Source organism: Scyliorhinus torazame, chromosome 11 (assembly GCF_047496885.1).
Source record: "Scyliorhinus torazame isolate Kashiwa2021f chromosome 11, sScyTor2.1, whole genome shotgun sequence".
Lineage (NCBI taxonomy): Eukaryota > Metazoa > Chordata > Chondrichthyes > Carcharhiniformes > Scyliorhinidae > Scyliorhinus > Scyliorhinus torazame.
This window is the reverse complement of record NC_092717.1, coordinates 82,462,085-82,534,173: the sequence shown is the minus strand read 5'-3', so window position 1 is coordinate 82,534,173 and position 72,089 is coordinate 82,462,085. Positions and strand designations below refer to the sequence as shown.

Sequence of the window (72,089 nt, the reverse complement as noted above, 5' to 3'; positions counted from 1 at the left end):
GATCTCTTGATTTTCTGTTTCCTTTTAAAACATGATTTAATGGCTGGCATAACTGAGTATAAGAATCAATCCAATTTCTGTTAAAATTACTGAGTCCCAAGAAAGATCTGACTTCCTGTACAGTTGAGGGTTCTTTAGCTGCTTTGATGGCAGCTGTTCTGTTCTGAATAAGTTCCCTTTTGCCTTTGGAAATTTTCTGACCCAAGTAAACAACTTCTTCCTGGGCAATTTGTGCTTTGGCAAAGCTAGCTTTGTGACCATTATCACTGAGGTGGTTCAAAACCACATGTAGGTCTTTGTCATGATCATCTTTATTGATAGAGGCGATCAGAGCATCATCTACATACTGGATAATGGTGGAAGGCAGATCAGGCAGTTGCCTGAGATGATTCTGCAGAGCCATGTGGTAAACAGTTGGGCTATTGTGAAAACCTTGCGGTAGTCTAGTCCATGTGTACTGTTGCTGATTAACTGTAAAAGCAAACCATGGTTGTACTTGTTTAGCTAGTGGTACTGACCAGAAGCCATTTGCCATATCAATGACTGAAAACCATTGAAGGTCAGGAGTTAAAGAGTTAAAGATTGTAGACGGATCTGCCACGAAAAGAGCTTTTCTGACAATGAATTGATTTGCCTTTCTGAAGTCAACAGTGAGGCACCATGTGCCATTAGCCTTTTTTACAGGCCATACAGGGCTGTTTGATGAACTGTGAATGCGCACTAAAATACCCCTTTCTTCAAGTTGTTCTATTATAGGTAGAATGCCTTGAATTGAAGTTTTATTAATAGGGTATTGTTTGGTACAAGCAGGAGCAGATCCCATAGAAGTGACTGCTTCCATTTTCAAAAGGCCACAATCATTTTTGTCGATTGCCCAAATTGGATGATTTTGTATTTCATCTTTTCTGATGTGTCCAATGGACCATGTGCTTTTCAATTATTGAAACTGAGTGAAGAATTTAGTTGTGATAAGGGGCGAAATTCTCTGTAATCGGCGCGATGTCCGCCGACCGGCGCCAAAAACGGCGCAAATCAGTCCGGCATCGCACCGCCCCAAAGGTGCGGAATCCTCCGCATCTTGAGGGGCCGAGCCCTCACCTTGAGGGGCTAGGCCCGCGCCGAACTGATTTCCGCCCCGCCAGGTGGCGGGAAAGGCCTTTGGTGCCCCGCCAGCTGGTGCGGCAATGACATTGCAGGGCGACGCATACGCGGGAGCGTCAGCGGCCGCCAACGGCATCCCCGCACATGTGCAATGGAGGGGGCCTCTTCCGCCTCTGCCATGGTGGAGACCATGGCGAAGGCGGAAGGACAAGAGTGCCCCCACGGCACAGGCCCGCCCGCGGATCGGTGGGCTCCGATCGCGGGCCAGGCCACCGTGGGGGCACCCCTCGGGGCCAGATCGCCCCGTGCCCCCCCCCCAAGACCCCGGAGCCCACCCACGCTGCCTTGTCCCGCCGGTAAGAGAGGTGGTTAATCCATGCCGGCGTTCCAGCAGCGGGACTTCAGCCCATCCGGGCCGGAGAATCGGCGGGGGGGGCCGCAAACCGGCGCGGCGCGATTCCCGCCCCCGCCGAATCTCCGGTGCCGGAGAATTCGGCAACCGGCGGGGGCGGGATTCACGCCGGGCCCCGGCGATTCTCCGACCCGGCAGGGGGTCGGAGAATCCCGCCCAAGCTGTCCATACCTAGAAGTGCTTGTGTTACCGGACCTACCCATATTGCTGCCACCAGTTGATGTTGTCCAAATTCTGAAAGCAGTGGTTTCGTTTTCCAAAGAGTAATAGAATCTCCTCCTGCAGCAAAAGCTTCAATTTTTCCTGCAGTTAGGGGAAAGAAAGCAGCATTCTATTAAGTAACACAGGTAAGTTCAACTCCAGTGTCAAATAAGAAATCGATATGAATACCTCCCACTCTTAGTGAATTATATAATCCATCATTTCTCTGTTCCAAAAGTGCATGTAGAGAAAAATGGAAAGAATCATCAAGAGTGAGGTCTAGTAGTTTTTTGAATTATCATACAGAGAACGTCTTTGAGCTGGAGGACAGCTGTTTAACATTTTATTCATAGCATTGTCGTCATCGTTTACGTCCTTACGTGGGTATGGTTCCTCCCTACGTGGGTAAGGTTCCTCCCTACGTGGAAACGGCTGGGAAAGTCTAGAATCCCTGTATGCAAGTCTGGGTGCGTCTTGTTAGAACGTAACCTAGGTGCGTCTTGTTTGTGCGCATTACATCTTCAATAGAGACATCTGGTACCCCACTACCCCCCTTGGACGTCGTGGGGAGTAATTATCTGCCTGCTAAAGGCTCTGAATCTATCTTAGGATCTGGACCAGCCATAAATTCAACCTTTCACCTGACGTTTTGTTGGTCGCTGACTGTGTGTAGGCTGTCAGTCCCGTTTTAAGTTAGTCTCAATGACCTGCAACTGATTGATTTAACACAGTCTATAAAAATGTCCTTTCCAGGGGTCGAAGCACTGATTGCTTTAAGATTTTTAATGGGTGAAAAATATGTTCCTTACCCCAGTCTAGCCGTGTGTCCTGGCTGGCTCCTCCGATTATTGGCAAAGCTCCCGAACCTCTCCGATGTCGTCCAATCTCAAACAAAGAACAAAGAAATGTACAGCACAGGAACAGGCCCTTCGGCCCTCCAAGCCCGTGCCGACCATGCTGCCCGACTAAACTACAATCTTCTACACTTCCTGGGACCGTATCCCTCTATTCCCATCCTATTCATGTATTTGTCAAGATGCCCCTTAAATGTCACTATCGTCCCTGCTTCCACCTCCTCCGGTAGCGATTTCCAGGCACCCACTACCCTCTGCGTAAAAAACTTGCCTCGTACATCTACTCTAAACCTTGCCCCTCTCACCTTAAACCTATGCCCCCTAGTAATTGACCCCTCTACCCTGGGGAAAAGCCTCTGACTATCCACTCTGTCTATGCCCCTCATAATTTTGTATACCTCTAGCAGGTCTCCCCTCAACCTCCTTCGTTCCAGTGAGAACAAACCGAGTTTATTCAACCGCTCCTCATAGCTAATGCCCTCCATATCAGGCAACATTCTGGTAAATCTCTTCTGCACCCTCTCTAAAGCCTCCACATCCTTCTGGTAGTGTGGCGACCAGAATTGAACACTATACTCCAAGTGTGGCCTAACTAAGGTTCTATACAGCTGCAACATGACTTGCCAATTCTTATACTCAATGCCCCGGCCAATGAAGGCAAGCATGCCGTATGCCTTCTTGACTACCTTCTTCACCTGTGTTGCCCCTTTCAATGACCTGTGGACCTGTACTCCTAGATCTCTTTGACTTTCAATACTCTTGAGGGTTCTACCATTCGCTGTATATTCCCTACCTGCATTAGACCTTCCAAAATGCATTACCTCACATTTGTCCGGATTAAACTCCATCTGCCATCTCTCCTCCCAAGCCTCCAAACACTCTAAATCCTGCTGTATCCTCCGACAGTCCTCATCGCTATCCGCAATTCCACCAACCTTTGTGTCGTCTGCAAACTTACTAATCAGACCAGTTACATTTTCCTCCAAATCATTTATATATACTACAAAGAGCAAAGGTGCCAGCACTGATCCCTGTGGAACACCACTGGTCACAGCCCTCCAATTAGAAAAGCATCCTTCCATTGCTACTCTCTGCCTTCTATGGCCTAGCCAGTTCTGTATCCACCTTGCCAGCTCACCCCTGATCCCGTGTGACTTCACTTTTTGTACTAGTCTACCATGAGGGACCTTGTCAAAGGCCTTACTGAAGTCCATATAGACAACATCCACTGCCCTACCTGCATCAATCATCTTAGTGACCTCCTCGAAAAACTCTATCAAGTTAGTGAGACACGACCTCCCCTTCACAAAACCGTGCTGCCTCTCACTAATACGTCCATTTGCTTCCAAATGGGAGTAGATCCTGTCTCGAAGAATTCTCTCCAGTAATTTCCCTACCACTGAAGTAAGGCTCACCGGCCTGTAGTTCCCAGGATTATCCTTGCTACCCTTCTTAAACAGAGGAACAACATTGGCTATTCTCCAGTCCTCCGGGACATCCCCTGAAGACAGCGAGGATCCAAAGATTTCTGTCAAGGCCTCAGCAATTTCCTCTCCAGCCTCCTTCAGTATTCGGGGGTAGATCCCATCAGGCCCTGGGGACTTATCTGCCTTAATATTTTTTAAGACACCCAACAGCTCGTCTTTTTGGATCTCAATGTGACCCAGGCTATCTACACACCCTTCTCCAGACTCAACATCTACCAATTTCTTCTCTTTGGTGAATATTGATGCAAAGTATTCATTTAGTACCTCGCCCATTTCCTCTGGCTCCACACATAGATTCCCTTGCCTATCCTTCAGTGGGCCAACCCTTTCCCTGGCTACCCTCTTGCTTTTTATGTACGTGTAAAAAGCCTTGGGATTTTCCTTAACCCTATTTGCCAATGACTTTTCGTGACCCCTTCTAGCCCTCCTGACTCCTTGCTTAAGTTCCTTCCTACTTTCCTTATATTCCACGCAGGCTTCGTCTGTTCCCAGCCTTTTAGCCCGGACAAATGCCTCCTTTTTCTTTTTGACGAGGCCTACAATATCTCTCGTCATCCAAGGTTCCCGAAAATTGCCGTATTTATCCTTCTTCCTCACAGGAACATGCCGGTCCTGAATTCCTTTCAACTGACACTTGAAAGCCTCCCACATGTCAGATGTTGATTTGCCCTCAAACATCCGCCCCCAATCTATATTCTTCAGTTCCCGCCTAATATTGTTATAATTAGCCTTCCCCCAATTTAGCACATTCATCCTAGGACCACTCTTATCCTTGTCCACCAGTACTTTAAAACTTACTGAATTGTGGTCACTGTTACCGAAATGCTCCCCTACTGAAACATCTACCACCTGGCCGGGCTCATTCCCCAATACCAGGTCCAGTACCGCCCCTTCCCTAGTTGGACTGTCTACATATTGTTTTAAGAAGCCCTCCTGGATGCTCCTTACAAACTCCGCCCCGTCTAAGCCCCTGGCACTAAGTGAGTCCCAGTCAATATTGGGGAAGTTGAAGTCTCCCATCACCACAACCCTGTTGTTTTTACTCTTTTCCAAAATCTGTCTACCTATCTGCTCCTCTATCTCCCACTGGCTGTTGGGAGGCCTGTAGTAAACCCCCAACATTGTGACTGCACCCTTCTTATTCCTGATCTCTACCCATATAGCCTCACTGCCCTCTGAGGTGTCCTCCCGCAGTACAGCTGTGATATTCTCCCGAACCAGTAGCGCAACTCCGCCTCCCCTTTTACATCCCCCTCTATCCCGCCTGAAACATCTAAATCCTGGAACGTTTAGCTGCCAATCCTGCCCTTCCCTCAACCAGGTCTCTGTAATGGCAACAACATCATAGTTCCAAGTACTAATCCAAGCTCTAAGTTCATCTGCCTTACCCGTAATACTTCTTGCATTAAAACATGTGCACTTCAGGCCACCTGACCCGCTGTGTTCAGCAACTTCTCCCTGTCTGCTCTGCCTCAGAGCCACACTGTCCCTATTCCCTAGTTCTCCCTCAATGCTCTCACCCTCTGACCTATTGCTCCCATGCCCACCCCCCTGCCATACTAGTTTAAACCCTCCCGTGTGACACTAGCAAACCTCGCGGCCAGGATATTTATGCCTCTCCGGTTTAGATGCAACCCGTCCTTCTTATACAGGTCACACCTGCCCCGGAAGAGCTCCCAGTGGTCCAGATAATGGAAACCCTCCCTCCTACACCAGCTGTTTAGCCACGTGTTTAGCTGCTCTATCTTCCTATTTCTAGCCTCACTGGCACATGGCACAGGGAGTAATCCCGAGATTACAACCCTAGAGGTCCTGTCTTTTAACTTTCTGCCTAGCTCCCTGAACTCCTGCTGCAGGACTTCATGCCCCTTCCTGCCTATGTCGTTAGTACCAATATGTACAACGACCTCTGCCTGTTTGCCCTCCCCCTTCAGGATACCCTCTACCCGTTCGGAGACATCCTGGACCCTGGCACCAGGGAGGCAACATACCATCCTGGAGTCTCTTTCACGTCCACAGAAGCGCCTATCTGTGCCCCTGACTATAGAGTCCCCTATTACTATTACTCTTCTGCGCTTTGACCCTCCTCAGAATCTCGTCTCAGAACTCCTCCCCTCCTGGCTGGCTCACCAAGTTGATAGATCTACCATCCGGATTCAACTGTACTTTGCGAATCGCTAAATCTCAGTAGAAATTTAAGTTAAAAGTTCTCAAGTGCAAATAAGAATTCTTTTATTTGTCTTCTACTGATTAGAATTGAAAGTCATTAAAAAGGCAAATCGTAGACTTTCAAAGAATCACAGAAATGATTTTCTTGCTTAGGCAAACAGCTCACAATAACTTTAGAAGTCAAAGTCTGAAAAATGAAATATGAAGACAGGGAGACAGCGAATAGTTCAGTCAAAGTGTAGATTGATTCCGGAATGAGAGAGAAATCCAGCTAAAAATGGCCGACCGAAACTTCACAGTTATACTGTATCATATCTGTCTTTATCTAATTACACCCAAATATAATCCTAATTGATTTGGGTTAGACTCAAACACACCTGATTTGACGGCAAGCCATCCATCTTTAAATGCAACATGAATCTGAAATGAATTCCTGTATGAGTTATGGAATGCTGTTATCGCAAATGACCTGAACAGGTTTGTTACTGAATACTGAATAGCGCCTCTAGGCTCCTTTGGTGTTGCCAATGAGACTGCCCTGTCCTTGGTCACTTTATCTTGCAAATGTATTTGTTAGCTGAGTAGGAATTTCTGTTTGCTGCTCTGTTTTTTTGAAATGCTGAATGTGTGTTTTTAAATGACCTGAGGTTATGAGTGATTCAATAGACCAGGACCTCAATACTAACTAGCTACCTTTTTCGAACTATCATTTTAACTATTAGGTGTATTAGGAAACTGCTGGCTTCTACAGGAGTACAGGAAACAGTAATGCCCAGGTCATGGTAAAGCTCCAGGTCACAGCCATGCACTAGATCAAGGTCATAGTAAATCGAAAGTTAGTTGAGTGGTCTGAAAATCTTCAATTGTGCATCTGATAAATGTTGAGATAGATATTGATGTTTTTGAGCAGGAAGATCAAAACCTTGATTTTCCAACCCTTCCAGCCAATGGGATCTTCCAGTCCCGCCAAAGGAGACCCTCCATGACAGGTGCCTCAGCGGTGGGGTGGAAAATCAATTCAAAATGAGAGACTTCAGTGGGTCCGGAAGATCCCACCATTGATCAATGGCGAGCACGGGGAGGATGTGCAGACTCCGCACAGATAGTGACCCAAGCCGGAATCGAACCTGGGGCCCTGGAGCTGTGAAGCAATTGTGCTATCCACAATGCTACCATGCTGCCCTATGAGAGGGGCTGAAGATATAATTCCACTGCACACACTAAATGAAAGTTGGAGATTCACAACTTACTTTCATCGCTGGTACATCTTCAGAATTGTCTGTTATTTCAGAAGAAGCAGTGTAAGAAGTCTACACAATCCCTCATAAAAAAACTAGTGTAAAACTGACCAGTTATTTCAAGAACAGTATTGCAATGTCAGGACATATTGGTGTTAGAATGGGAGATGGTGTTACATCCTATAACCTGCAAATGGCAGTCATAGGAGGGAGCAGAGTCTCCCTGATAGGAAGGAATTGGCTTAAGATGGGAAGAAATTGACTTAAAAAAATAGAGTTAAACTGGCCTGAGTTATTTATAGAGGTCCGAGTAAGAGTACACCTTATTTTGAGAAAATACAAAGTGGTCTTTGAACAAGCAGGGCCAAATGATAAAATTAGACAACACAAGGCTGAAATCAAGGTAAAGGAGAATGCACAGTCGACAATTTGCAAGGCTAAGCAAGTGCCTTATACACAATAAGAGGCAGTAAGTAAATAATTGAATAGCTGAGAAAGAACAGGGGCAATTAAGAAGGTGACGATCAGTGAATGGGTTACATCTTGTTGTAATTGAAAAAGCTGATGAGTCTGTTCCGATTTGAGGCGATTACAATCAAATGGTAAATAAGGGGATTGAGAATGATACTTGCCCACGACCTACTAGTGCAAATTTGCCTAATTTTGCCAATGGAAACGTGCTCAATAAGATAGATTTGCCAAATGTCTAATTGCAATTAGAATAGCTGACAAAACAAGGAACTGCTTAACATTCATAGACACAGCATTGTACCAATGGCAAAGGTTAGCATTTAGGGTGTGTGCCTCTCCCGCTGTGTTCCGGAGTGTCATGGGATCAGGTACTAAGTGGGATGAAAGGAGTGCGTTACTTCTCAGATGACATTCTAATTAGCAGTAAGACAAAGAAATAACATATTGTAAGATTGAAATAAGTCCTAGATCAATTTCAAAGCTAAAAAGCACTAAGTTTTGCTTCATGATACCATGGCCAGGATTCTGCGACTCTGCGCGGGTCGGAGAATCGCCGGGGTGGGGGGTGAGAATCGTGCCACGTCGCCCCGACGCCGGCTCGCAGATTCTCCGGCGGCGATTCTCCGGCGCCCGTTGGATCGCTGCCGCGCCGGTCTGGGGCCATTGAAAACGTTGTAATTCTCCGGGCTCCGATGGGCCGAGTGCCCACCGAGTTCGGCTGTGTCCCGCCGGCGTGGGTTACGTATGGTTCCACCCGGCGGCACTTCAGAGTTCTGTCTGTGGGGCCGTCCTGGTGGGGGGGGCTGGGGGGATCCAACCCCAGTGGGGGCCTCCACGGTGGCCTGACCCGCGCTCAGGGCCTACCGATCGGCGGGTGGGCTAGTTCCGTGGGCACGTATGTTCCTCCGCTCCGGGCCCCTGTAGGGCTCCGCCATATTGTCCAGGTGCCGGCACGGAGACGGAAACACACGCGCATGCGCAAACTCACGCCGGCCGCGGCGGCATGTGCGAACACGTGCTAGCCCTGGAGTGCCGGCTTTCGGGCGCCAGGTCTGGGGACACCACTCCGGCGCCGTACTAGCCCTCGAGGAAGGGGTGGATATCTGCCACTTGAGGCCTGTTGACGCCGGAGTGGCTTGCGCCGCTTTTCACGCCGGCATCAGAACTTGGCTGCGGGATTGGAGAATCCTGGCCCATATCATGATACATGAGTATCCAAATAGAAGATATCCACCCTATTCATAGATTTCATAGAATTTACAGTGCAGAAGGTTGAGGGGAATTTGAAAGAAAAGAGTTCAGAGAACAAAAATAAAGTTTCAATAACACACAACAATCCCTGTGAGTACTATATGTTCATCCCTGAGTTAGCTAATACATTCACTCCACTGTATTAACTGCTGAAAGATGGAATGAATTGGGGTTGGTCTGTGGCCTGTCAGAAAACATTTGAAGAAGTGAAGAACGCTCCATCTAGTGATGCTGTTTTGACTCACTATGATCCCAAGAACAAAATAGGTTTTAGCATTCCCTGCCCCACCATTGATGTTAGGTGTGGTGTTCCCTTCCATGGTGGAATATAATGTGGAGAAGCCGAGAGCAGCATGTACTTTAAGAAAGAGGCATCAGCAGATATGTATGGTGCTCCTAAGTTCCACAAATACTTATACAGTTGGAAGTTTGCTTCATTACCTAATCACCAAGCTCTTTATATATATTTCAAAGAAGGAGGTACCGTCCCTGATTGCAGCACAACTTCAGAGATGGATATTGATTTTGATGGCCCATCAGTATGACCTTAAATATCATAAGTCAACAGATCAGGCAAATGGAAATGTTCTTCGCAATTTCCCATGAAATCTAATTCATGTCTAGCTGCTGAGTTATCTGTAAATTGCTCTACATGCACAAATGACATGCCAGTGTCTGCCAGAGAAATTAGTGAAGAAGCTTGCTAGGTTGTGGTGCACAAAGTGTTCAATTATGTCTCAAATTACTGGCCTAAAGAGTGTGATAATGTGAACTACTGCAGTATTTCACACATAGAAATGAGTGTAGATTAAGGCTGTCTCCTATGGTGTTTAAGAGTCATTATTCTGCCAAGGTTTGAAGAGAGATTGTTAGAGGAACTTCATTAAGAGAACACAGGGGGCGGATACATGCGAGCAGGAACACAAGCCTTTTGTTCTCTGAATGAGAATTGATCCAACCAAGATTTCTGTCAATCCATGGTCAAACATGTGAACCATGGAAATGAGTATCAGTCAATTTCTTAAAAGTGGAAGGGAAAGAGTACTTTGTTTTGATCTATGGCTATAACAAGTGGATAAGTATTGAGTCTTTGTCCAATACCACAAGTGCCAAAACTATTGAGGTTCTGAAAAGTTGATTTGTTATTTATGACTTGCCAGAAGTGTTGCTTTTGGATAATCGTCCACAGTTTATCAGAAGAGTTTTAAATATTCCTGAGTAAGAATGGAGCCATATGTTTAAACCGATGAAACTTGACAGTAAATTCCAAAATTGGGAGAAGGCAGGGATTATTGCAATGAAAGATGTGGAGAACTGATTTGCAAATTTTGAAGAGTTAATAATGAAATTTGGGCTTTCGCAAACAGACAAATTTGAATAATTATAGGTACTTGAATTTGCAAAAAAGATTTTTTCATCTTTTCCGGGAATACCACCTCTCTTGTTAATGGAAAGGATTCTATCATTAATGGGAAGAAGGTAGGAAACACATCTGGAATTTATAGATTTATTGCAGGGGAAGCTACATCCTTACTTAGAATCAAAACCAAATAGGAAACAGAACTGGGATCTGACCTAGAAGATTGGGCGGCACGGGGGTGTAGTGGTTAGCACTGCTGCCTCATAGCCCCAGGGACCCGGGTTCAAATCCAGCCTCGGTTGACTGTCTGTGTGGAATTTGTGCTTTCTCCCCTTGTCTACGTGGGTTTCCTATGGGTGCTCAGGTTTCCTCCTCCACAGGTTACACCCCACACACCCTCATGACCGGACGCCCCATGAAAGGCACAGAATTTGTATTAGGTTTAGACTTGACCAGCCCCGAGGTGATGGCCGTCACACATGAGAAAGCAGTAGAGCAAATAGTGGAAAATGTTAAAACGGCTCAGCAAGCAGCCGCAGTAAAATTGGGCACCAGAAAGAAACAGAGCAAGGCTTGTCTCAACAAGACAGTGCATGCGACTGAGTACAGTATAGGACAGCAAGTCATGCTGTCCGTATACAACCCCAGCACATTCCTGTCACCTAAGTACTCGGGTCCGTACTCCATTGCGGACAAATTAAGCCCTTCCGTATACAAGATAAAGTATCCCAACGGTAAGACTGCGTGGTTCCATATCAACCAGCTGAAGGCATATGGAACACAGTCTAACCACTCACACCACGTCATGCTCGATGCAGCACACCACACCCTGCCCACAGCCAACATAACCATCCCCCGACACGTCCAGCCCAGCCACGGACTCGACCTTGGCTCCATCCCCAAAATATACACCCCGCCCCAGAACGCCCACAGACTGCAGCAGCAGAGACAGCGACTGTGACTCGGACGATAGCCACAGCACGCCTCCCTACTATCCCCATGCAACAGGACCCACACCCAGCGATTCCGACTACGATCCGAGTGATCCCTTCATGAGCACTTTCCTAAACAAACCCCACCACCGACCACCGAACTACCATGACGACCCCGATTCCGTCCCCACACAACTAGACACTAACTATTGGCACAGAGACAACTCGTTCAGACTCGTCCGAAACGACGAACGCGACCCCAAATCACACCATGCAGCCCTATCAACCTTAATACATTCAAGAGTTTGGCATCCGGGAGAAGATGATGACCTTGAGTCTGACTCCCAAAGCGAGAATCCCTTTGCAACCCTGTTCACAACCGATAACTGAGGTGTCCAGATGATGTTTTAAAAGGAACCGCTTGGGAGAAAAGGTGTCCTTTCTGATGGAACCTGCAGCATGTTTTATGTTGTTTGTAAGTTTGTTAAATGTTGTTTGTCAGACCAAAAAAAAATGTCCTCGGCCCCACGCCCTTTCAGCAGAAACCTCTGAGGACTTGCCCACAGAGACTTGCTATTGGCCAGACGCTAGTTCAGCGGAACTAGTTTGTCTGGAGAGACTTGTTAAGGTCCCAGGCGCCAGTTCTGTGGAACTTGTCTGTTGACGGAAACCCAGACCCCCGTTCATAACTGCTCTTCTGGTTCGAAGGTAGAACCAAAACGGCAGCCCCCCACAATGAGAACATTTCTTTCCCGTTCTTGTTGGTTGCTCAGGCAGTGGAGAAACGGCTTGGGACCCACCCTGCCTGGGAACCGGTCCCCTCTGGTCAACTACGCTCGGGTAAGGGAGACATGGCATTGGTAGCCGTCCTACACGGGGACTCCATCCAACTCTTACCCGTCGCGGCCCAGACGCACCTCATTTTGGAAATTTTAGTTCCAAAAGTTTTGTTTTGTTTCAGGTAACCCTTAGGTTGCCAACCACATGCTATTTACATCCTGAAACATTTGGATGGTAAATTGCACAGTCTGCGAGACAGCTCGCACTGGTTCATTATTTGAAAGTGTGTCTTGTCCTAAAATTCGTTTTTTGAAAAATAAAAATGAGGGAGTCACACATAGTGACCAATTATAAAGGGAGTAATTGGCACTAAAGGACAGACAGACTATCGTATGAGATGTTAAACCAAGATAGTTACAGACACTATGCTTGTTTCCACAGAACGCCAGAAGCTCCAGGACCGGAGAAGAAAAGAAAAGAGAAGAGCCATGAGGACTTCCTTCACATGGTTCATCATCATGATAATGGACATTTGGTTGTGAGTGAACGCAAACCCCATGACCTGAAGCCCCCCAGCCGTTAATGTTTCACTTCCCCACATTACCCAGATCCCAGTCACCAGCGACACCACACCATCTTGGTGTGCCAGGTTTATAACCTGGTACTCCCTGTCCTATGAAATAGAATCCTTACTGGTATTGGCGATACTCTGCTGCATCGTGCAGACTATGCGTCTAAGAAATTGGAGAAGGAGAGCCTACCGCGCTCGCACCCCGGTATATAGGATCAGATCCCCTATTTTCGGATACGACCAGACCCCCGACCCCCGCGATCTATAATAAAGAGCATTCGTTTGTGGCTTTATTGTAAATAAAGAAATGTTCAGAATGTTCATGAGCAATTGTACGATCCTGGAGCTTGACTGCCAAGCCAGGAAATATGTGTATAAACTGCTATGATTTTGTTTGTATTGTTGAGTAAGTTAGAGTGATTAAATGTTTAAGTGAGAGTAGTGTATTAAGGATAGTTAGAGGTTCCCAAAAACACTCATATACCATCACCCAGCATCAAATGGTGCTTCAGAAGGAAGCGTACAGATTGTGAAGAGATCTTTGCAGAAGGATTTGCTGGGTAACACTAGGGAAAGCCCTCGCTCGATGCTCTGCCCCCGATGGGCTCAGTTCCTGACTGCGTAGTTGACGTATGGTCTCAGCTGTCGGGAACCTGGCGTGGCGGCCACAAACTGTGTCCAGAGAGCTGTGCTGCTGACCGATGGGGGGCTTCCGTGAGGGCTGGGGCGACTGGTGGGAGCTGGCCAGGGGTGGGCAGGGAGGCAGTATTCGGCAGGTCAGGCCCGCATACAGCCGGCTCCATGTTGTACGACGAGACCGCTGCAGGTCGTCACCGTGCACATGCGCAGCCATGGACCCGGCCATTTTCCAGCCCTTTTGGTACGGCAGCCGGGAGTTTTACCTGACGCAGCTGCTATCCCCACTCTGGTCCCAGGATCAGTGAGGGTTCGGCGCCAATTTTGCGTCGTAAAACGCCACAGTTCCCACGCTGACATCCGCACTTAGCCACAAAATCAGAGAATCCAACCCCACATCGAAAGGGTGCCTCAGATCTTTGATCTGCAAGGCTTTCATTCACTTCAATGGGAAATTGCTTGTAGCAGCTTTTGATTGACAGCCAGCTGTCTGGACTGTTTAATTTCCCTTCAAGCTTGAATGGATCACAAGTACACTGCTGTGTAACTAACCACTAGCTATGATTGACATGAATTTAAATTTAGGGTCAGCTACATTGTAGCAGAATTTCAAACCCATTAGTGTTTACCTGCAGAGGGAAGTTATATATGTTGATCAATAAATCAAACTATTTTCAGTAACTTTAAAGTGCAGATTTTTTCATATTGAATACCAATCTTTGTCTTATTTTAATATTTACTTCTGTTTATTGGCCAATATTGTTTCTCTTGTTTACAAATAATATTGCATTGCAGTTTGAAAGAGAATTTGCACTCCTGGACGTAAAGCCAACAGGGCTGCTTACTAGAGAGCTGCAAGGTAGAAGTTCTATTCTTTTTAACAGTCAGGCTTCCACAACATTTCCTTAGCCAGCTGCCTGCTCTAAATGAACATTGATAGGCTAGCTTTGAGCCTGCAAAGATTTGGTAACCTGGAGGCTGCTAAACTAGGAGTTAGGATATCACTGAGGGAGGCCCCAGCGGGTTTTGTGGCTCAGAGCAGGGTTGTGGGTCTTGGAGGCAGGTTAACCCCACAAAGCTAAGTTTCAAAGACAATGCGTAGGGGTTGGGAGGGGGGGTTACTGTGTGGAACATCCTTTGTGATTACTCCATTTAAAGTGCAGATAAAATTGACATTCTAGTACCTTGACTTATATTTATTCATGAGACACTCTCGGAACAAAACTTCTCAGCCTCACGAGAAAATGGCTGCGGGGGCAATTTGGGAGTGGTATGTCCACTGCTTGAATTTTAACTCCAATTCCATTCAATGGCTGCTCGGTGAAGGAGTATTTATAGTATTTGTAGTGTTCTCAAAATATTTTAACACGGCAGTATTAATGTATTGCACTACAAATTACTTCTTTTTGCAACAAACAACATCCCAGAATCATCTTGAGAGATGTAGACCAAAGTTTACGTGATTTGATTTGATTTGATTTTCACATGTACTGAAGTACAGTGAAAAGTATTTTTCTGCGGCCAAGGAAACGTACACAGTACGTGCGCAGTAGACAAAAAAGAATAGTTGATAGTTACAGTGATTACGAAAAAGTACACAGTACATTGACAAATAAGTAATTGGTTACAGCATGGAACAAGGGCCAAACAAAGCAAATACGAGAGCAAGAGCAGCATAAGGCATCGTGAATAGTGTCTTACAGGGAACCAATTAGTCCGAGTGAGAGCCGTTGAGGAGTCTAGTAGCTGTGGGGAAGAAGCTGTTCCTAAGCCTGCATGTACGGGTCTTCAGACTTCTGTATCTTCTGCCTGATTGAAGGGTCTGGAAGAGGGTAAACCCTGGGTGCAAGGGATCTCTGACAATGCTGGCTTGTTTCCTGAGGCAACGGGAGGTGTAGACAGAATCAATGGGAAGGTGGCAAGCTTGTGTGATGGGTTGGGCTGAGTTCACCACACTCTGCAGTTTCTTGTGATCTTGGGCCGCGCAGTTGCCATACCAGGCTGTGATGCAGCCAGACCAGATGCTCTCTATTGCACATCTGTAGAAGTTTGTGAGAGTCGATGCAGATATGTTGAATTTCCTTAGGAAGTAGAGAGTAGGAAGTGCTATGTTAGAATAAGCATTTGCAATTGAGTGCCACAGTTTGATGAGCATATATAAATTCCCTGAAATATGGCACCGTACAGTTCCTAATTTGTACTTGCATTTGAATTTTTGGTGATGTTGATAATAGAGGAGGAATACAAAGTACATTTTGTTTTAATATCCTGGAAGACATCCCTGTGGATGATTGAAGCTTACTGAAAAATTGGCACGTACATACCTGTAAGATCTGCAGGAAGGTTATTAGATTTTTGCACCATAGTGACACACAATATAATAGACAAATGATATTAACCAAACAATTGCTTTTGGGTTTGTGTGGGAAGGCAACAAAGGTTTTGCAGTGTCAGGCCTCGAGGAATGTTGAATGTTAATGCGCATTAAAGTGGCTGTAGCATACACCTACCTTACTGGTAAGTGACAGCTTGTCAGGTTCTGAAACCTCCCTGCGGATTTTTCTGCTTCTCTTAATATCATGCTAACTTTGTACAGAAGCTGGTGGGCCAACCATATTTAACATACCGTTTATAATCGAGAGCTGTTGAAGCTGTTACGTTGTCAGGTTTTCCAGTAATCAAATGTAAATTCTGTCTTAATAAACTTGCAATAATGATGTTGCAAATATTAATCCTTCAGTGTGAATGCCATCATTCATCACTGCTGTGGAGCATGCTGACAGTTGCCATGGTGCGTGGAAGTACTGCAAGCATAGAGGTAGGACTCTTAAAGGGATCAGAAGTGTAATTCTACCACACAGATAGCTGACTGTGAACACTGACAAAAATATAATTCCTTCTATTATCGGTGTACCCCAGCCACCAATTCGGCAGATGCTGGATTGTTAAGAAATAGGGAGGAATGAACAGAAGACTCATTTGATGTAATAAATGTTTTGAAAGGGAATTATAGGCAGAAAATTAGACCTGGATCCTTTGATGACAACAGCATTTTGTTTGATTGTATCTCCCTTTCTATATTTGAGTTATGGTTACTTTTTCTTTGTTGCTGGCACATTGTTTTCCAACTATTCTGTCGGTTTTCTTTCTATACTTCAAATATTTTTTCAGGTTGTGGAATACTTCTTTGTTGTTTGCCAATCTGAGGTGGAAAAGTCTGATTTCTGCCATTAAACTATCTGCCGTGAGATCGCTCAACCTCCCTGGACCAGCTTGCAAAGCAGAGTTGACCTCATTTGTCAGCAGCACATCAAGATGAGGGCTAATGTTGCCTTTTTTTTCAAAACTTTGAATAACTGAGACTTAAAGGTTGCCAGGCACTGATGATTCAGATGGGAGCAAATAATTTCTGAACCTGAAAGGCCTGGATAGTTGGGATGGGAGAGATTAAGGGTTAAATTGAGCCCCGGAATGCACTGATCATAAGGGACTACACTATCACTTCAGGTCCATGACCAAGATGTGTGCACACAATCCCAACAAGAAGTGCACATTGTGCCATCCTGATAAAATGCTCGATGCAGGCCTCCTGAATACAAAGAGGATGGAGATCATTTTGTGAATCAGTGTGCCATGCTGAATTTAGGCCATCATTGTTGTTGAGACACCCTGTGCTGACATAGACCATCAGACCATAATGCTAAATGACAGGAATCGCAAGTAAATTGCTCAATCATTTCTTCTGACTGCAGGTCAACTTCTTAACGTTCTTTGTGGATTGTTAGAAGGATTCCACATTACAATACAAGCTGCAGGGAGAAGGAGGGTGAGGGAGAAGAGCAGGGCACCCAGTAGGCAGCCACATTCAAGGAGGGAGGGAGTGAGGGGACATCAGGGAGTACCCCTAATCTGAGCTTCAGTGAGGAGCAGTGTACTGCATGCCTTCATGTCACTAATGATGTTGCTACTTAGTGGGCAGGAGCCACAACTAGAGCCTTAACGCAAGGCATGGATGGACTTCAAGCTTGAGGCCTTCTGCAACTGGTGAACGCAGCAGAGGCTGGATTCTTATCACTACCCCCAAAACAAATTAGCTGGAATTCTCTGGTCATTCTGTTTCACTTTTCCTGCCAGAAATGCACCCCGCCTGTGGCACTTCCTTGTGATGTGGGGTGGCTGCAAAGGGAAATCCCATTGACAAGTGGTGGGAAGATAAAATCCTGACCCTGGCAAATTGCATGCGGCCAAGAAACATGTGACTGGTGGATCGGAGAATCCAGTCCATTATGTTTTGGTTTGATAAATCTCTGCTGAAGTTTGATTGGTTCTGTTACAGTGGTATATAATACCCCTTAAAGGGTTGATCATTTGTTTAATAGGTTTTGGTTCATTGGTTTATCTCAAAAGAGTAAAAAGACACAGTTGTTTGCAGAAGAAGTGTGAGGGGTGTGTGTGTGTGTGTGGGGGGGGTTGTCAGGAGACCTTCTAGTTAGCCTACTCCCAGACCTGGCTGAGGTGTTTGTTTTGTTACCTGTGTGGTAGGTAACATGTGCTACTCAAACATTGGTTAGTGATGAAGTCTTCTAAATCTCGATGAAGAAGACTCAAACTCGTCCACTAGTAACAAAAGGGTTATTGAGTAACTATAACAATAATTGCATGAGTTCTTTACTTTAACTTTGATATTAGTGATAAGGCTAACAAGATCTAATCACGGTAACTATACATAACTCCACTAGCCATCTGAACTAGTCTGCTATTGCCCTGGTCACAGTGCACCCGAAAGAGAGAGAGAGATCCAATGTGGTTGCCTTTTATACCCCTGTTGGTCCGGCCCTCTAGTGGTGCTACTGATTACACATTAACCCCTTGTGTACATGCACATATAGAGATCACTACATCCCCCTTTTTTTCCTGTTACATATTTTCTGTATGTTGCAAAGAAACTTGAACAAACATAATGGATGCAGTTTGCAAATGCATTACATAAAATCAATGAGTTAGTCCGTCAAATGTTAATACATTTAGCCTCTTGGGTTTTTCCCTTGTGTGAAATAGGTAGACAAATGATGTTATGTACCAGTTCAGATGATCTTGATCATTATACAAAGCCAATTAATATTTAAGAGTCCAATCTTAATTTTAAAAAAATTTGTGAGTCCATACTTTATGAGTTTGTTCGGTCAAGTTGCTTTCTTCTTCTGTTGTTGAAGTGGTGATGTTGATGTTGTTATTTCTTTGTAAACGTCGTCAGTGTTCCTGTGTTTAAGTAACCAAGAAGTCACAATGAGGTATTTGAATGGTCAAATCACTTTGTTGTCTGATTTATGCTTTTTTTTTTCTATGCTTGCGGTAGCGATTCTGTGTTACATCTTTGTTGTCTGACCTGGACTTTTTCTTGTGCTTGTGGTATTGATTCTGTATGTCATCTTTGTTGTCTGACCTGGACTTTTTCCTGTGCTTGTGGTATTGATTCTGTAAGTCATCTTTCTTGAAAGCTGGTTTGCTTGTTTGTTGTGGAGGAAATGTGAATTTGTGAGATTTGTTGCCATGACATAGCATGTTTGTGCTCTTGCCATTGTTTTGCAGTGTGCTGTGGCATTGTCCTTCATGTGTAGAGTTGTACCATGTTGTACAGGTAATTGTTTCATTGTTGTTGTTTCTGTCTTTGTCGTTTTTCTTTGTCGTTCTTGTTGTTGTTCTTTTTGTCATGCTTGTTGTTTCTGTTGTTTTCGCTGTTGTTCTTGTTATTTTTCTTGTCGTGCTTGTTGTTTCTGTTATGCTTCTTGTTGTTTATGTTCTTGTTGCGCTGCATGTTGCCTTTGTTGTTGCTGTTGTTCTTGTTTCTGCTGTGCTTCTTGCGGTTTTTGTTGTTCTTGTTGCGCTCAATGAGTGTTCCGTGTGGATGATTTGAGTCATTGTTTCAGTTATTGGTGTCAATGTCCTTTGTGGTATCTGTTACATTGAGCGTTTTTTCTTGAGAATTGTGAGAATGATCTGATGTTGCATTGATGTTGGTGACATCAGTAATTTGTGGTGGATTTGATTCCTCTTCTTTGCTTCCTTGGTGCTCCTCTTTTGGAGTCATTTCAGGTTCATTTGAATCATCTTTGGTTTCTTGGTGTTCCTCTTCTGGAGTCAAAATCTTCAATATTTCTATTGACGTGGTCTCTCTGGACTCTTGGTGCTCCTCTTCTGGAGTCATAATCTTCACGATTTCAATTGACGTGGTCTCTCTGGACTCTTGGTGCTCGTCTTCTGGAGTCAAAATCTTTAAGATTTCAATTGACATGGTCTCTCTGGACTCATGAGTAGCCCTCCCCTGATTGTTGAGTACTTCTGTACAGATGAGCTGAGATCTGTCAGTCTCACTGTGATCCTGCACATCCTGTATGTCGATCATGATCACATTGTCACTATTCTCACATACAGCAGGTAGACATTCATTGTCTTCTTGTTGGTTAAATGAGCTGGGTAGATTTTCATAGTCTGCTGCTGGTTGCGCAGATAAGGTGGATAGAACTTCATCATCTTGTTCATGCACGGCGTTCGCTATGGAGTGTTTGCTTGCTTCCATTTTTGAGTCTGACACCGAGCTGCCTGTGGAGACTTGCATCACTCTCTCTGTGGAGTCTTTCATCGCTCTCTCTGTGGAAACTGTCATCGCTCTCTCTGTGGAGTCTTTCATCGCGCTCTCTATGGAGTCTTTCATCGCTCTCTCTGTAGAGTCGTGCAGTGTTCTCTCTGTGGAGTCGACCTGTGCTCTCTCAACGGAGTCGTTCTGTGCTCTTTGTGCGGCGTCGTCTTCTTCTTGGGTATTGCTGTCATCCAATGCATTGACGATCTGCCATGGCACCATGGTATTGGATTCATCCACCATGAGAAAAGTCATGTTGAGCTTTTCATCCGTGTTACTGATGCAATGATCATCAATTCCGAATAACTCATCCATGTCTGAGCAGTAGTCTTCAATGAACAAATCATCTCTTTTTGTTTCTGTTTGTTTTTGTCATTGTTCTTTCTATGTCCAATGAAGAAATCATCTTCTGATTAGTATTCTTCAATGAACAAATCACTGTGCTCTCCTCTTTGGGTGGTGCAAACTGTTTGTGCCAGGGTGCTGCAGAGATTATTTTTAACAGCTGGTAGACACTCAGGCTTTGTTTTGTCTTTTGAGGTAAGAAAATTGGGTTTTGCAGTTTTAAAATTGGGTTTTGCAGCTTTAAAATTCTTATTTGTAATTTTCGGGCATTTCCCTTTTAAGTGGGCGTGGTCCGGGTCTTCTGACGTCATGACGCTCATGACGTAAAGCATAAGAATCGATTGCGCATGTGCAATCCGACTTTCCTTTACTGTGCGCTCTTTTCGCATCTGCGCTTGCGCGGCTCCTTGCGCATGCGCACAAGTGTATCTTGCCATTTCTTTTCTTTTTGAGGAGTGCACATGTGCGTACCGGCCGGAACGCTCTCACTCAAGATGGCTGCCAATCAAAAAGTGCTGTTGCATCGAGTGAGATCCTGCCTTCGCCTCGTGGTGAGTGTTCGCACCATTTTTACTGATTTTGTTTTCTAGAAACTGATTCTGTGTTTGTAAAGACTCACAGTGTTGAATTTGTTTTTGTTCATAAGCAAGGCATTTTTGTATAGCAGTTTCTAGAGTTAGATACCTATCCTGTGAAAGTTCTTCCTTCAATTTTTTGTCAGATAGTCTATAAATTAATTGATCCATTATCATAGTGTCTCTGAAATCAGCATAATCACAGCCTTGTGATGTTAACTTGAGATTTGTAATAAAATCAGTGATGGGCCCTCTGTTTCTCTGGCATTTATGACAAGAGTTAAATATGTCCGGCATCTCACCAGACTGACTCTTACAGTGTTCATCAAATTTTTTGAGTATTACTTCTAATTGGGTGTTGTCTTCACCTTCTAAGTAAGTAAAGCAATTATAGATTTCTCTAGCTTCATGCCCCCTATTGAGAGTAGTAATGCTATTTTTGTTGCATCAGAGACCGTGCTTAAATCATTATCTGCGATAAATATTTGGAATATTTGTTCAAATCTTTTCCAGTCATAACATAAATTACCGGTTGTTTCCAGCTGCCCTAGAGTCCAATGAGTCCCATAGTTAGTCGTCGAGGATCCATTTGCTGTGAAGTCTTCCACAGTTGAATATCCGGTCTGAATTTTCTTTTCTTTTTGTCTAACCTAATCTAACTAGCTCTGTTAAAACCAACATGCCTGGTACCATGTTTTGTTACCTGTGTGGTCGGTAACATGTGCTACTCAAACCTTGGTTAGTGATGAGGTCTTCTGAATCGCGATGAAGAAAACTCAAACTCGTCCAATAGTAACAAAAGTTTTATTGAGTAACTATAACAATAATTGCATGAGTTCTTTACTTTAACTTTGATACTAGTGACAAGGTTAACAAGATCTAACTACGGTAACAATACGTAACTGCATTAGCCATCTGAACTAGTCTGCTATTGCCCTGGTCACAGTGCATTCAAGAGAGAGAGAGAGAGACCCAATGTGGTTGCCTTTTATACCCTTGTTGGTCCGGCCCTCTAGTGATCATGCGGTGCTACCGATTACACAACCCTTGTGTACATGCACATATAGAGATCACTACAGTGCTGAGGGGATTGTTCAACCCGACTTCTCTGCTCTTCCATGTTTCCGTCTGCGCCTGGGTGTCCCTTGAGAGGGAGTATGCAATGTCTCCTGTTATTCTTGAGGCCTTATGCAGCTGGTGGGTACTAGAGACCTGGAGTGCATTATCAACCTTGGGAAAATTATTTTCATTTACGTGAGTGTGCTTCTTTTGAAGTTTGGGTTTGTTTGTGTTTAGTTTGTTTTGTTATAGTGGGGTGGTAGTGTCCCTTTCAAATTGTGCTCCTAATAGGCAACAGATTCTACAAGAGAAGTACAAAGAAACACATTGAATGTATTGTACGGTATATGTATGCTTGTAGCGTTTCACTTTGTAAATAAATGTAAAACTGAGTAAAGTAGGGTAGATGGAATACAAAAAGGCCTGCATGGATTGAGAGAGTGGAAAAACAGCCAGTGCAGTAATTTGGAAATGTAATCAATGATAAAATGTAGAGAAATGCAACCATCAATTTGCACACCGCAAAGCCCCATAGACAACAATGCGATTAATTAGCAAATCATTTGTTTAATGATGTTGAGTAAAATGAAAATATTGGCCAGGGCACTGCAGGACTCTCATTCTCTTCTCCGAATAGTGTCACAACATCTTTCGCAACCACTAAAAAGGCAGAGGTACAGCATCTCATCTGAACGACAGCATGTCCGACAGTGCAATGCTTGCTCAGCACTTCACTGAAGTGTCAGTGCAGATTAGATGATCAAATCTCTGGAGTGCGGCTTGAACCAACAACCTTTTGATTTCAAGATTGATGAATGAAGATTACCTAATGTCAGGAAGTTGAATTGTGTGCAGAGGAAATGCCATTGGTTGAAATATGCTGCTCTTCGCTCTTTCAAGACACCCAACAGGAGTCAGTTGTATTGTCTGAGTTTACAACTGATGATATATGGGATGCAGAAATAGATATCTGGGGCGGGATTCTCCGACCCCCCGCTGGGGTGAATTAAACCACCTCCCTTACCGGCGGGACCAGGTGGCGCGAGCAGGCTCCGGGCTCCTGGGGGTGCCCCCACGGTGGCCTGGCCCGCGATCGGGGCCCACCGATCTGCGGGCAGGCCTGTGCTGTGGGGGCACTCTTTTACTACGTGTCGGCCGTGTAGGTCTCCGCGATGGCCGACATGTAGGTGAACCCCCCGCGCGCATGCGCGGGGATGACGTCAGCAGCCACTGACGCTCCCACACATGCGCGGACTTCCGCCGGCCGGCGGAGTCCCTTCAGCCCCGGCTGGCGTGGTGCCAAAGGCCTTCCACGCCAGCAGGTGGGTCACCAACCACTCCGGCGCGGGCCTAGCCCCTAAAGATGAAGGCTTGGCCCCTAAATGTGGGGAGAAATCCGCACCTTTGCGGCGGCCCAATGCCGGAGTGGTTCACGCCACGCCATCCCGCCGGGTAGGGGAGAATCCCGCCCCTAACGTACACAAATATTTGATGTCTGCATGACAAGTTGAAAACGCTGTGAAGATATACCGGATGCAAAGATATAGAGGCAAAGAGTAGAAATGCAAGAAAGTTGTGCTGTTTTTTCATAAAACATTGGTTAGGCTGCAGCTGAAGTGATGTGCTCAATTCAGACCACCAAACCTTATGAAGTATGACAAGGCCTTGGAGAGGATTCAGAAGAAATTGAGGGACTTCAGTTGAAGTGGATTATAGCCCTAGCCCCAAATTTAGACAACCCCACAACAGGAGTCCTCCCTCAGCAATTATCATGACCTGAATTCAAGGCAGCAACTTCAGGCAGACACGTGTGTTGCATCTGAGAAAGTAAACCTGGGGCGAAATTCTCCTACCCGCCCCGCCACATTTCTGCGCCGACCGGCCGGCGGGAGTCTCCGTAACACCGGCCGGTCAATGGGGTTTCCCATTGTGGGGCAGCCCCACGCCGTCGGGAAACCCCCGGGCGCTGGCAGAACGGAGACTCCCGCCGGCGGAGAATGACGCCCCACATCTCCCCCCAAAGGAAGAGATGATTAAGAGATGTTACCTTTTCCCAGTTAGCCTGTTAAATAATTTGTTACCAAGTTACAACTACCTGGATACTATAAGGTTCTGGGGCTGTCTCTTCAAAAACTCCTTCCACTCGCAGAAAATAAAAGAGAGGTGCAGAAGACTACAAGAGACACTGCTGGATTCTCCGCTGCAGAGTTCCCGATGCAGCGGAGAATCCAGCATTGTCAAAAAAACAAATTGACACCCGTTCCGATGATCTGCTCCCCCACTAGCGGTGGTATCGAGGTTCGTGCCCTGCACCAGTGGGATGATGCAAATCGGTCAAATTGACCCATTTTCATACTATTAACTGCTGTGCATTGGATTCTCCAAGCCCAAGCCCCATGTGAATCTCTGGTCCTCTCGTCTGGGATTCACGTGGGTGAGAATTGGTGAGTATTTCCTAGCATGGCCCTGGCACGGTGGACCTTATTGTGGGCCAAGCGGGTAACTCTTTTCGAGAGTTGCCCCAAGGTCCATCGGAAGGACCACTTCCCCCCACAATACAAACCTTGCCCACCCAACCCCCATCAGACCCCCCCATAAGAGAGACCTCCACTAGAAATCCACCCCAAAGAGAGAACCCCTTCTACAGAGAAAAAGACGAAGTGAGAGCATTTAACCACCTTTGATGTAGTCCAATAACTGTCAAGCATAACTAGAAGTTTATACATATTGCGTTTAGTTTCACAGCAGGCCACTTGAGATCCAGTCAAGCATGAAGGGAAATGAAATTAAACAATCCATGTAAGCTGTCAATCACAGGCTAGTAAAACCATTTCACATTGATGTGAATGAAAGCCTTGCAGTTCAAGGATCTGAGCGCATTTAAACCCAGATGATGTGGTTTTCCCTTCCTTGGATTTTATAGGTGCTGCTTTCTGTCCATGAGCCAGCACATCAAGTGCACAGGTGAGTTTTAAAGCAGTGATTTTTTTTCACTGTCTCAGTCAGGACTGTTCTTTAGCTTCCAGACGGGGGTCTCTCTAATGGGGGGTCTTTTTATGGCAGGGTGGTTTGTGCTGGGGATCTCTCTTATGGGAGATGATGGGGGTGTCTCATGGGGGGTGGGGGGTGACCCATAAAATCCCGTGGTGGGGGGGGATGGAATTGCATTGTTGGTGAGAGGGGGCCTAGCTGCTGGACCTTAGATTGGGCCACCCACTCTAAATGGTGACCCAATCCCTCGCAAAATTCTGCCATGCATAAATTTTCATCAAAAGAGATTGTGAATTGCCTCAGGATTCCCGCTTCCAGCACGAGTGCAAGTCAAAGGCAATTCATCTCCAGCTTGAGGATAGAGGGCTGGATTCTCCGATTCTGCGGCTATGTCCGCAGGATACGTCTGGTCTTACAACCAAAATGTCGGCGCCGCCCTTGCACCATTCCTCCGCCCGGTGGGGGGCTAGCAACCGTGCCGCTTAAGGTCCCCGGCTTTACCTGCGGATATGGCCTGCGGCGGTTACGCCGTACTGCATGGCGCCGGCCGTGCACGGACACATCCTGCCAAAAACTGCCCCTCGGTAACCCACCTCGCCACCCCCGGACCACCCCCCACCGTTCCCCCCAGCCCACGCCGAAGCCCCCCCTGACAGCGGGATGCCCCCCTCCCACCCGATTGTGGCTACGCTGGACACAGTCTGTAGCCATCAAGCGAGGTCCCTGGAAGTTGTGAAGACACGCGCCCCATGTCATCGGGAAGTCGGCCCATCGGGGACGGAGCATTGGGGAGAGCTTCAGTTGACATCCTGAGGCTGTCTCGATGGCCTGCAGTGTTTTTGAGGGGGCGGAGCATTGGAAAAACGGCTCCGCCCCCGATTCCAGCGTAAAAATGGTTTCCCCGGCCGATCGCCAAACGCGATTTTGGCATCGCCGATTGGAGGATCCAGCCCAGAATCTTCCAAACAGAGAATTCAGCCCATTATACTTGACCAACTTAATTACAGGTTGATTGCAGAACTATTTAGCATGCGATACACTTTAAAGTGGATGAATACCTCGCATCATTAATGATGATAAAAGATTAAAAGCACAGGTCAGAACATTCTGGCCATTGTGCTGGCAGGATCTTTTGGTCCGCCCACAGTGGAGATGGGGGCATTCAACAGTATATCCCGTTGACAACGCAAGACCATAGGATCCTGCCACCACAAACCACGTGGTAGGTTGTGCTAGTTTAGTTCTAATACAGAATCCAATAAAAGATTGAAAAGGCAATATCACAGCTAATATCAATTTGAGAATAACCATCAGTATTCAAAGTAATGTTTTACCTGAAGCCCTGAGTGAATCAGTTGTTTGGGCACTTGGATAGTAAAGCTGTCTGCTTTACCATATCTACCCCTCGACAAGTGGAGAAACATTGAGGGGGTTCTCCCGCTACCTTCCACAATATTCCTGATTTTCCAAAAGGAAACCGGAACAGTTATACCCTTCTAAACCAGATTACATCATTCTTAAGCAGCAATGCCTCTTTGATTAACTCTCCCTCTTAGATGTGTCTTTATTATTCGCTATGACTTAATTGTTAAAAGGGTTTTATTATTCATACTTTGAGCCTGATATATGGCCATCATGTTCTTCAATATGCCTTCAATATCTTTCCTGTTTTTCTCCAAATCATAGAAGCAGAGAATCACTACAGTGTAGAAGGAGGCCATTTGGCCCATCAAGTCTGCACCGGCCCTCTGAAAGAGCACCCAACCAAGGCCCACTCTCCCGCCCTATCCCTGTACCCCTACCTCACCTTGGATGCCATGTTGGAGGCTTTGGTCCAGGAACAGGACAGCAGGACATAGGTCCTGTTCCCCTGAAGGCCACAAGGCCATCCAAACACATACTGAGAAGGCATAGTCAGTGAACACATTATTCATTTCCTACCAACTGCATCATTACCTTCACACAATGCTCGATTCACCATGGTCCAGTCACTCGCCTATCAATAATTTATATCGACCTCACATTAGCAGCCTCACCTCACCCTCGCACACTTAGCACAGTCACATATTTCATTGTTTGCACATGCTGCTAGCTATTCAGCTGTGGTAGACAAATCACCCAAGCACCACTGGCACACTTCCCTCTCATTAGGACAAAATGGAGCATAATTTGTGACAGAAGCAGCTTTCAGATAGGCTCGTTGACATTGTTGTATATGTTCAAGCTCATGGAGAAGATGGTGCTGGCAATAATTGGAACACCATTGTGGTGTTGGGTGTTCTGACACACAGATGAGCCAACACAGTTGCATATGGTACAACGCTTCTTTATTTAAACTCACTATTTACAACTTGGTCTTTGCACTCTGCACGTGGGGGGGCTCCCTGCTTGTGGTGTTTCAACAGCTCTTTCTTGTTTCCTTCTCCCCAGACCTACTGACCTCCAGGTGTCGTGCTCGTGCTTTTTATGTGGTTGGTGTTCTTGTCTGTGATTGGTTGTGGTGTTGTGTACTCTGATTTGCCTGTTAGTGTGTCCATCATGATGTGTGTGTTTGAATATCATGACATCCCCCCTTTTTACAAAGATATGTGCCTACGTGGTAATAAATATGATCGTGACGTGAGTGCATCTAAGAGTGTGTGTGTGTCGTGTGCAGCATGTGTCTATGACGGAACTATGTACATGGGGCGATGTCGAGTGCGTCACATGAATCCAGTTGTACCATAACATAACAGAAATGCGAACGAGAGAAGAAGAAAAAAAATTTGAACAGTTGTCCAGTCAGACGACATCTGGAACGATAAACAACAACAGGTTATCATGTAAGATTGTCCAACTTATTAAACATATGAACTGTATTACAAGTCCATTCTAATGGGTTTGCGACGAATTCGGGTTGACCGCCTCAAGGGTGGATCAAGAACCACCGGCTGCTGTGCAGGCATGGCCATGGGTGGCGATGGAAAGGGCGTGATGTGCGGCAGCTCCACAAAGTCATCCTCGGAAGCCTGTTGAGGATCTGGCGTGTTGTGTGGCTGTGAGCGTGGAAGTCGGCGAAGGGCGCGCCGATTGCGGCGACGCACGGAACCATCCGGCATGCGAACCAGGAACGAGCGGGGAGCCACTTGTCGGAGGACTTCGGCCGGTGCTGACCAGCCACCATACGGTTGATGGACGCGTACTTTGTCTCCGGAGGACAGGGGGGGCAGGTCCGTCGCTCGTGTGTCGTACCGACCTTTCTGGCGATCACGCTGCAGTTGCATGTCCCGAAGAACCGCCTCATGGTCTGTTGTCGGTGCCAGGACGGAAGGTACCGTCGTCCTGAGGGAGCGACCCATTAGTAGCTGCGCTGGCGAGAGGCCCGTGGATAACGGGGCCGATCGATAGGCCAGCAAGGCAAGGTTAAAGTCCGATCCGGCATCAGCCGCCTTGCACAGGAGCCGCTTTGCGATGTGGACACCCTTTTCAGCCTTCCCGTTCGATTGTGGATGCAGAGGGCTGGATGTCACATGAGTGAAACCATATGCTGCGGCAAAGGACGACCATTCACGGCTGGCAAAACAAGGTCCATTGTCTGACATGACAGTCCTTGGAATGCCATGGCGAGCAAACGTTTCCTTGCAGGCCCCAATGACTGCGGACGACGTCAGATCATGGAGAGGCATGACTTCCGGGTAGTTTGAGAAGTAGTCTATAATAACAATGTAATCTCTGCCGAGCGCGTGAAATAGGTCAACACCCACCTTCGCCCAGGGGGACGTCACCATCTCGTGTGGTAGAAGTGTTTCCGGAGGTTGCGCTGGCTGAAACCTCTGACAGGTTGTGCAGTTGAGCACCATGTTGGCTATGTCTTCATTAATACCCGGCCAATATACCGCCGCCCGGGCCCTTCGTCTGCATTTTTCGACGCCCAAGTGGCCTTCGTGTAGTTGACGAAGAATCATCTGGCGCACACTGTGTGGAATGACGATCCTATGCGATTTCATAAGGACCCCGTCTATATTGGTGAGATCATCTCGCACATTATAAAACTGGGGGCACTGCCCTTTTAGCCACCCTTCCGTCATGTGGCGCATCACTCGCTGCAGCAGAGGGTCAGTCGCCGTCTCTGCGCGTATGTGGGCCAGACAAGGATCATCAGCTGGCATATTTGCTGCTGTCAGAGTCACGTGTGCCTCAATTTGACGCACGAACCCCTCCGCATCTGGTGGTGTGCTCACTGCTCGGGAAAGAGTGTCCGCCACTATGAGTTCCTTCCCCGGAGTGTAGATCAGTTCAAAATCGTACCTCCTGAGTTTAAGTAAGATGCGCTGGAGGCGAGGAGTCATGTCGTTCAGGTCTTTGTTAATGATGTTGACCAGGGGGCGGTGGTCAGTTTCGACCGTGAATCGTGGCAGGCCATACACATAGTCGTGGAACTTGTCCAGTCCAGTTAACAAGCCCAGGCATTCTTTTTCGATTTGCGCGTAGCGCTGTTCGGTAGGGGTCATGGCTCGTGAGGCATACGCAACCGGGGCCCATGATGACGTGCTGTCTTTTTGCAGGAGTACCGCTCCAATACCAGATTGGCTGGCGTCTGTTGAGATCTTTGTAGGGCGAGTCGCGTCAAAGAAGGCCAGCACTGGTGCCGTGACCAGTTTGTGCTTGAGCTCCTCCCATTCCCGCTGATGCGACTGGTGCCAGTTGAATTCCGTCGATTTTTTTACGAGATGGCGCATGTTTGTTGTATGAGAAGCCAGGTTGGGAATGAACTTCCCAAGGAAGTTGACCATGCCCAGGAATCTTAAGACAGCCTTCTTGTCAGCCGGTCGTGGCATGGCTGTGATGGCGCTAACCTTGTCTGCATCGGGACGGACCCCGGACCTTGAGATGTGGTCCCCGAGGAATTTCAGCTCCGTCTGGCCGAAAGCACACTTCGCACGGTTGAGACGCAGGCCATTTTGCCGTATGCGGGTGAAGACACGTCGAAGACGATGCATGTGTTCCTGCGGAGTGGTGGACCAAATGATGATATCGTCCACATATACACGTACCCCTTCGATGCCTTCCATCATCTGCTCCATAATGCGGTGGAATACTTCAGATGCCGAAATGATGCCGAATGGCATCCGGTTGTAGCAGAATCTGCCAAAAGGGGTGTTGAATGTGCATAGTCTTCGGCTGGCCGGGTCCAGTTGGATCTGCCAGAATCCTTTGGACGCATCCAATTTAGTGAATATGTTGGCTCGCGCCATCTCGCTGGTGAGGTCTTCTCGTTTCGGGATGGGATAGTGTTCCCGCATGATGTTGTTGTTCAGATCTTTTGGATCTATACATATACGGAGCTCGCCAGAGGGCTTCTTTACACAGACCATGGAGCTGACCCATGGCGTGGGCTCCGTGACCTTGGATAGGACCCCTTGGTCCTGAAGAATCTGCAGTTGTGCCTTGAGGCGGTCTTTGAGAGGCGCAGGAACCCTGCGAGGTGCGTGAACGACAGGGATGGCGTCCGGTCTGAGTCGAATCTTGTACGTGTGTGGCAATGTCCCCATGCCTTCAAAAACCTCCTGGTTGTGAGCGAGGAGGGAATGGAGATTCGCGTGGAACTCAGCATCCGGGAAGTCGGATATCTCATCTGGAGAGAGAGACATGATGCGCTGTACCAGGTGAAGGACCTTACACGCTTGTGCGCCCAGTAACGAGTCCTTTGATGAGCCCACAACTTCGAAGGGGAGTGTGGCCGTGTACCTCTTGTGAGTCACCTGTAGCTGGCAAGATCCTATGGACGGGATAACGTTCCCGTTATAGTCAACCATCTTAAGCCGGGATGGTGTGATGGGTGGTTTGACCTTCATGGCCTGGACTGCAGAGTAAGCAATCAGGTTGGCGGATGCGCCGGTGTCCAGACGGAAGGCGACGCGCGATCGGTTGACCGTCAGGGTGGCACACCACTCATCGTCTGGATTGATGGCATTGACCTTGTTGACATCAATGACGGCAACTCGGAAGTCATCCTGGTCATCTGCATCACTTAACTGGAAGTCGTGATGCGTGGGCTGGACGGTCCTGACTCGTGTGCGAGGTTGTCGAGGATGCGCCGGATCCATGGGTTGAGCCGCACGACAGCGGGCTGCGTAGTGGCCTATCATGGCACATCTGTTGCACTGCCGGTATTTTGCAGGACATTGCCCTTTTAAGTGTAGACCTCCACAATTGCTGCACGTCATGACGTCACGACGTTCGTTGCGCCACTGCGCATGCGCAGTGCGATCTTGCGGTGGGCGCGCCTGCGCAGTGCGTCCCTCGTTGTGGCCGTTATTTTTGGCGCGCACCTGCGCGGGAGACCGCGAAAAGCGCGGGAAGCGGCCGCTGTCGTCCGGGCCGTAGGGCGGGAAGAAATCGACGGCCTGGATGCGTTCAACGTCGTGGGCGGCCTGGCTTGCCGATTCGACGGCTGGGGACCCCCTCCGTGCCAACTCGGACGCCTGAAATCGGGCAAAACGGCAGGTAGCATTTTCATGGAGGACACAGGCTTCCACAGCAGACGCTAAGGTGAGGCTCTTTATTTTAAGAAGCTGCTGGCGTAGGCCACTAGAGGCAACGCCAAAAACAATCTGGTCCCTGATCATGGACTCTGTAGTGGTGCCGTAACCGCAGGACTGCGCTAGAATCCGGAGGTGCGTCAAAAAGGGTTGAAAAAGCTCCTCCTTACCTTGCAGGCGTTGCTGAAAGATGTATCTTTCGAAAGTTTCGTTTACTTCAGTTTGAAAGTGCTGGTCCATTTTGAGGATGACCGTGTCATATTTGGCCTGGTTTTCGCCTTCCTCGAACACCAGTGAATTAAAGACATCGTTTGGGTGGGGGCCTGCGTAGAAGAGGAGCATTGCAATCTTCGAATCATCCGAGGCATTCTGTTTTTCGGTGGCACGGATGTACAGGTCAAATCGCTGCCTGTAGAGCTTCCAGTTGGTGCCTAGGTTCCCCGTGACTTGCATCGGCTGCGGTTTGCCGGTGTGGTCCATGTCCAGAATGGCAGGTTAGTAGGCAGTAGGCAGGTATCGATCCACTCCTGTACCATGTGGTGTTGGGTGTTCTGACACACAGATGAGCCAACACAGTTGCATATGGTACAACGCTTCTTTATTTAAACTCACTATTTACAACTTGGTCTTTGCACTCTGCACGTGGGGGGGCTCCCTGCTTGTGGTGTTTCAACAGCTCTTTCTTGTTTCCTTCTCCCCAGACCTACTGACCTCCAGGTGTCGTGCTCGTGCTTTTTATGTGGTTGGTGTTCTTGTCTGTGATTGGTTGTGGTGTTGTGTACTCTGATTTGCCTGTTAGTGTGTCCATCATGATGTGTGTGTTTGAATATCATGACAACCATGACTGAGGCTGAGGCCAGCAGCAGCATTAAAGCCATCAAGGATGATGGTATGTTTCAGCCTAATGCAAGTTTTCTGACTTCACCTTCAGCTTGCAATGTGTTATGACGTATCAGCTGCAGATAGTAACACTTGATAGCTTGCAATCCACTCTCCAATTCTTCCCTCATCCTAACACTGCTCTTGTCCCTTCCAACTTTTAGATGCCCAAGAACACCTCCCTGGGCAATGCAGGGATAGAGTCTGAAGGCTTAGAGGAAGAGACTGAGGAGGAGGACACATTGTTCCTTATTTTCATACTCACAGTAACCAGTTCTGATACAGGCTTTGTGCAAATCTTAGAGGAGAGGATAATGGTGGGTTATGTGCCTTATTACTCAATGGGCATGAATGAACTGCAGCCAGAGCAGGAGGAAAGGATCACATAGTCTTTAGCTCCTTGGAAGGTCAAGTTCCATTCAAGTTCTTCAGAAAACTCAGATGAGGACATTAATGGTTTGACATATAGATAATGGGTGGAATCTTACCAGAATTTTGCAAAGTGTCAGGCTCAGATTGAAAACTGGTATGTAAATCGCCAGTTGCACAGACCAGTTTTCTCTCTAAATATTGAGTCTCTTGGTGAAAGAAAATGAGTGGGCATGGTAAAAGCTGTCACTCTGGAAGGGCAGGGACTGACAATCGGCTCCATAGAGAATCGGGGCACCAAATTTAAAGGATGCCCCGATCACCATTGCAACCTAATGGCTCTCAGCCCCATCACGGAGGTATTGGGGGCTCTCCCCACCCCTGTTCCCAACAATTCTCACAGGCATTCCACCACCCCCCACACATTCAGTGCCAGCATTCCACCCCTCCACCAGTACCGTAGACGTATCATCAGCACTCCCCCCTACCCCACCACCTCAGTGTCTGCTCCCCCCTCCCCCCATACATACACAAATGCATCCTCCCATGGGGCTTCTACTAGGGTCAGTCGCTGGCACTACCCCATAGCACAGATTGGCACATCCAGGTTGGCACAGTGCCAACCCAGCAGTGCCAACCTGTGCCAGGGGCAGTGCTGAGAACTGGGCGGGCATGGCTCACTCCCGCCCAGGGATGTACTGCACCACCAGAGGGACCCCCTTGAGTGCTTCTCATTTGGTCATACCTATAATAAACCTCGCCGCCATGACATCACATCGGCGAGGTATTGATATTTAACAAGGGGGGTGATGGGGCGGGGACTCGTAAATAATATTTAAATAAGTGGAAATCTAGTTAAATGAGTTTCACGCCCTTTATGGGCCTAAACCTCGTGGCGTTGCCAGCGTAGGGCGGAGAAAATCAGGAAAAGCGATCTCTCCAGAGAGAATCTCGTTTCCCAGTTCTCATGGGATTTTCCACACGGGTCGTCAATCCAGTGCATGGCTCAAAACCACGCCCAAAGACTGATGGGCATACACATAGGAATGCTTGGAGCATATTCAGGCTTACCAGAGAGCCAGCTGTCATTGACATGGAGCATAGAGGAGACTGGTTCCAAATTGCCAGAGGCTTTGTGCAGAGCTCGGAGCCCATGCCTTCCAGTGTAGAAATGGTTGTTCAGGACTTAAAGATTTTTGCCTCCGCAAGCCTCACTGGAAGTCAATACCAATTGTTGATTACACTTTATGCGATCCCAATTTGATCTTTTATTAATTTGAATTTAAGTCTATTTGCTCTACTGTTGGCCGAGAAGAATTTGCCCCGATCAGTTGAGGAATTAATCAAATCTACAGCATGAATAGATAGCTCTAGACAACTGCACCAGCTAGCAGCAACCCACTGGCAAATTTGAAGAGTTTCAAAAAGAGACCTGGGGCGGGATTCTCCCCTACCAGGCGGGGCGGGGGGTCCCAGCGCTGAGGAGTGGCGTGAACCACTCCGGCGTCGGGCCGCCCTGATTCCGCAACTTCAGGGCCTAGGCCGGCCCCGGAGTGGTTGCGCCGTGCTGGCCGGCAGGGATGGGGCTTGGCGGGAGTGCCAGAATGTGCTGGTGTCATCCCAGCGCATGCGCAGAGTGCTTCGTCTCTGCACCGGCCATGGCGGACCGGTACAGCCGCCGGTGCGGAAGAATAGAGTGCCCCCACGGCACAGGCCCGCCCGCGGATCGGTGGGCCCTGATCGCGGGCCAGGCCACTGTGGGGGCACCTCCCGGGGTCAAGCCCCCCCCCGAGGACCTCGGAGGCCACCCGCGCAGCCAGGTCCTGTCGGCAAATACCTGGTGTAACATACGCCGGGCTAACTGGCCGAAAACGGGCGGCCGCTTGGCCCATCGCGGGCCGGAAAATCGACGGATGGGCCGCTGACAGCGGCCACCGACCGGCGCGATTCCTGCCCCCGCTAAATCTCCGGCGCCAGAGAATTCGGCAGCCGGCGGGGGCAGGATTCACGCCCCCCCCCCCCCCCCCCCCCCCCCCGCCGGTATTTCTCCGATCGGGAGGGGGATCGGATTATCCCACCACAGGACTCTGCATTGATTGTAGAAAGCGGATGTTGTCCAATGTTTGTGCTTTTCTGCCAGGCAAACAAATATTCTTACATAATAGTGCTGCCATTTCCAAATTTAGAGCATGTTTATTGCAAAGTACAAATAAATAACTTGTTTTCTTTTTTACTGCTCAAAATGTACTGAGTTTAATTTGTTCCCACTTTATTACACATTAAGCTCAGAGACACTGCTTGCAGACAGGTAAACATCAGAAGAGCATGTGAAGCGAGCATACGGGAATATCAGTTGTTAATGAAGATTTCAATTTTATGTTTTAAGTTCTACATAAATTTATAGAACAATATTACAAATAGAACCCATCACACATTTCAAATTTTGGTTTTGTAACCAGGCTGTAGTTGTACTGTGAGAAGTGCATGTAAACTGAGTCCAGCCACTGGATGTAGGGCGCGATTTTCCCATCGCGTTGATTCGGCGCAGACCCCATTACACCAGGAGCATCACGGGAGAGGCACGGCATGGGGTTTGCACCAGGCGCAAAACCGTGTGCGAGTCACCCAACCTGTGGTGACGGTCACGATCTGGATCATGCCCTCGTTGGATGTGATCCAGGTAATGACATTTAAGTGGCTCATTTAAGTATGCGCAGCGGGGTTGAGGCCACATTGTTACGCCGACCAGGGGTCACTGGCCACACAGGTGAGGCCTCAGCCAGGTGCCGATTCGTACTGGTCTCCACAAGTGGGACCAGGTTCCATGGCTCCTCTGGGGGCTTTGGAGGCTATTGGAGCCACTCAGATGATCAGGGACAGGACAGGTGAGGATTCCATAAAGTGGTGGGGGTCTGAAAGGAGGGGGGGGCGGGTGCAGAAATCGGGGCTGTCAGTCAGAACGGCGCCCTGACCTGTGAGGAGCATTTCCTGTTCGCCAGCAGTAAAATAAACTGAAGTGTGGTCTCGGCTGGGAGAAACTCCCTAAAGCCCCAAAAACTAACAAAGTGCTACTGAATATCGGGGTGAATCTCAGCACGGCAGTTGTCACAATCTGCCAAACATGCCCGGAAGCGGACTTGTTTCAAGTCCGCCAAATCGCTAACTTAGTCATATTTTGGGAGAATCGCACTCAAAATCTCATGGCAGTTGAATGCAGCATCCACAGGAATTAAATTAACCTTCCCTTACAGCCACATCAGTGCTTTAACATTTGATGCCCATCTGAAATCTATTTACATCCACAGACAAACTGGTAAAACCCTTTGAAGCAATTTTTAAAAAAATCAATGCAGTAAGTTTTCCAATGCCAGGAGCTCTGCATTTAGCGCCCTTTGAAATTGTTTTAATTCCCATTCATAAACAATCAGTAAGGTAATTAAGAAGTGAAGTTAATTCCAGTCAAAATGTTTTATCGAAAGCAATATATAATCCGGAACACTTATTGGTAAATTGGAAATTACAACATTCCTAACAATTTTACCTGGAGAAAAAACCCTCCATCCTTCCCCTTCCTTCCTTCCCTCTTTCCATCCCATGTGGTCACACATTTTAAAAATAAAATAATTGTTTAATTTGTGTCTGGAAGTATTCGTGACTATTAATCAACATTTGGATACTGCGCTTTAGTCGTTGACAGGTTATACACTCTGATCAATAGAATCAGTTGTTGATTTTTGGTTTTATTTACATCCATATATTTTCACACCTGAGGCGAATTCAAATTTATTGTAAATAAGGTTGCAGCAACAGTTTAAGTACAGGATTCTTTGGCATCGATGCCAGTTCTTATGGATGTTAATAGTTCTTCATAGAGAGATCCAGCATGATTAGCATACACCACTGCCAGAATGTTAAGAACAATAAAAGGGATCAAAGTAATTCACAATGTCAGAAGAATTCTTCAAACTGTGCACTTGATGGTGGACAAGAAAGCAAATGCAAATACATAATGAAGCCTGGGCAAGAAAATCTCATAGCTCTTGTGCCTTCCAAGTTCATTTGTTTCAACCTGCACAAAAGATTTCCCCACAAATATTTATCAGCCCGAAGAATTGAACACCTGTTCCACGTTGGGTGGAATTCTCCACCTACATTTGCCCAGTGACCAGAGAATCCTGCCCAAGGTCAATGGATTTTTCCATTCTACACCTCTTGTCCATGGCGTTTTTGTTGTGGGGGGTGGGAAAAATGGAAGAGAGAGAGCCCAGAAATATGGACACAGAACTCAAAAGAGTGACAGAAGGGCGGCACGGTAGCATGGAGGTTAACACTGTTGCTTCACAGCTCCAAGGACCCAGGTTCGATTCCCGACCTGGGTCACTGTCTGTGCGAGTCTGCATGATTTCCCCGTGTCTGCGTGAGTTTCCTCCGGGTGCTCCAGTTCCCTCCCACAGTCCAAAGATGTGCAGGTTAACTGGACTGCCCACGCTAAATTGCCCTTAGTGTCAAAAAGGTTGGTGGGGTTACGGGGATCGGGTTAAGGTGTGGGCTTAAGTATGGTGCTCTTTCCAAGGGCCGGTGCAGACTCGATGGGCCAAATTGCCTCCTTCTGCACTGTAAATTCTATGATTCCAGAAAGAAATGCATGTGGGAAAAAAAGAGCCAAAATTGAAAGAAAGAGAAATGGGCAAAGAAAGCGAAAGGGAGAAATTACCGATCACCCCGCCACGTGTTTTTCTGTGGTGGAAGCAACTTGCCAGTGGGATCTACCAACCCCGCCGTTGACAACGGGATTTCCCAGTGATATCACCCTTCCTGGGAATCCCATGCGAACAGCTGCTAAATCCTGCCAAAAGAGAAAGAGAGAACAGAAAGGTAGACAGATTTTCCTAGCTCACTATGAAACCACAGTCTGAATTGATTTATCGATACAATTTAATATCTAATACACATTGATGAGACCCATCCCCTTCAGCTTAACCACAAATTTTTGAAACTGCAAAGAACACATTTCCTAATAGTGTACCTGCTTTATAAAGAGATCAGGGGCGAAATTCTCCGGTATCGGCGCGATGTCCGCCGACTGGCGCCCAAAACGGCGCAAATCAGTCGGGCATCGCGCTGCCCCAAAGGGGTGGAATGCTCCACATCTTTGGGGGCCGAGCCCTAACCTTGAGGGGCTAAGCCCACGCCGGATGAATTTCCGCCCCGCCAGCTGGCGGAAAAGGCCTTTGGTGCCCCGCCAGCTGGCGCGGAAATTATATCTCCGTGCAGCGCATGCGCGGGAGCGTTAGCGGCCGCTGATGGCATTCCCGCGCATGTGCAGTGGAGGGTGTCTCTTCCGCCTCCGCCATGGTGGAGACCATGGCGAAGGCGGAAGGAAAAAAGTGCCCCCACGGCACAGGCCCGCCCGCGGATCGGTGGGCCCTGATCGCGGGCCAGGCCACCGTGGGGGCACCCCCGGGGTCAGATCGTCCCGCGCCCCCCCCAGGACCCCGGAGCCCGCCCGCGCCACCTTGTCCCGCCGGTAAGGTAGGTGCTTTAATCTATGTGGGCGGGACAGGCATTTTAGCAGCGGAACTTCGGCCCATTCGGGCCGGAGAATTGCGGGGGGGGCCCCGCCAACCGCCGCGATTCCCGCCCCCGCCGAATATCCGGTGCCGGAGAATTCGGCAACCGGCGGGGGCGGGATTCACGCCTTCCCCTGGCGATTCTCCGACCCGGCAGGGGATCGGAGAATCTCGCCCCAGTTCGTTTGTTCTCTCTTTCCAGTTTATAAACATACTTTTTTCATGACATGAGAACTAAGATTGAACACAATAATTCCACATGATATCGTGGATTAGGTGTGACAAAATATTAAAAGAGTGTAAGTTAAGATAACAGCTGATAAAGGCATACAAAATTATTAAATATTTTGTTCAGGTAAAAAGGGAAAAATTATTTTCACTGGTCAGTAACAAAATCTTAAGACCATCATGACTAGAACAAAGGGAGGGTTTTGGAGAAATGTCTTGATGCAGAGTGTTGATGAGGCACAATGGATCCACGCACCTGGACGCATCTTCAGGACGCCATTGCTCGAGTTGATGACGCCCCTGGTCGCTGCGTGAGCATCATTGTAGTAGTCTCCACGTCAATCTGAGGCCTCTGGATAGGCCTCATCAGCCACAACTGCAGCAGATAAACCCTGTCACTCAATAGCCAACACCTCACCCTGGGGGTGTGCCTCAAAGGTGTTGGGTCCAGTCATGTGTGCCAGGATGAAGGTGTTGTGCACCCTGCCCGGATATTAGGTGCAGTCATACACCCGATGAGCAGCTGGCGGTCGCACATCAACTACAAGTGGAACTTCTTTCTGTTTCTGAAGGCCAACCCCTCATACAGCGGAGGTTATAGCGGAATATGCATCCTGTTGATCACTCCCCTGGACCTGGGGCATCCCAGCGATGGTGGTGAACCCCGCTGCCCGGGCAACCTGGTAGGCCCGGTCCATATTCAACTTGATGTATTGTGCCACCCAGGCATACAGGGCATCCATAACGGCACAGATGCACCTGTGTACTGAGATCTGTGAGATCCCAGACAGGTTCCCACTTAGCGACTAGAAGGATCCCATTGCGTAAAGGTGCAGGGTGACCGTTACCCCCATGTCACCACAGTTCCAGGTGTGCCAGGATCCGGCATAGATGTTGCACAGTCCCTCTGCTCAGCCTGAGTCTTCGGCGACATCCTCGGTCTGGCAGGTCTTTGAATGACAAGTGTTGCTGGTATACACGAGGCCTGATGCGGCACCACCTTCCCAGCTTCTCCTCGGTTTGTTGAATGGCCGACTCTCCGTCCTTGCCACCTGGCCCCTGCTTCTCTGAGGCAGGTTCCTGTTCTGCAAGGTCCTCCCCGAGCAACTCCTGCTTGTACAACCACATGGCGTCCACCACGGCTGTGGCAGATTCCAACCATTCCTGGTTGGACACCTGTGGTAAACCACTGTTGTACTTATATTAGAGGATGTACGGTAGAACCTGCACTGCAGGTTCACCTGTGGCCCCTGCCTGCTGGCTCCGCCCAAGAGGCGGGGTATAAATATGCGTGTCCTCCAGCTCGCAGCCATTTCGCCAGCTGCTGTGGAGGCCACACATCTGATACCAATAAACCTCAGTTTGGATTCAACTTTCGTCTTTAGTCAAATTGATCGTGCCTCAACACTGAAATCCATTCTCTGTAGGGGGTCAAAGGCAAACATGTTAGTATGGTGAGTACTCTTATGCCAAGCCATTTAAAGGGGCTACACGGTGACCCTGCCCTGCCCTGCAGCCCTTGCCTCCGCAAGTCCCCAACCCCCATACCCTTCCATTCCTATCCTCACCTCAGCCAGTCCCCCTGTCACATTGCCCTTCAAACCTCACTGCTGACCCCACCGTGCCGAGGATTCTCTGACCCCAGCACCTGTCCCTGCCGGCAGTGGGTGTCTCCCTTGGGTTGGCTGCATGGTGCCCTGCCAGCAGTGTGGAGCCTGGTCGTGGGGACCGAGTAGGTGGGTTCCTCAGGGGGCAGCCATATGGCCGGTGGTACTCGGTGCAACTACGTGCCACGGTGGGACGTCAGTGGGGTACACTGCAGGATGGCTGCCTTGCAGGCCTTAGCTATTGTGGTCCGTGCCTGCACGCCCTGCCCTGGGGGCCACCCCGGTCCCACGGACCATCCACTGGTTGCTCTCTGCTTCTCTCCCCGGCCCTGGTGATCTCCCCCTCCCCTCGGCCAGCAGCAGGACAGGCAGCCCACAGCTGCTACCTTTGGGAACATGTCTTACCTCCTCTCTGTCCCTCAGCAGCCATAGCGCCTGCTTCCTGATTTTAAATGCCGGAAGGGGTTGGCGCCACACCAACCGGCGCCGAAAGACCTCCGCCGGCCGGCGCGAGTTGGCACATGCGCGTGAGTGCCAGCGTGTGCTGGCGTCATCCCAGCACATGCGCAGGGGGGTTCTTCTCTGCACCGGCCATGGCGGATGTTGACAGCTGCCGGTGAGGAGGGAAAGAGTGTCCCCACGGCACAGGCGCGCCCGCGGATCGGCGGGTGGCCTGATCGCGGGCCAGGCCACCGCGGGGGCACCCCCCGGGGCAGGATCCACTCACGCTCCCCCCCCGAGGACTCTGCAGGCCGCCTGTGGAGCCAGGTCCCGCCGGTAAGGACCTGTTGTGATTTACGCGGGTGGAACCGGCCAAAAACGGGCGGCCACTCGGCCCATTGCGGGCCAGAGAATTGCCGGGGGGGGGGGGGGGGGCCTGCGCTGCTAGTGGTCGCTGGCAGGCGCGTTTCCCGCCCCCGCCAAAACCCTGGTGCGGGAGATTCGTGGGCCAGATCCCCCCGTGCCCCCTCGAGGACTCCGCAGGCCGTCCGCCGAGCCAGGTCCCTCCGGTAGGGACCTTGTTTGATTTACGCCGGCGGGGCTGGCCGAAAATGGGCGGCCAATCGGCCCATCACGGAGCGGAGAATCGCTGGGGGCGCCACTGCCAATGGCCCCCGACCAGCGCAACGCGATTCCCGCCCCCGCCGAAAAACCGGCGCCGGGGCGTGATTCACGCCGCCCCCCGGCGATTCTCCGGCCGAACGGGGGGTCGGAGAATCCCGCCCTTTATGTCTCAGTTTTCAACATTCTAAAGGAATCTTCTAACTAGCCATCAGCCATGGTTCATACAACCAAAGTGACTGGATAAGTAAACAACCGTCATGCGCAATTTCCACTCAGTTAACTTTCTACGTGGACAGAAATGATGGAATTGGCCTTGACCATTTTGGATCTGAGGTTTACTGCGTTTTTGACTTATCTTCCGAAGCTTGACCAGAAAAATCATCCATGTGAGCTAAGTATTTTAATTTTATTGAAATGAAAGCCAAGTAACAAATAGGTTCTGTGTAGCACAGTCACAAAGACAAGCTTTTAACATTCGGTAGCCTGTGCCCTGTTTTTAAACTATTTTGTTCGGTAGACTCGTCCAAGAGAATGCAGCGAAAGCAAAGCACTTTTCAAGCTTTAATAAAACTGCTGCAATTTGCAATAACAGATTTTGCTTGGCCATTGGTTCCTCTGGCAGATCTGCAAGCTGGGCTCATTTTGAGCACTATCCCATTAGAGGCAAATGTTAAGTCTGGCAAATTCAATTTTCCACATAAAATGCTCAGAAGGTCTGGGAACATTTGATGTAATTATCTGCCATGCTGTGTTTTTGTACTCGGTCTTAAATCATATGTGCATGTGCGTATCCAAGAACTGGTGTCATTGAGAATTTGTCCAAAATACAATAATGTACCAGTGGTCTATTAGTATTTGAAAGTGCATTCTCAGCTTCTTTTCCTTTCATTAGTCTCCTCCAAGGCTATTGACCTCCATTGGTCAAATACATTCCTTGATAGTTTCTAATGACAATGTTAGTCCATGATTTACTGCCTGGAAGTCAGCACTCCATGGGGAAGAATGGAGTGCCAACAAAATAAAATTAGAATTCTCTGGATTAACGGCTGGATCTGCCATGCTGAGCTTGTCATCCTGCTACTTGTAGAGCCTGTGTTCTACAATGTTCAGTTTTGAAACATTGAGTTGGATTTTAAGGATGGTGATGCACTACTAATTACCACAAAGACGAGAGTAGCGGAATAATCGAGGCTTTACTGAGCAAAGACGTTGTGCCTCCTGTAGCTGCTACCAGAATGGCTGCAGCGCTGGTGAGCACACACATTTATACACCACCTACTGGGCGGAGCCAGCAGGCAGGGATTTACCCATGTACCTCTAGTATATGTGTCTTACCGTAATACATACAATACTGCGAGTGGTGACTACCATATTCACCCCCGTTTTTAAAAAAAGAGTCTGGCGGGGGTGGTTAAAAGAATTCCAAGTTCAGTCTGTCGGGAGCCTTCACCCTCCTCTGCGATCGCCTCAGTCCTAGTGGTGATGTGGGCGCTGGCTTGGTCACCTGTGACTCCGGGAGCATGTTGTCCTCATCTTCGTCACCCCTGAGTGGAACCAATGGGAGGACGGATCCTCCTGGGGCGGGGCTGCGGTGAGGTTCGCTGGGGGGAGGGGGAGTGGCGCAGGGGTGAATGAGGCAACGTGGGGGGGGGGGATTCAGTGGGTGCCAGGTCCCAGAGGGAGACTGTGTCCTGGCGCCCATTTGGGTGTGCCACGTAGGCGTACTGCGGGTTCGCGTGTAGGAAGTGGACCCTTTCGACCGAAGGGCCCGACTTATGGGTCCGCACATGCTTGCGAAGGAGGACGGGTCCAGGAACTGTCAGCAATGTTGGGAGTGAGACCCCGGAGGTGGAATTCCTGGGGAAGGCAAAGAGACGTTTATGAGGGGTCTCATTAGTCGCGGTGCAGAGGAGCAATCAGATGGAGTGGAGCGCGTTGGGGAGGACCTCCTGCCAGCGGGAGACTGGGAGATTTTTAGACCGCAAGGCCAGCAGGATGGCCTTCCAGACCATCACGTTGTCCCTCACCACCTGTCCATTTCCCCGGGGGTTGTAGTTGGTCGTCCTGCTCGAGGCGATGCCCTTGCTGAGCAGGAACTGATGCAGCTCATCACTCATAAAAGAGGATCCCCAATCGCTGTGGACATAGGTGGGGAAATCGAACAGTTTGAAGATGCTGTGGAGGGCTTTAATGACTGTGGCAGAAGTCAAACCGGGGCATGGGATGGCGAAAGGGAACCGGGAGTACTCATCGACCGCGTTCAGAAAGTACATCTTGCTGTCGGTGGAGGGGAGGGGTCCTTTGAAGTCTATGCTGAGGCGTTCAAAGGGGCGGGAGGCCTTCACCAGGTGCGCTCGATCTGGCCGGTAGAAGTACGGCTTGCGCCCCACGCAGACCTGGCATCTCTGGTGACAGTCCTGACCTCCTCAATGGAGTAGGGCGTGTTGCAGTCCTTGATGAAATGGAAGAACCGGGTGACCCCCGGGTGGCAGAGGTCATAGTGGAGAGCCCGGAGTCGGTCCACTTCTGCACTGGCACATGTACCGCGGGATAGGGCATCAGAGGGCTTGTTGAGCTTCTGGGGCGATACAAAATCTTGTAATTATAGGTGGAGAGCTCGATCCTCCACCTCAAGATCTTGTCGTTTTTGATCTTGCCCCGCTGTGTATTATTGAACATGAAGGCAACCAATCGTTGGTCAGTGAGGAGAGTGAATCTCCTGCTGATCAGGTAATGCCTCCAATGTCGCGCAGTTTCCACAATGGCTTGGGCCTCCTTTTCGACAGAGGAGTGTCGTATTTCTGAGGCATGGAGGGTGATGGAAAAGAAGACCACGGGCCTGCCCGCCTGGTTAAGGGTGGCGGCTAGAGCTATGTCCGATGCATCGCTCTCGACCTGAAAGGGGAGGGACTCGTCGATCACGTGCATCGTGGCCTTGGCGATGTCTGCCTTGATGTGGCTGAAGGCCTGGCGGGCCTCAGCCGTCAGGGTAAAAACTGTGGACTGAATGAGTGGGCGGGCCTTGTCCGCATAATTAGGGACCTACTGGGCATAGTTGGAGAAAAACCCCAGGCATTGTTTCAGGGCCTTGGGGCAGTGGGGGAGGGGAAGTTCCATGAGGGGGTGCATGGGGTCGGGCCATAGAACTCCATTTTCCACGACATTGCCAAGGATGTCTAAGCGATTGGTGCGGAACACGCATTTCTCCTTATTGTACGTGAGGTTAAGGAGTTTGGCGGTCTGGAGGAAATTTTGGAGGTTAGCGTCGTGGTCCTGCTGATCGTGGCTGCAGATGGTGATGTTATCTAGGTACGGGAATGTGGCCCGCAGTCCGTACCGGTCAATCATTCGGTCCATCCCACGTTGGAAAACCGAGACCCCATTAGTGATGCCAAAGGGAACCTTCAGGAAGTGATAGAGGCGGCCATCTGCTTCGAATGCAGTGTATTGGCGGTCCTCCGGGCGGATGGGGAGCTGGTGGTAAGCGGACTTCAGGTCCACTGTGGAAAAGACCTGACACAGTATATTGGCGGTCCTCCGGGTGGATGGGGAGCTGGTGGTAAGCGGACTTCAGGTCCACTGTGGAAAAGACTCGATACTGCGCAATCTGATTGACCATGTCAGATATGCGTGGGAGGGGGTACGCATCAAGCTGCGTGTACCGATTGATGGTCTGACTGTAGTCAATGACCATCCTGTGCTTCTCCCCAGTCTTTACTACTACCACTTGAGCTCTCCAGGGGCGGTTGCTGGCCGCAATGAACCTTTCCCGCAGAAGCCGTTGGACTTCCGACCTGATGAAGGTCCTGTCCTGGGCAGTGTACTGTCTGCTGCTGGTGGCGATGGGTTTGCAATCCGGGGTGAGATTCGCAAACAAGGAAGGTGGATCGACCTTAAAGTTCGTGAGGCCTCATATGGTGAGTGGGGGTAGGGGTCCGCCAAATTTTAAGGTTAAGCTTTGGAGGTGGCACTGGAAGTCCAGGCCGAGTAACAGGGCAGCGCAGAGGTGGGGGAGGACGTAGAGCCGGAATTTGCTAAACTCTACACCTTGGACGGTGAGGGTTGCAGTACCCCCGGATTTCCACGGAATGGGATCCGGAGGCCAGGGAGATTTTCTGGGTAACGGGGTGTACCGCGAGGGGGCAGCGCCTTACCGTCGTGGGGTGGATGAAGCTCTCTGTGCTCCTGGAGTCAAAAAGGCAGGTCACCTCATGCCCATCGATTTTCACTGTCGTTGTTGCGGTTACGAGGTGGGGGGCCGGAACTGATCCAGGGTGATCAAGGCGAGCTGCGGCAGATGCTTGGAGGTCCCGGGCTGGTCAGCGGTGGTGGAGGTAGCGAGCAGGGGTCCTGAGGCGCCGTCCAAAATGGCGCCGAAGATGCCGGCGCCCATGGGGCGCACATGGCGGGCGGCATCAAAAATGGCGGTGCCCACAGGCCGCACGTGGCATGCGGAGAAGAAGATGGCAGCGTGCACAGGCCGCAGGTGGCTTGCGAGGAGGAAAATGGCGGCGCCCCTGGGGCGCACATGGTGGGTGTAGGAACGCCGGGCCTGGAAACCACGGCGACCGACCGGGCCTGGCAAACAGAAACAAAGTGTCCCTTCTTTCCACATCCGTTGCATGTCGCGCTCCGCGCCGGGCACCGGGGGTGTTTGTTCTGCCCGCAAAAAAATAGCACTTGGGTGGCGCAGGCTTGCGGTGAGCTGCAGTCGGCAGCTAGTGGGGCCCATAATGCCCATGAGAGTGCCACGTGGTCGGGGGCATACAACTGGATGTTACGGGAGGCCACTTCTAACGAGTTCGCGAGTTGCCTAGTTCCCGCAAGATCAAGCGTACCCCCTTCCAGTAGGCGCTGGCGGACGTACGCAGACCTCATGCCCGTAACGAAGGCGTCTCGGATTAAAAGTTCTGTGTGCTGGACTGCCGAAACTGTCTGGCAGTCACAGTTCCTCTGCAGGATGTGCAGGGCATGCCAGAAAACGTCCAGAGACTCACCAGGGAGTTGCTGTCTCGTGGACATGAGGTGCCAGGCATATAGTTGATTGACTGGCCGAACATAATGTCCCTTCAGGTGCTCCATTGCTTCGGAGTAAGTGGGCGCATCCCGATGAGAGGAAAAATGTCAGGGCTCACCCTTGAATAAAGGACTTGGAGCTCCTGCACGTCCGAGTGTTCCTCAGCGGATGTTCGGAGGTAGCTTTCGAAGCAGGCTAGCCAGTGGTCAAAAGCGGACGTAGCTTTGGCTGCTTCCCGTACCAGCCTCCCCGAATAGGCGCTGGAATGTGGCGACTAGGGGCTTTTCACAGTAACTTCATTTGAAGCCTACATGTGACAATAAGCGATTTTCATTTCATTTCATCATTTCATTTCATCTGAGGGCTCAGCTGCAGGCGATCAGGCTTGATGCGAAGATCCATCGTTTTAAAAATCTTTGCTGAATAAATTGATGCACTATCAATTGCCACAAAGACGAGAGTAGTGGAATAATCAAGGCTTTATTGAGCAAAGATGTTGTGCCTCCTGTAGCTGGAACCAGAATGGCTGCAGCACCGGCGAGCACGCACATTTATACGCCACCTACTGGGCGGAGCCAGCAGACAGGGATTTACCCATGTACATCTATTATACGTTTCTTACCGTAAAACATATAACACTGCTAGTGGTGACTACCACAGATGGCGAGAGGTCAGCATTCACAACGCGCTACTGCCAACTCTCGGAAGGGCACTGCCGTTTAACACTCACTGCTGTGGCCACAAGTGGTACTACAGTGATCTGCCTGGAACCAAGTCCCAGGACCATTGAAAAAATAAGTCCCAGGGCTCCCATGGTTGGCAGGGTAGGGAGCGCTCTGGGCAGTTGGGAGGGAGCATTGCGGCATTGGAGGCTGGACCAGGGGAGAAGGAGGCCCCAAGCTTCAATGTCCTGGAGGAGAGGGTGCACCAACTCTGAAGGGGCCTTCAGGTTGAGGTGCTCACCCCTTTCTCGCCTGAGATGGAGAAAAGCTTTTTTCTCTGTTTCCCACCCTACCTGCACCCACTCCCACCAACCTGAAAATTGAGGCTGGATGGGTACAGGCCCTAAAGTGGCCACTAAGTGGAATTGTGTCTGGGTCAGGGTGAGCAAGGTCTTGGGGGAGGGGGAAAAATTCCTTCAATTCAATTTTATGCTCCTTCCCCCACCTCAAATTTGCCTTGCGGGAGTGTAAAATTCTACCCAATGGAATTTTAACACACTCCTCTGAGGTAAGTTATGCAATCATCGATAAAATTCACAATGAGGATGTGTCACTTATGTCAAAATTCAAACGAGAAAGGAATTTAGCCAACAAATTGGTGATTATTTGTTTACTTCCGCAATCTTAAATATGTTTTGATGGGACACTGCTTCATTTGATATTCAAAGTTGAAATTGATTTTACATTAATAATCTGGAAGATTTCGAAAGCATCAAGTAAAACTTGCCCACTTCCCTCGTTCTAGAACCAGCTCTGACTAGGCTTACAATATCACTGAGGTCCAACCACTGAGATGCGGTTGGGAACTCGTCCAAAAGGCCAGGCAAATGACGATGACCTCACTGCAAATTTGACAATGACCAGCATGTGCTTTTGCAAATGTCTCGAGAGTGCTGTCCGTTTCCTGCCTCCGTGCTGACTTGCGAATAAGTAACTGCAATGGGCCTAATTTCAGCTTTGCGACTTGCCATCTTTACAGCATTATGAAGATAATTTCAATACAGATGAAAATAAAAATTGTGCTGCTCTTAGAATGGTTATAGACAGGAGTTTGATAAAGTCATAAAAGAAATCATGCAAAAGGAAGATAGATAAAACACTGAGAAAGTGATGGATGGAAAACTTGTCAAGAGGTTTGTTGTAACAGGGAACTAGTCAAGGTAAATTGTGATTGCCAGTGCAAGATTAACGATGCTCTACATTGTAGCACAGCAATGTCATATTATGAAATTGCTTTCCTATCAGAGGACCTCAACCATCAAGAGCATATGAAGGAGGCTTGTGTGCCAGTGCCCGCATAGTTTTGAACCATTAAATGCAATGGATGGATGAGTCGCTGACCTGAGCGCGTCATTTCATAATCATGATGTGTTGGGTACTCTGCTACACAGACGAACCAACACAGTTGCGAATGGTACAACTCAGTTTTATTACTAACATTTATTTACAGTGGTAAACTGGTTACTGAGGTTCGATCATAACCCTAGAATCTGTGGACCTATTCCTAATACTATCTTGTAGTGGCACTCAGCACATGGTGGATGTCTGAGTGGCTTGCTGTGAGCTCTGTGCCCTGAGCTGTCTCCTGCTGGAATGCTCAGGAAGTGTTGTGTTCCCTATTTTGTACTGTGTATGCTCTTGCCTGTGATTGGATGTGGTGTTGTGTGTGTGTTGATTGGTCCGTTGATCTGTCCATCAGTATGTATGTATGTATGTGCTATGATGTTTACCTGAACATCATGACAAATAATTAGACTTTCTATTCTAAAGCTTGATTGCAGCAGGGCTTCCCAGTAACGTAAGCCCATTGCTTGGAGAAAAGCATTTTCCTCATCATTTTAAGTGAACTGAATCTATCACCCAGTGATGCATGTTCTTTGAGAATGAATCAGTTGTGTTGACCAGCTGTCTACAACAGCCTCCATGCCAAAGTCCCATCTCACTTCAATCTTGTGAGCTGCACGAGAGACATGGCAAAAGTTCATGTCAACCTGTATCATTTGTATTATTAATTCCAATTCGTCTTTATCTCAGTGAAGTGATGTGTCGCTGTCTCTGACAGACAGCAGATACTCTGGTGGTACCCAAATAAGCAAAATGAAAGGTAATATTATTCTGACAGTAGTTCAGTGGGATTATGTAAACATTTTGATGCTTTGTTTAGCAACATATTCAAGAGAAGCTGCATTATTTAAATGGTAAATGTTTCCAAAGGGATTTGCTCCTTTGCCTGCCTGACAACCACTGCAGGAGAGTCCTTTGAAATAATTTTCCCGCTGTCAATTTATCCAGATTTTACTTGTACTGGCAAGTATACAAGTGGAGTACCACAGACATCAGTTCCTCAGCAGCTGCAAGTCATATTATTTTATTAATGACCTTGACAAAGGAATAGGAAAGTGCATACCTAGTTTAGCAAGTGATGCAGAGTTCTGTAAAATTAACTAAATCCGAAAGAATAAAATAAAAATATTGCGTATGCCAGAAATTTGAAATAAATACAAAAATAACTGGAATAACTCAGCATGTCTGGCAGCATCTGTGGAAAGAGAAATAGAGGGTGGGATTGTCCGGCCCTTCAGCTGGCGGGATCTTCCGAAGGCAACACCCCCCACCCCTCACATGCTGATGCCACTAGATCCCTAGTGGCAAATGGCGTGTGCGAATTGGGAGGGGGGGTGGAAACCCAGCCAGAGTTAGTGTTGAGTCCAATATGGCCACTTCCATGCACTCTGGACTTAATTGGTCTGGGGTCACTCGTCCCCTGACTGCTGCAGTCCCCGCAGAGGCCACTGCTCTCCAAGGCGCTGCTGGGGTTGAAGAACTTACAATTGACTTTCCGGCAAGTGGGTGGGGCCACTGCCTCTCCATGAAATGCTAGCCGTACGATTGTCAATCCAGCCGCAAGAACTCAGTTCAAGCTTTGTGCATGAATGCTTTTTATTATACAAGCTTTATTACATTGACTAAAAACAGTACTCAATTTTATGTGTTCTACGATGCCAAATTAAAAGACAAGATGGCATACAAACAAAACAACCTGTTGATGTGTTATGTACTCTGGGATAACGCAGGCTGCAACTGGATGCAGCTTTAACCAAAAGATACTCCAGACCTTGAAGTTAGTTCAATCTGATTTATTGAACCAGTAGCACAGTTAGCACAGTTCTCTATGAGTTCAACTTTCTGCTAACCTAAGTGTGGTTACTCTGTCTGACTGAACCAGATTAGCCCTTAACCACGTGCTGGAGGTGTGATACTGTACATATACCCTGACTCACTCTGTAGATGTTCGTCAGTGGAAAGAGACAGAGTGTGAGTGCCTCGTGCCTTTTATAGTGAGATACCACCCTTGAGTGTCCTGCCTGCTCATTGGTCATGTCCTGTTCTCTGTGTTCATTAGTTGCCTGTCTGTGCCTGTCTGTATATCATTATCTGCATGTCTGCATATCATGACACCTGTTTCCTACGCTCAGCGGTGATCACTTCATTTCCAGACTGTATTTTCCGACCTATCCGATTTATGTCCCGCATAATTTTAAACACCTCAAAAAGGTCTGCTCTCAGCCTCCATGGAAAACAATCCCAGACAAACGAGTCTCTCTTCATGGCTGAAACTCTCCAGCCCAGGCAACATCCTGGTGAATCTCCTCTGCACCCTCTCTAATGCAATCACATCCTTTCTTCCATGTGGTGACCAGAACTGCATGCAATAATCTAGCTCTGGCCTAACGAACGTTTCATACACCCCAATCATAACCTCCCTGCTCTTATATTCTATGCCTCAGTTAGTTAAGGCAAGTATCTCATATGCCTTCGTAATCACCTAATGTACCTGTTCTGCTGCCTTCAGTGACCTTTGGACATGCATCCCAAGGTCCCTCTGGTCCTCTGTGCTTTCTAACATCATACCTTCCAAAAAGCATCACCTCACATTTTTCAGGGTTACATTCCAGGCTGGATTCTCCGCTCCCCGATGCTGAAAATTGTACTCGTGGAGTATGCCGCGCCGAGTATTCACCGCCTCCAGCCATTGCCTGAGGCCCGCCCCACGATGCTCTGTTGCGGACCGGCTGATTTCCCGATGGTGTGGTTCTAACATGGTCCCAACGTCCGTGATTTTCACATGGCGGCTACGCACTCAGTCCGGGGCCGCCACAGTGGGGGAGGGCCGATCAGCGGGCGGGGGAGGTTCCATTCGGGGCTGGGGGCAATATGTGCGGGCTGTCCGGGGCACACGAGTGGCCGATGCGGGGCACTCTTTTGCCAGTCCAGGTCTACGGGCTGAGTTCGTCATGGAGCATGGCACGGCCGCTGGAGGCCACCGCCTTCCACATGCACGGCTTTTGACCCGAAAGTGCGGAGGGGCCATATCAGCAGCTAGAGCTGCGAGCTCTACGGCAGCTGCCTGCTGGCCACCAGTAAAATAGGGAATCTATGCCCTTTTGATGCCCGTTTTCCTGGTGTAAAAGGCCACAGTTTCCCCGATGGCTTGGGGACATAGTCCCCAAAACAGAGAATCCAGTCTGCCATTTTCCACTGTTCTGCCCACCTGACCAGCCTGTCCGTATTATCCTGTAATCTAACACTTTCCTCCTTCATATTGACCACACCACCAATTTTCGTGTCATCTGCAAACTTACTGATCATACATAGAACATACAGAGAACAGTACAGCACAGAACAGGCCCTTCGGTCCTCAATGTTGTGCCGAGCTTTGTCCGAAACCAAGGTCAAGCTATCCCACTCCGCATTCACATCTAGATCAGTAATATACACAACAAACAGCAATTGACCCAGTACTGATCCCTGGACACCATTGGACACAGGCTTCCTGACAACGTTCAACCATCACCCTCTGCCTCCTGCCACGAAACCAATTTTGGATCCAATTTTCCAAATTGCCTTTTGGCCCATGGGCTCTTACCTTCTTGATCAGTCACCCATGTGGACCTTGTCAAAAGCATTACTGAAGTCCATGTATGATGTGGAGATGCCGGCGTTGGACTGGGGTGAGCACAGTAAGAAGTCTTACAACATCAGGTTAAAGTCCAACAGGTTTGTTTCGAATCACTAACTTTCGGAGCACTGCTCCTTCCTCAGGTGAATGAAGAGGTACTTTCCAGAAACATATATAAAGACAAAGTCAAAGATGCAAGACAATGCTTTGAATGTGAGCATTTGCAGGTAATTAAGTCTTTACAGATCCAGAGAGAGGGGTAATTCCAGGTTAAAGAGGTGTGAATTGTCTCAAGCCAGGACAGTTGGTAGGATTTTGCAAGCCCAGGCCAGATGGTGGGGGGTGGCTTTGGATTCATGTCACATTACATTCACCCCCCCACCATCTGGCCTGGGCTTGCAAAATCCTACCAACTGTCCTGGCTTGAGACAATTCACACGTCTTTAACCTGCAGTGCTAAGGTGCTCAGGTGACACCAGCAGTGTCAGGGTGCCACCTGCCCGGAGCCTGACCACCCACCTGGAAGACCCCCAAGTGCCATTCCACCTGGTCCCTGTTTGTGGGGACCAGTGCTGAATGGCCCCCAACTGGAGTCTCCTCGGCGAGGTCGATAGACGCTGGGTGACCGTTTGATCCAGCGTCAGCACGGCTAAGTGAGTTTCTAAACTTGCTTACCTATGCGAGTCTGGACCCCACCCATTGTGGACGGGATCACAACGTTTAGCAAGATCTTGCGAGGCACAACAACCATCGGGAATCCCGGGAGAGGACTGTTCCAGATCTACCAGCCGTGTCCCGTCCCAGTTCCGGTGGGACACGAACTGTAAATCGTGCCCTCTATCAACTCCACTGCCCTCATCTACACACCTAGGCACTTCCTCAAAAAATGTAATCAAATTTGTTAGACATGACCTCCCCCTGAAAAAGTAATGCTGAGTATCCTTGATTAATCCTTGCCTCTCCAAATGGAGATTCACTCTGTCACTCAGCTAATATCTGGCTTGATATGTCTCCAAATCCCAAGAGAACCATGTTTGCAAGACAGGGAGTGCCAACAAAATGAAAGATAACATATTACAACAGTAGTTCAGTGCGCTTAATTAACCATTTTGATACTTTGTTCAGTCCTACAGTTCCCCCGGCAATCAACATTGCTAAGTGGCTCCTCTCTGAGATGCCCATGTACAAGTGTAAGAAAGTATATTAAGTAAGTGTAACCCTGTCAAATGCCAGGGTCCCACTCAAGTCCCGGCTTAGGTTAATGCCGGTGCGGAGTCTGCACATTCTCCCTGTGTCTGTGTGGGTTTCCTCCAGGTGCTCCGGTTTCCTCCCACAAGTCCCGAAAAGGTGAATTGGACATTCTGAAGTCTCCATCTGTGTGGAGACCTCCGAACAGGCGCCGTAGTTGGCGACTAGGGGATTTTCACAGTAACTTCATTGCAGTGTTAATGTAAGCCTACTTGTGACAATTATAAAGATTATTATTATGATTATTATAAAAGCCCATTAGTGCCCCAGGTGAGACTGCATCCTTTGCGCTCACACACTTCTGCAAAATTCCTCCTGTTGCCTAGGAGGAGATGGTGACAGGTTTATCACTTCATTGTCTGAATATCAATGAGGAGTGTGGTGGCCTGCTTCACCGTGCAGACTCCTTCAGACCTCCTTCAGACTACAACCTTTGCACCTCTGCGTGGGCAGTAGTGGTCACTGGTTCATGTGCAACTGGTGTGGGTTGTGGCAGAGGGCTTTGGGAGGTGGAAGAAGAAGAGGGTGCTGAGGAACTCTCGGTACATCCACCCTCCACAGTCACCTGAACAGCACTGGGTTAGTCTTCTGGTGATGCTCTTGAGGCTGGCTGCTTGTGGGCAGCAGTCGTCCATTCTAACAACTGTTGTGCCAACTGTGCAACCTGTTAAGGGTTCACAGCTCCTCATGCATTCCATGGATGTTAGCACTGATACCCTTTTCTTTTATTTTCCCTCAGGTGTTATCATGCAGGGCACAGAAGTTGCTGAGTGAGTGTTTCCTGAGAAGGGGAGTGAATAACAGGTAAGCTCTTTCTTTCTTTTTTTCTCTAGAGGGGCTGGCAGGGAAGATAGTGCAATGTTCCTCCTGCAGAATGTTTGAGGTGAGGGACGCTGTCAGTGTCCCTGCTGATTTCATCTGTGGGAAGTGCACCCATCGCCAGCTCCTCAGAGAGGGGCTGGGAGGAAGCAGTCAGTACAGGGATCCCCTGTGGTCGTTCCCTTTAGTAACAAGTATACCACTTTGGATACTGTTGGGCGCGGGGGGGGGGGGGGGGGGGGACTTACCAGGGGTAAGCCATGGGGTACAGGTCTCTGGTACAGAGTCTGTCCCTCTTGCTCAGAAGGAAAGGGGGAGAGGAGTAGAGCATTAGTCATTGGAGACTCCATAGTTAGGGGGATAGGTAGGAGATTCTGTGGGAACAAGAGAGACTCGCGGTTGGTGTGTTGCCTCCCAGGTGCCAGGGTACGTGAGGTCTCAGATCATGTTTTCGGGATCCTGAAGGGGGAGGGGGAGCAGCCCCAAGTCGTGGTCCACATAGGTACCAACGACATAGGTAAGAAAAGGGATAGGGATGTAAGGCAGGAATTCAGGGAGCTTGGGTGGAAACTTTGATCCAGAACAAACAGAGTTATTATCTCTGGGTTGTTACCCGTGCCACGTGCTAGTGAGACAAGGAATAAGGAGAGAGAGGAGTTGAACACGTGGCTACAGGGATGGTGCAGGAGGGAGGGTTTCAGATTTCTGGATAATTGGGGCTCATTCTGTGGTCAGGGGGGACCTCTACAAACGGGATGGTCTACACCTCGACCAGAGGGGTACCAATATCCTGGGGGGGGAAATTTGCTAATGCTCTTCGGGAGGGTTTAACCTAGTTCAGCAGGAGCTTGGGAACCTGAATTGTATCTCCAGTATACAGGAGGTTGAGAGTAGTGAGGTCAAGTGTAAGGTTTCAAAGTTGCAGGAGTGTACCGGCAGGCAGGAAGGTGGTTTAAAGTGTGTCTTCTTCAATGCCAGGAGCATCCGGAATAAGGTGGGTGAACTTGCGCATGGGTTGGTATCTGGGATTTCGATGTAGTGGCCATTTCGGAGACATGGATAGATCAGGGGCAGGAATGGTTGTGGCAGGTGCCGGGGTTTAGATATCTCCTCTGTAAGCTCAGGGAAGGTGGTAAAAGAGGGGGAGGGGGTGCATTGTTAGTCAAGGACAGTTTTCCGGTGGCAGAAAGGACGTTTGATGAGGACTCGTCTACTGAGGTAGTATGGGCTGAGGTTAGAAACAGGAAAGGAGAGGTCACCCTGTTAGGGGTTTTCTATAGGCCTCCGAAAAGTTCCAGAGATGTAGAGGAAAGGATTGCAAAGATGATTCTGGATAGGAGCGAAAGCAACAGGGTAGTTGTTATGGGGGACTTAAAATTTCCAAATATTGACTGGAAACGCAATAGTTCGAGTACTTTAGATGGGTCTGTTTTTGTCCAATGTGTGCAGGATGTAGATAGGCCAACGAGACGCGAGGCCATGTTGGATTTGGTACTGGGTAATGAACCAGGGCAAGTGTTAGATTTGGAGGTAGGTGAGCACTTTGGTGATAGTGACCACAATTCGATTATGTTTACTTTAGTGATGGATAGGGATAGGTATATACCGCAGAGCAAGTTATATCTGGGGGAAAGGCAATTATGATGCGATGAGGCAAGACTTAGGATGCATCGGATGGAGAAGAAAACTGCAGGGGATGGGCACAATGGAAATGTGGAGCTTGTTCAAGGAACAGCTACTGCGTGTCCTTGATTACTTATCAAGGATACCTGTCAGACAGGAAGGAAGTGGTCGAGCAAGGGAACCTTGGTTTACTAAAGCAGTCGAAACACTTGACAAGAGAAAGAAGGAGTCTTATGTAAAGATGAGACATGAAGGTTCAGTTCGGGCGCTCGAGAGTTACAAGTTAGCTAGGAAGGACCTAAAGAGAGAGCGAAGAAGAGCCAGGAGGGAACATGAGAAGTCTTTGGCAGGTAGGATCAAGGATAACCCTAAAGTTTTCTATAGATACGTCAGGAATAAAAGAATGACGAGGGGAAGAGTAGGGCCAGTCAAGGACAGTAGTGGGAAGTTGTGCGTGGAATCCGAGGAGAGAGGAGAGGTGCGAAATGAATATTTTTCGTCAGTATTCACACAGGAAAAAGACAATGTTGTCGAGGAGAATACTGAGATACAGGCTACTAGACTAGAAGGGCTTGAGGTTCACAAGGAGGAGGTGTTAGCAATTCTGGAAAGTGTGAAAATAGATAAGTCCCCTGGGCTGGTTGAGATTTATCCTAGGATTCTCTGGGAAGCTAGTGAGGAGATTGCTGAGCTTTTGGCTTTGATCTTTAAGCCATTTTTGTCTACAGGAATAGTGTGAGAAGACTGGAGGATAGCAAATGTTGTCCCCTTGTTCAAGACGGGGAGTAGAGACAACCATGGTAACTATAGACCAGTGAGTCTTACTTCTGTTGTGGGCAAAATCTTGGAAAGGTTTATAAGAGATAGGGTGTATAATCATCTGGAAAGGAATAATTTGATTAGAGATAGTCAACACGGTTTTGTGAAGGGTAGGTCGTGCCTCACAAACCTTATTGAGTTTGTTGAGAAGGTGACCAGCAGGTGGATGAGGGTAAAGCAGTTGATATGGTGTATATGGATTTCAGTAAAGCGTTTGATAAGGTTCCCCACGGTAGGCTACTGCAGAAAATACGGAGGCATGGGATTCAGGGTGATTTAGCAGTTTGGATCAGAAATTGGCTAGCTGGAAGAAGACTAAGGGTGGTGGTTGATGGGAAATGTTCAGACTAGAGTCCAGTTACTAGCGCTGTACCACAAGGATCTGTTTTGGGGCCACTGCTGTTTGTCATTTTTATAAATGACCTGGAGGAGGGTGTAGAAGGATGGGTGAGTAAATTTGCAGATGACACTAAATTCGGTGGAGTTGTGGACAGTGCGGAAGGATGTTACAAGTTACAGAAGGACATAGATAAGCTGCAGCGCTGGGCTGAGAGGTGGCAAATGGATTTTAATGCAGAAAAGTGTGAGGTGATTCATTTTGGAAGGAATAACAGGAAGACAGAGTACTGGGCTAATGGTAAGATTCTTGGCAGTGTGGATGAGCAGAGAGATCTCGGTGTCCATGTACATAGATCCCTGAAAGTTGCCACCCAGGTTGAGTGGGTTGTTAAGAAGGCGTACGGAGTGTTAGCTTTTATTGGTAGAGGGATTGAGTTTCGGAGCCATGAGGTCATGTTGCAGCTGTACAAAACTCTGGTGCGGCCACAATTGGAGTATTGCGTGCAATTCTGGTCGCCGCATTATAGGAAGGATGTGGAAGCATTGGAAAGGGTGCAGAGGAGATTTACCAGAACGTTGCCTGGTATGGAGGGGAGATCTTATGAGGAAAGGCTGAGGGACTTGAGGCTGTTTTCGTTAGCGAGAAGAAGGTTAAGGGGTGACTTAATTGGGGCATACAAGATGATCAGAGGATTGGATAGGTTGGACAGTGAGAGCCTTTTTCCTCGGATGGTGATGTCTGGCATGAGGGGACATAGCTTTAAATTGAGGGGAGATAGATAGAGGACAGATGTCAGAGGTAGATTCTTTACTCAGGTAGTAGTTAGGGCATGGAATTCCCTGCCTGCAACAGTAGTGGACTCGCCAACACTAAGGGCATTCAAATGGTCATTGGATAGACATATGGACGATACGGAAATAGTGTAGCTGAGCTTTAGAGTGGTTTCACAGGTCGGCGCAACATCAAGGGCCGAAGGACCTGTACTGCACTGTAATGTTCTATGTTCTATGAATGGGCTGATCCAGGCTACCCAGGGAGGCGTGCACCCTAAACCATGCGTTTGCTACCCTCATGACACAAGCCCAGTCTTGCACTCCCTCTCATGGATATGTGCCATTTTGCTCAGCAAAGTGACAGCATATGTGCCAATGCTGCCTCTATAATTTGCGATTCATAGACCAATAGACAGCTGCTCAGCCTCCCTGGCATCTCTATGCCATCTGTTCCACAGGATGGATATGTTGCATCCAGTCTGATTCACCCCTGTCTGGGCCATCTCCATGACATCCTTCACCCTCTTTGACTGAAACGACAACATGATTTTATGTTAGTCTGATATTGAGTGCATGGAGGGAGATTGCTCTTCACTGCAGTTGTGCATTACAGTGCTGATGTGTTGTATGGGGACCTACGTGTGCAGCTTACACATCCAAGCCTCAATGTTGAAGAAGAGGTATGAGCCATGTCTCAGACCTTAGTTGTAGCATGAAGGTTGGACCCTTCCTTGGAGCTCTGTGTAGATGAGCCAAGCTTCTCACCTTGTTGGAACGTAACTCATTGAACCTTTTCCTGCACTGAATCCATGAGCACAGATGGTCTCCTGTTGTGCTCACTGCACAATCCAGACCTTCTTGGCTACTGTAGGAGCATTACAGTGGACAACAGGCTAGAGGACTGCTCCTTGACCTCTTCTACCAAATCCTGAAGATTCTGGTTAAAAAGGCATGGGGCAGCTGGACCCATGCCTTCTCCTATGTCTTCTTGTTGTGGCATTCGATGAATAAAAATGTAAGGTGAAAAGGGTGATGAGCCATTCAGATTAAAATGTTCTCATTCACTTTTGTTTGTTAACATATACAAACCATTTTTCTCATCTCATTAATGATTACTGGCAAAGAGTGGTGAAGTAACTGGCTTTGCACAAATACATGGTGTCATGTAGGTTGTATGCTGTGCTCCATGACCTCTGACACACCTGTTGGTTTCCTTTCTCATAGTCACACTGTAATGCCTTAAAAGTCTGAAACTGTGAGGGACTTAGTCAAGGGATAACATGTGGCTGCAAGCCAATAGGTGAGTGCAAAAGGGTAAATGGTGGGATAATGAGCATGGCACTGTTCATAATTCATTCACCCACTGAATTCTGGCAGCTAACTACATGATCACATAATATCTGGATTATATAGTTGTCGCAAGAGAATGCCATCTCCCTGGCTATGTCTTAGAAATGCTTTCAGTGGCAGCAATATTTACAATTCTCCCAAAGGGAAAGCTCATGATGGACCACCTGTTCCAGGGCCAGCTAACAGTTGGAAAATATGGGTAATGATAGGGCAATGGTGCTTCCTCAAGACACAGGGCTTCACCATTGATCTTTGATAATGTACCTCTTAAACGGGCCTTTTCAGGAGGTTTGCTATTTATCTGTGCCTGAGTGGCCTGATCCATGCCTGGGCCAGCCTTTGGCCACTCACCTCTGGGGTCTCCTGCCCTGAGACCTATTTTTACCCATCCCACCCACACACACTCTCAACTGGACCAAAACTCGTCCAGGCAGACATTTTGGGAGGTTGTGTTCATGGAGCCAGGGAATTTCCCCATCTTTGCGCACTCTAACTGGGAATGAAAATCTGGGCCTTTGTGCCGGCGTGATCCCACTAACCAATCATAGATTATCATAGAATTTACAGTGCAGAAGGAGGCCATTCGGCCCATCGAGTCTGCACCGGCTCTTGGAAAGAGCACCCTACCCAAGGTCAACACCTCCACCCTATCCCCATAACCCAGTAACCCCACCCAACACGAAGGGCAATTTTGGACACTAAGGGCAATTGATCATGGCCAATCCACCTAACCTGCACATCTTTGGACTGTGGGAGGAAACTGGAGCACCCGGAGGAAACCCACGCACACACGGGGAGGATGTGCAGACTCCGCACAGACAGTGACCCAAGCCGGAATCGAACCTGGGACCCTGGAGCTGTGAAGCAATTGTGCTATCCACAAGGCTACCGTGCTGCCCAAAATCAAAAATGTGTTTACTTATCAAACTCAACTGTTTCATGATTTTCGGGCATTCAGGCATCAGATATGAGTCTAAACTTTTGGAAAAACCTATAATTCCAATAAAGAAATATCATCCATTTTCTTTGGATGTTTAAACCATGATTAACTCTTTCTCTCAGGAGTTTAAAAAAATAGACAGACAAAATTACAAAAAAGGGTTAATTTCTAATTGATTTAAAAAGGCATTTATTAAGTTTAAACATCGATGAGTACTGAGTGAAAACATCAATGGAGTGGATCTTGATTGTAAAATGGGTGATAATAAACTGGCAGCCAGTTTTACCTCTCACAGTTTTTAAAGTAAATGAAAATTACAAATCAGGAGAGGTGATACAGCTGCTGATTCACTTTTATGCATTTAAAGTCTCATGCAAGATTTATGATGCTCGCGATGCCTCAGGAGATCTAATGAGATCTCGTGAGATGTCACGATCTGGACCTCATCCCTCATCCTCACTGGGCTGGATCCAGGTTTGCATATTTAAGTGAACAGTTAGCTTCACTTTAATATGTGTGCGCCGGAGCATCCCAAGGTGTGGGATCGAATTCCCGTGTTTGGGAGACATCACCGTGGTGGTGTTTAGCACTGGTTTCCACAAATGTGGACCAGGCGTAATGGTAGTGGGGGGTCTTCCAGGTGATTGCAGGTGGTACCTGGCCAGGTTGCGCATGCCAGTGATTGGGCCGGGGTGCCCTACCCTTATGAGGTGGGGTGAAAGAGGGCTCGAGGATCCCTAATCTGTAAATTGGGGTATTAGGTGGGGGTCCAGAGGCCATGGTGGGGGATAGAGAGATCGGGACGGCATTTGTCAGTGCAGGAAGTGAGCTAAGTGCAGCCTCGGCAGGATGTTCCCTGCAATGCCCCCCCCCCCCAAAAAAAAGGAGAGTCCCATTGATAGTGGGGCTGGTCTCAATGCTGAAAACTCGAAGAAACACCCTGCTATTCGCGCTCAAAATGGAACTCAGATTTTTTTCATTAAATCACGCTCAAAGTCCCTGAAAATTTGAAAGAAAACAATAAGTTTCAGAAGAAATTATTTTTCAACTCCTGCTTTATATATTTATAACTCAAATACGTTTGTTGTAGAAGGGCAGCAGAGTTTTTGTGATCATTCTAAAGTTTTTCTACTAGGTTTTTCAAAAAATTGTGAGTAATGAGAATTAAATAAAAATAAATGTTGCTCATGAAACGTTGGTCTGGATTTTCGTTCACAAGCCAAAGACTAGGTGTTGGGAAATTTTCAGGCTCACTGCATCCTCCTTAGGAGAAAATTCACTGAATGGCATGATTTTTGTTCCGAGGTGTGTGTGGGTGCAGGATAGAATTGGGCCTACCGACCCAGATGCAGATTTGGGGAGGCCATAGCGGCTGCCAAGTACCAAGATAGGCTGTTTAAAAAGTTTGCTTGTTAGGTTACATTTTAGATCCTATTGCCCTCAGCTCATTGCACACCCCAACTACTTCCCATGCCGTATCCATGCCCCAATGCCAACTTAATGGCAATCCATGCCCACAGCCACTCCAATATCACCTTAAAGCCCCCAATACCAATAAATATCAACTCATGTCAACACACCCACCACCTTTGGCCCTTACACTCTGTATGCCAAATCACCCAGTACATGCCATGGTAGACCTCATGAGCTATTTTCAGACTAAATTAAATAAAAGCCTAGATATCTGTTATACTCTTTTACGATATGAAAAATAAAGCATTCCTCTTCATGAAAGCCGATTCACAACTTTAACTCTCAGTTGTTTAATTTCATAAAAACAAACTTATATTCATAATTCCAGATCAAAGACAGTTAAATATTTCATAACCGCTTTGAGCTATCATTCAAATTGTAAACTAAGGATCCCATGCTGAGATAATTATGGATGGGAGAAAACAGCCAAGCATTCATAATGAAAAAAGAACAAACCTTGGGGAATGTCAGAAAACAACTATTATAATTGCCAGAACAGTATTTTTTCAACTCTCACCGACTACAACAACATACTTTCCCTAATCTGTACAGGGCTGATGATTTAAATAACTTCACATCATGACAAATTTACTGTTTTAATAAAATAAAAATTCAGAAAATTTTGAAAGTCTATTTTTAAGCAAGAAAAAAGTAATAAGAAATACTGTTACAAACGCAAACATGATCAGTTAATCATAGGGAAACAATGCTGGTTTGTGATATTAGTCAAAATAATTTCCTTAAACCTGTTGCACATACTAAGTTATAACAAAAGCATTATCTTCAGTGCTGTACACAATTGTCGAAGTTGAGACTTTGAATGGGCAACTCTTTGAAATTTAAAGCTCAATATACTGATCCATTAAATCACAGATTTATAATTTGGGATCCCTATGGGTGCCATGGGGGTCTACAGTTTCAAAAGATCTCTGTTTATTTTACATCAGATTCTGTATTTGTTTTGAACTTGTTGACTTCCCTTTTATGCCAGAATAATCTGATTGGAATCTTGGATAGTCCCGCTGTGACCGCCTAAACACTTATTACAACTTTAAATGTCGGAAGATCTAATGCATTAGATTCACCTGTCGACCCAGCTTCAGAAATTTCTGCGTTAGAGGGATGAGAATGTCACCAATGGAAACTTTAATTTTTCCAACTGCTGACATAAAAAACTTGGGATGGTGCAGTAAAATTTGTCTTGAAACCTCGGTAAATCAAAACTCAGTCTGTCAAAGTAACTTCTGTCCCTTCAGCTTGTCACTGTGAACCCTCAAAGCAGGAACTTCAATGAGAAAAGATGTAAGAAAAATACCCACATCTTGCCGAACTCTCAATGGTATTTGTAATAAGTTGATTGACATGCATATTACTTTATATATATGCAATGAGACTAAAATGTGATGGGAAGGATTTGGATAGACAGGCTTGTAGTCATACAACCCACAACTGTACAGAAATAGCAATTTGATACATATCCTTAGTGTGTTATTGCTGTTGCAAAAATATACATCGCCATTCATTTGAATAAGACAGTTGGTATTTGTGAAATTTGATCATACACAAACAAATAGCTCAGCCTAGTAATATCTAAAATAGGCCGCATAAACATGTTTGTGTTAACCTTATCAATATGACTTATGGCTCAGTTTTACAGTGACAAGGGACTACAAATTCTTCAGGAACTCCTGGCACAAATCAACTATTTATTTAAACAATAATACCACAAGAGGTGTGATTTAGGCATGAAATTTAGTTGCTTTGTCCTGCCTCTTGGGGTTTTATGAAGGCCTATCTCAGGTTTACATGTGTGCAATGTGCTGCTGACTGCTTCCCGTGCAGTCCATGTAGCATTATTGAAACACAATGCTGCCCCTGGGTCCAACGCTGTATGTACACAAAGGAATTGAACAGTCAGTATATGTCATGTGAAATCATGACCCCATTGACCGAAAGATCTGGTGCCAGGCCAGGATACCAACTTTGCTCACCACATGTGCAGGCAGTGTAGTCTTTGATATTCATACCTAATGCAACAAGCATTATTCTGACCTCAGGTAACTGTCTGTGTGGAGTTTGCACATTCTCTCTGTGTCTGCGTGGGTTTCTTCCGGATACTCCGGTTTCCTCCCACAGTCCAAAGATGTGCAGGTTAGGTGAATTTGCCTTGCTAATATTGCCCCTAAGTGTCCAACAGTTGGATTATGGGGTTAGGGCAGGGGGATTGGGCCGAGGTAGTGTGGTCTATCAGAGCAACCCAGTGCCGACTTGATGGGCCGAATGGCCTCCTTCTGCACTGTAGGGATTCTATGATGTGATTATGAAGCAAGATGGGCCCTATTCTGGGTCTATCTAAAAGGTGTCATGATAAAAGGATATGAAGGAAAATATACATGTCTATGTCATATAAAATTCGAAATTTATTATTTTGTTACAAAATGGGCAAATGGCTGAACTGATAAAGTGACCACCACTGATCACATGATGATAGTTCTGGAAGTTTCTGTGCAGTTTAATAACAAGGGCAAAGACATCATATCCCTGGAATGTAATATTACTTACATTGTATAAACATTCCAGCAAAGCCAACACAAATGATATCAGACAAGACGTCTGTACTAGTTAGCTATGAGAAAAAACTCCTCATCTCCAACATTGTACGAATGGCTCTACAGTTAACTATGAAAACACAATGGCCCGTAACTTTCTCAGAGTGGCAATCTACAGCAGATTGCCTCGATAGATGGATTTATTCTTGCTAAAATGCCAAAGCCTTTGTCTCGTCCACGTTCCTTACTCAGGCTGGGTGAGACAGGAGCAGAAAAGTGCGCCCTGGCTGCATTGGCGAGGAATAACTGGGGTGCAGGGATGAAAGTAATGCCCCATTTTTACAGCAATAGCTGCTATAAAAGAGAAGTTTAAAGGGACAGAAACTGGTCGGGGGTGGGGTTCGGTTCAAACCAGGAGGTGGGTTTGGATTGGGCCAGGGGTTTTGGGGTGGGGAGGGGAGGGGGTGGATGCAGTCCAGTTGGGTCAGGTCAGATGTGAGGGAGTGGGGGGGGGCGGTTTGGATCAGTGGAGTAGTCCAGTCGGGTTTGGTCAGGCCGGGTCAGGTCAGGTCGGACGGGAGGGGACTGTGGGGCTGGGGGTATGGCCAAGTGAGACGGGATGGGAGCAGTCCGATCGGACAGAGCGGTGGGGGTGTCAGGTCGGGGATGGTGTGGGGCATCCAATGGGTGGTCATCTGTGTGGTGTGGGTGTCCAGTGCGAGGCTCGATCTGGGTGTTTAAACAGTTACTTGAGAGTTGGAACTGATTTTTTTTTCTAACTATTTTAGGGTAACTATCGGGGTAAAACTGCCAGAACCATCTGAAGTTGCTGATTTAAATCACTTCTCTGATGGTTCCCAGGCCCAGCGCAATTGTCCAGGAGAAGTTAGCACTTCTGGACAATCCCAGGCAAACCCTTATGTGGGACTTTGTTTGAGGGCTCCTCCCCGTGTCTGCGTGGGTTTCCTCCGGGTGCTCCGGTTTCCTCCCACAGTCCAAAGATGTGCGGGTTAGGTGAATTGGCCAATGATAAATTGCCTTTAATGTCCAAATTGCCCTTGGTGTTGGGTGGAGGTGTTGAGTTTGGGTAGGGTGCTCTTTCCAAGAGCTGGTGCAGACTCAAAGGGCCGAATGGCCTCCTTCTGCACTGTAAATTCAATGATAATCTATGATTAATCTAGGACAAAGGTTCGGCACAACATGGTGGGCCGAAGGGCCTGTTCTGTGCTGTATTTTCTATGTTCTATGTTCTATGATACTCCAGAAATGCAATGCAGAGGAACCAGGATGTTATAGGCCAACTAATGGGTTTTAACAAGGGGGCCTCATTAGCTGAATAGTTTGACCCAAAACCATCCTGTCACTTGACTGAGACTTGAGCTATTTGAGTTGCTTTAATTAAAGAGGCCAGACAGCACAACAGCTTATGGGATTTATTGGCAGTCATTGTTTAAACTCAGGAGAGAAGCAGTACACCAAGCTCATGGCCTGCCTCTGTCTACATTTTCCACCTAACAGGTCGTAACAGAAAGAGCAGTCTGGGTCTAAATTATTTGGCCATCATCTATACTTTGTGCGACTGGAACAATGGAACCCCTGTTTCTGTGCCTAAACTAAAACTAATTCTTCTGTACGATTCTTCTGCCATCGTGAAAGTCACCACTTCTGAAAAACAGAACACCTTGCAACAGTTTTAGCCTGCTGACCTCTGAAGAAAAGCTTTTGATTCTGGACTGATGTGAAATCATAATTCATATATTCTTTGTGTGTAATATTGGCCATCAACTCCTTTTGTTCCCTTATCCCTTTTTTATTGTAAAAATCGAAAAGTGGGGGACATTGTTTGCAAACCTGCTTCCCATGATTTTGAGTGTGTATGTCAAATAAATTATGATGTTACCCACGCTCGAGTTTGCTGTGTAGTTACTCATAAAGGATTGGACTCCAAAACTGAAAAGTTGGGAAAATACATCACCATTTCCAACGTGAAAAATCAAAAATCAAAAACACCTTTCTGCTAATGGATGGGTAGCGAATGGAGAAATCAGAGCTGTTCCAAATTAAAGCCCCTCCTGTCCGTAGCAAGGGACAATTAACATGTTGCGGGTGAGATGCTTTAAACTTGGGTGTACTGAGGCAAGGCTTGTGGCAGCACTGTGGAGCAATGTGGTGATTTGTGCTGACCACAGAAAAGGAGGAATAAAATTGCCTCACCGAGAAATGGAGGAAACAGCTGCAATGCCATTGGCTCTGCAACATGATCAGGAAAAGGAGGGGAGGCAGAGAACGGGACCTCTGTGAGGTGGGAGTAGAAGAAAGATTCTCCTTCTTCTAGGAGAATCAGCCAGAAAACAATAATACCTCGTCAGATTTCGGTTCACAAAGACTGTCACCATAGCATTCTGCTACCTCATTCATACTGAGGTAGAGCCTCAAACCAGAGTGAGGACAGCCCTCCCAGTGGCAGGGAAGATCACTGTTTCCCTTACATTCTAAGTCACAGGATCCTTCCAGCTGCTAGCAGGTGACATCAGCAATATGAGCAGTATGCCACAGCTCACCATTTTTGTGAGCCACACAGAGGATGTTTGAATTTCCAGTGACTGATTGGGAGGATCACACAACAAGATTTCAAGTTTTAAGGCTTTTACTGTAACAAACAAACTAAAAGCAACTTTGAGTGCGATTTACTCAAACTGGGTGCGATTTACTGGCCCGCATTTAACATTTAAAATTACCAAAAAGCCCCCCCTCCCTCCACCTTTACACTTTACTTTGTCCCATAAGTGAACTCTTCACTCTCCAATGACCAGCCCAACGCAATCTCCATTTCTAATGGTTTCCTTCCATTTTCCTTTTGCAGTCAGGTAAATATTGAATCCTGAACTGACTTTTATAAGGAGGGTTACCCTGGAGGTCTTTCCCCCTTGCCAAAGCTAGGTGAATCTTCCAACCTCCTTTAAATCCTCATTAGCTTGGTCTCTACAAACTGAATACAAGCTTTTACCCGCATTCTGCATGTTGAACAAAAAAGACTGGTTGCGTCTGTCTCGCTGCTCTCACTGCCTCTTGCTTTCTCTCACTTTCAGATTCTTGAGAAAGCCTGTGTCTGTCTGGTTAAGTGATACCTTAGAAATACTGCAAGCCAAAACTTCAAATGCTTTTTGTCGACTCTGCCCTCTAAAAGCCAATCTTCATGGCAACATGAATCATGTGGGCATTGTATCCAGGTAGAAATGCTGATTAGCTGTCCTATAAACCCTCAATTCCATTCTATCTTGGAATTAAATAGACAGATTAAAGTATAACTTTTTGATTAAACCAAATATTTCTAACATTCTAACACTCTGGGCTGGATTCTCCACATTCCAATGCCGAAACCGTGTTCGGCGATAGGGCTGAGAATCCAGTTTCCTGCTTGAAATCAGAACCGGTGCTGGTTCGGCGATTCTCCACCCTCCAAAGTACACCATGCAGAGTATCCACCACCTGAGGCCATTGCCATATCCTCGCTTTGAAATTCTCCACCCTTGACTGGCCGAATTCCTAACGGCGTATTTCTAATGGGGTCCTGCCTTTCGGGAATCTTGCGTGGCGGCTGCTGACTCAGTCCACGGCTGCCACAGTTGGTGGCAGGCTGATCAGAGGGCAGGGGGACCTCATTCAGGTCTGGGCTTTTAATGTGCGAGCGGTCCGGGTTCGGGCTCCCAGCCGATCGGGGGCACTAGTTCCGCGGTCCAGGTCCGCGGTCTGTGTCTGCCAGGGAGCATGGAGCGGCCGCTGGAGGCCACCACTGTGCGCATGCTCGGTCTCTGACCTGGCTGTGTGGGGGGCCATATCGGCAGCTGGAGCTGCGAGCTCCACGACAGCACCCTGCTAGCCCCCTGCAAGACAGTGAATCTGTGGCCTTGTGACGCCAGTTCTTCTGGCATAAAAGGCCACAGTATTTATGACGGTCTGAGGACATAGTCCCTGAAATGGAGAATCCAGCTCCTTATGTGAGATTTGGAGACTAAAGGACAAGTTTTTGCTGCTGAGGTGAACAGCTCAAGTGTCGAAACGTCCTCACTCGGCGGAACTATCTTGGTAAAAAGTGCCCCATTAGACCTAATTTTCACTCTTGGGAGGTGGTGGCAGGAAAAAGTCATGTCCACATCTCCCAGGATCAGATTGGATGTGGCCACAATGATGGCTGAATGCGAAGACAGGCTGGTCAAAAGACCTACTCTGGGACTTTGTCACCGTTGTTTTCTCACATTTTAGGTCATCCAACCTTCATCCCCAGACTTCATCACCCCTCTACCTACTGTCCATGATATTTCCATCCCTCCATGCCAACTGATGCTCACCCATCCAAATGCCATACATACCCTCTGTTCCAACTCATAACACTTACATGCCCATTCTACCAGTGTACTGTCTGTGCAGAAACAAAGAATTCTACAATAATAATGTGTGAAATAGCTTTAAAAAAGAGGCGTTCCTTCAAGTGTCAATCAATCAAGCCATTAAATATAAAAAGCAAAGGACTGGATACTCCATTTCTGAGACTAAGGCTGGGATTCTCCGGTATCCAGCGGAGCGGGCCGTACCGGCGCCAAGAAGTGGCGTGAAACACTCCGGCGTCGGGCCGCACGGAAGGTGCGGAATCCTCCGCGCCTTTGGGGGCTAGGCCGGCGCTGGAGTGGTTGGCGCTGCGCCAACCGGCGCCGAAGGGCCTCCGCCGGCCGGCGAGAGTTGGCGCATGCGCAGGAGCGCCAGCGTGTTCTGGCGCATACACAGAACCGCTGCCGTGTTTCCTGCGCATGCGCAGGGTGTTTCTTCTCCGCGCTGGCCATGGCGGAGCTTTACACAGGCTGGCGCGGAGGGAAAGAGTGCCCCCACGGCACAGGCCCGCCCGCAGATTGGTAGGCCCCGATCGTGGGCCAGGCCACCCTGCACCCCCCCCCCCCCGCCCCGGGGTCGGATCCCCCCACGCTCCCCCGAGGACTCCGCAGGACGCCCTCAGAGCCAGGTCCTGCCGGTATGGGCCTGGTCTAATCCACGCAAGCGGGACTGGCCGGAAACGGGTGGCCGCTCGGCCCATCGGAGACCGGAGAATCGCCGGGGGGGGGGGGGGCCACTGCCAACGGCCCCCGACCGGCGCAGCGCCATCCCCGCCCCCGCCAAAAAACCGACACCGGTGAATTCGGCAGCTGGCGTCGGAGCGGTGGGGCGGGAATCACGCCGCCCCCCGGCGAATCTCTGACCTGGCGGGGGGGTCAGAGAATCCCGCCATAAGTGATGCCGAAGCAAGATTCATGGACTTTCACGACAGCAAAACGTGCGCCGAACCTGGATCGATTCAGCAACTGTGGAGAGGCTAGCACTGGCGGCACATGGAACACAATCGGTTCCGATGATAAATGGTGCGGGATTCACTGGGTCCGTGATTGACACTCAGGAGGCCGACAAGCTGCATCCCCATGTTCACATTTGAGTCCCAACATACACTATCTCAGCCAACAAAATGGTTGTGCTGGAGTGTGCCCATACAGCTAATGGGCCAACTGGTGCAAGAGGGCACATAGTGGGGTGGCCTGGGGGACATCTAAAGGACCCCTGGCACTAAGTTCACAGTGGGCAGTCAACGGCATGTGCAGCTGGATGGTTGCCTTGTCGGCTGCGACAATGGTGTTTCATGCCTCTCAACCCCGACCCCACAAACTCACATCCTGCCCACCTGCTGCTACTCCCCCCGACCCTGGCAGAAGCCCCCGGGCCAGGGCACCAATGTCAACATACTCTAGCGATGTTGCATACTTTCCGAACCCCCTCTCTCTCCCACAGCAGCCACGACGCCGATTTCATGATTTTTAAAAGGACAAGTGAACTGCGCCATTGGGAACTCGCCCCATCGGCGGAGGAGAATCGCAGAAGCCTCGGAGAATACCGGGTCGAGCCCACTAATGATATGCAAATGGAGTTTACTGTACGTGTATTCCGGAATTCATTGACGCCACTGTCGAGACGACAGGGAATTACGATTTGGTGTCAAATAGGCACCTGTGCGATTTTAGCGTTGTAACCTATTCTCCGCTCAATCGCATTTCCCGATTTTGGCGTCGACCAATAGAGAATCCCAAAAGCTTTTAAGTACTTGGCATCTTTTAATCTTATACAATTGAGTCATTGATAAAAGGGAAGCACAGAAAAGGTAATTTTTTATCACCTCATAATGATGTCAGTCAAGGAAAGCCAACATTTCCCTGCACCTGTGGAAACAAATTCGCTCACTCCTTTTATGAAAGCCTGGGTTCTCAGCCAAGCATGCATAATGAAACTTGCCTGAGAACTCAGATTCCCTTAAAAAGGGCTAACTTTGTTGACACAGGTGCAGAGAAGTGAAAGGTTTGTCTGGACCTCCATTCAAAACATGGGATGGTTACTTGTTGACAGGGCCTAATTCCACTATAAATAATCCATGACCCCTTTCAACCATCCTATCACATGAGGTCAGAGGGTCTTCAATGAAAGGCATGTAACCAACTTCAACACCGTGAAAACGCTCATTCATCTTCTAAGGTAAAGGTGATTCTGCTTGGCCAACTCAGGGAAATCTGTGCAGTCTACACCTGAGAGACTGTCCATTTTTCTAACTGTGTGGGTGCATCCTCCACAACATTGTCATGTGACACGGTGGTGCAGTGATTAGCACTGCTGCATCTCAGAGGCACGGACCAAGGTTCAGGTACAGCCTTGGGTAGTTGTCTGTGTGGAGTTTGTACGCTCTCCCCATGTCCACTTGGGTTTCCTCCGGGTGCTCCGGTTTCCTCCCACAGTTCAAAGATGTGCAGGTGAGGTGGATTGGGCAATGATAAAATTGGCCCTTAGTCTCCAAGGATACAGGTTAGGTGGGAATAAGGCGGCGGAGTGGGCTTATGGGGATAAGGCGCTCTTTCAGAGTGTCGGTACAGACTTGATGGGCCGAATGGCCATCTTCTGCAATGTAGATATTCTATGGTTGTGGTTATGAGGGTCCAACTACTATCTTTTGTAATGTGGAGTGAAGAGGAGAAGGAGGTAGGGAAAAGACCAAATTCAACATGTGCAATTTGACTGACTGAGAACGGTTGTGTTGTGAAAATTCATTCCGTTGGAAAGAATCATTCTTTCCGTTGGAAAAAAATCATTCCCCACTCTAAGAAGGAGCCAGCACTCCTTGACAGTACCACTGTATCAGGCTCCCCATCGCAAAATCCCCTTAGCTAACATCACTCAATAAAGGCCAACAACAAAAACCTTTGCTCAGCAACATGATCCAGCAACACATCAATAATACAATAAAAACAGAACTAATCACCTCTGTGCATCCCTTTAGTGCCTGTCTTGTGGGTACCAATATCTAGGAAACTATATTTTCTTCCACTTACTTTGGAACTGGTGGTTGAAACTTGTGGAAGCTGTCCAACCCAGGGGCATCAACAGTTTAGATGAGACACAAAGTGCTGTCTACTGTAGCCAGTTGTACAGAAACTTGATCAAATTTATCAGTGTGTTTTGCAGTGCCAAAAGAGACTTTTCAAAAGAAAGTAACCTGCTTAAGGCTGTGGACTGCTTTTTTACACACATCAACCAGGGGACTAGAATGGGAAACAACACGAGAGAATGTCAGAGTAGACTTTAACACTATGATTCATGGATAATTAATATTATGGAATGCTTTCTTCTGGACATTAAGATCTTGTTGGTATAATATCTTGCTTGTAATTGAAGAACAGGCATAAAAAGTAATTGTTAAAGATACTTTGGGCAAGATTTTCCCCCCCCCCGCCCCCCCCCCCCCCTCCCATCGGCGGCATATTTTCCAGTGATCGAGGCGGCCCATCATTGGCCGGCAGTGGGATCTTCCAGTCCCGCCGATGTCCATGGTATTTTGCATGCCCTACACCCTCCAGAACCAGAGAATGTGCCACAAAGGTCATCATCGACAGGACCAGAAGTTCCAGAAAATTTGGGGCCTCATTACTGAAGATGAAAGGAAGTAGCTTCACGGGTTGCCTTACCAGGAGGTCCTGCAATCGACAAGGGCCGAGTGTTGCCAATTTAATGGAATACTATCCCACCAGCGTCACCAATAATGTTGCTCTTTAGATTCGGCAATATGA

At 48.0% G+C, this 72,089-nt stretch overlaps 1 long non-coding RNA gene across 1 annotated transcript; it reads left to right on the top strand.

Moving 5' to 3' along the window:
• The first annotated feature begins 16,114 nt into the window (after window positions 1–16,114).
• Window positions 16,115–65,610, top strand: LOC140385998 (uncharacterized). The gene is made up of 3 exons (XR_011933519.1): window positions 16,115–16,281; window positions 53,996–54,060; window positions 65,461–65,610. It is a non-coding gene; the product is annotated as an uncharacterized lncRNA (long non-coding RNA).
• Window positions 65,611–72,089: the final 6,479 nt, after the last annotated feature.